Source organism: Adiantum capillus-veneris, chromosome 11, assembly GCF_014529385.1.
Source record: "Adiantum capillus-veneris isolate H3 chromosome 11, ASM1452938v2, whole genome shotgun sequence".
In the NCBI taxonomy this organism is placed as follows: Eukaryota; Viridiplantae; Streptophyta; class Polypodiopsida; order Polypodiales; family Pteridaceae; genus Adiantum; species Adiantum capillus-veneris.
Genome location: NC_140941.1, coordinates 50,082,113 through 50,154,201, shown reverse-complemented (window position 1 = coordinate 50,154,201; position 72,089 = coordinate 50,082,113). Strand labels below are relative to the sequence as shown.

The 72,089-nt window shown below is 40.2% G+C and overlaps 2 protein-coding genes and 1 pseudogene across 2 annotated transcripts; 2 read left to right on the top strand and 1 right to left on the bottom strand.

Annotated features, from left to right (window-relative positions):
* The first annotated feature begins 20,108 nt into the window (after positions 1-20,108).
* LOC147447220 (uncharacterized) lies at positions 20,109-20,744 on the top strand. The gene has a single exon (XM_086524279.1). It carries the CDS (start codon positions 20,182-20,184, stop codon positions 20,587-20,589), a length of 408 nt encoding a protein of 135 aa, XP_086380405.1. The 5' UTR covers positions 20,109-20,181; the 3' UTR covers positions 20,590-20,744.
* Positions 20,745-24,957: 4,213 nt separating this feature from the next.
* Positions 24,958-30,149, bottom strand: LOC147447219 (senescence-associated protein AAF, chloroplastic-like; annotated as a pseudogene).
* Positions 30,150-61,811: 31,662 nt separating this feature from the next.
* LOC147447218 (auxin response factor 10-like) lies at positions 61,812-62,578 on the top strand. The gene is made up of 2 exons (XM_086523590.1): positions 61,812-62,404; positions 62,494-62,578. The coding sequence occupies exons 1-2, from the start codon at positions 61,812-61,814 to the stop codon at positions 62,576-62,578; spliced, it is 678 nt and encodes a 225-aa protein (XP_086379716.1).
* Positions 62,579-72,089: the final 9,511 nt, after the last annotated feature.

The following is a 72,089-nucleotide window of genomic DNA, read 5'->3' as shown; positions in this document are numbered from 1 at the left end:
GACTCTAATATAAAAACTCAATCCAAAATGTTATCTTAAATCTAACCTAATTGAACATGTGGTGATTCGCTCCATTCAAGGGTAAAAGACATACCAATGGGGCTACTAGCTGTGTAGATGTGAATGGGCCTCACATATACAAATACTTCAATGCAAGAGTTTAATACTCTCACCTCTCCACCGCGTTGATCCATGACGCAGGTGATGGGACAAAATCCTCCTCGAAGCTGGCCCAGCCACCACTCCCCAGGTGATGGGATAATCCCGTCTTGATGCAAACTCTTGCTGCATCACTGCTGCCACTGCCTATCTGGATTGGTCATCCTCTCCTCCCTGATACCCCTCCACTCCTCTCCTCCTGTAGTCGCGCATGCGTCTCCTCATCCAAGCATCGTCTTTGGTATCAAGGAGAAGAGGACAACCAATCTAGACAGGTGGTGGTAGCAAAGTGACGCAGCAAGAGTTTGCATCAAGACGGGATTATCCCCGATGCAGCGTCGCAATAAGATAATCCTTAGAGGCTTTATCCTGATCCCTCCAAGAGACCATGACAGACTACAGTGTGTCAAAAAACTTGTTTACACAACAGTTGTATGCGGCCCATCACTTGCTTCCCCTCAGGGGTCATAATGGTCTCATCGGACATACGATTGATGAGGTAGGCATATCACTTTGGCATGTCCCTCCCGTGAACTATAGCAACCCTGTCTGATGAATGCTCATCATCTAGGCCTCTAGGTGACCCCGAGGCAGTGTTCGAGTCACTCCTAAGCATCTCCGACGCAGTGGCCGAGACATCGGCCACTCTCAAACTCGTAGGCAGTATAATCCTTTGGTGTACTTAGAATAAACCGAAATCTAATCTAATCTAACTTAAATAAACCTAAATCTAATCTAACGTAAATCTAAATCTAATCTTATCTTAAACGATAAAAAGAGGAAAATGGTAAAACCTTTCTATCACCCAAGTGTGGTAGATCGGTTATGCCATTTCCCTCTTCAATAACAAGTAAATAACGTAAATAAACATAAATCTGATCTAATATAACGTAAATCTAAATCTAATGTAAATAGACCTAAATAATCCTAAATCTAATCTAATATAACGTAAATCTAAATCTAACGTAAATAAACCTAAATCTAATCAAACATAAATCTAACTAAAAAGAAACTTAAGTCTAATCTAATTTAACTTAAATAAACCTAAATCTAATTTAATGTAAGTCTACGTCTAACCTAATCTTTAACGCCTTTTGGGATAGTTTCCTACAACATTAAAACTCTCTTCTTCTCATGTATGTGTGTGTGGGTGTATGTGTGCCAATAAAAAGAGAAAAATGGTATAACCTTTCTATCACCCAAGTGTGGTAGATTGGTTATGCCATTTCCCTCTTGAATAACAGGTTTGCGTTCAACTCCTCGTCGGCTAGATCTTTAGGTCTCTTGAATTAGTTTCCTACGACGTTAAATTAAACTCTCTTCTTCTCGGGTGTGTGTGTGTGCACGCCAATAAAAGGAGAAAGATGGTATAACTTTTCTATCACCCAAGTGTGAGATTGGTTATGCCATCTCCCTCATGAATAACAGGTCTTGAGTTCAACTCCTATCGACTAGATCTTTAAGGTCTCTTGGAATAGTTTCCTACGATGTTAAGACTATCTTCTTCTTCTTCTTCTCTCTCTCTCTCTCTCTCTCTCTCTCTCTCTCTCTCTCTGTGTGTGTGTGTGTGTGTGTGTGTGTGTTTTATATCTTTCTCTTTATCTCTCTCTCTTTTCCTCTCAGTGTGTGTGTGCATTCTTTGTTTATGCATGTGTGTGTGCGTTTTTGGTTTATGCATGCTCTCTCTCTCTCTTCCTCTCTCAATGTGTGTGTGCATTCTTTGTTTATGCATGTGTGTGTGCTCTCTCTCTCTCTCTCTCTCTCTCTCTCTCTCTCTCTCTCTCTCTCTCTCTCTCTCTCTCTCTCTCTCTCTCAAAAACACAATGTGTGTGTGTATGTGTGTGTGAGAGAGAGAGAGAGGGAGAGAGAAAGAGGGAGAGAGAAAGAGGGGAAGGGAACATGAGAGTGAGGAGAGGGAAGGAGCATACCTGGATCTCCTTCCTCTCATCGTGTGTGTGTGTGTGTGTGTGTGTGTGTGTGGAGAAGAAAGAGAGAGAGAGGGAGAGTGCGCATTACCTTGCTTGCTTGAGCACGCGCCGAAAACTCTGAGTTTTTGGGCGCTCTCGGTTATTTTTTTACCCCTAACAGCGTCGCTGTCAGCGTCGCTAAGTTACTTGTAACTTAGCGACGCTCATAGAGACGCGATGGTTTTTCACATTTTGAGCATCTCACTACGAGCGTCGCTAATGTTAAGTACCTCTTGTAGTAAGAAAATCTTATCTCTCAATCTGTGCTTACAGTGTCGGATCTCTCAAAGTCATTTGAGGTCCAATATGACGCTTGTGGTGATTGCCTTGGAGCTATTTTGCTCCAAGAAGGGCATGCCATAGCCTATGAAAGTTGAAGGCTCGACCCTAGTGAGCAAGCTCTAGGCATATATGAAAAGGAACTCCTTGCAGTTAGAGATGCCTTAGATTTGTGGAAGCACTATTTATTGGGGACTCCTTTCATTCTGCGGACAGATCACCAAAGCCTTAAGTACTTCATGACGCAGACCAAGCTCTCCAACAAACAAATGAGGTGGGAAAATTTCCTTTTGCAAATTCATTTTCATATTGCTCACATTGTTGGCAAGCATAATCAAGTAGAAGATGCACTCTCAAGATGGCCGAGAGTGAATGCGGTTTCCATAGCAACTCACAGTGATCTATCTTCTATGATAGATGAGTACGCTATTGATCCCGATTTTAGAGATGTTATTTTAGCCCTTGCACTAGGGAAGAAAGAGGAACCATTTTCTTACAAGATGGTTATCTTCTCTATGGCAATAGACTATGAGTTACTAACTCACTATGTGAGAAAATAATGTATGAATCTCATGCTCCTCCTTATGCGAGGCATAGAGGGATTCAGGCTACCCTAAAAGGGATAGAAATGTATTTCTATTGGCCTGCAATAAAACCAAACATACAAGAGTATGTTTCTAAATGTGTGGTATGCCAAAAGACGAAGTTTGATAGAGGGAAGAAACCTGGATTGTTTCAACCTTTGCCAATCCTTAATTCACCATGGGAGAGCATATCCATGGATTTTATCTTTGGATTGCCTAAGTCTATCCATGGAAATATGGGAATATGGATGATAGTAGACAAATTCAGTAAACAAGCTCTTTTTATACCTGTCATAAAGATCAAGCCCATCAAATGGCAACCCTCTTCATATCACAAATCTTCAAGTACCATGGCTTGCAAATGTCCATAGTGTCGGATAGAGATCCTAGAATGACTAGTAATTTCTGGAAGGGTCTCTTAGAGAATTTAGCGACAAGTCCAAATTTCTCTTTGGCCTATCACCCTCAAACGGATGGCCAAAGTGAAATAGCTAACCTAAAAATTCTTGATCTACGAAAAGCCTACGTAACTGAAGTAGATAAAGTAGATCAAAGGTCCCAATGGGAGAAGTACTTATCATTAGTGGAGAATGCCTACAATAACACTATATATACCTCCACCAAAAGAACCTTCTGAAGTAATTGAGGGAAGATCAAAAAGTTCCCTTCTACTTAAGGTACACGGGAAGATCTTTGCTGCAGATGAGTATAGCCGAGACCTACAAGAATCTTTCCAATTGATTAAGGATGCTATCTCTATCTCATAGAAAAGGAAAAAGGCTGTTGTTGATAAGCACAAAAGACCTCAAGCCTTTAAACAAAATGATCGGGTCTTACTTAAATTTTCCAAGGCTCGATTAAGGAATACAACGGGCAAGAATCCTACGGGACACCAAAAGTACTATGCTAAATTAGCAAAAAGGTACTATGGTCCCTTCTAGATTCTTAGACCAATCAATGAGATGGCCTATCAAATCAAGTAGCCCAGTCATTGGCTCATACATAATTCTTTCCGTGTGAGCCTAATAAAGCCTTACAAAGGAGAGCCACCTCAAGAACCAACTATTGAAGACCCACCGAAGATCCAGGACCAAGAAGAGGTGTTGTAGCCCGAGTCCATTCTCCGACATGAAGATAAGGTATTGAGAGGAGGTAAGATTGTCAGATGGTATCTTATTAAGTTTAAGAAATATCCTTTTGAAGATGCTAGATGGATGCAAGGCATACAATTCAAGGATAACCTTAACCTTGCCAATGCTTACAATGCTTCCCTAGAGTAAGCAATTGTAAAAAAGTTTAAATGAACAAATTTTTTTCCTTATAGGACTCTCTTTTTCTTTATTGTGCACAAATGTTAAGAAGTATGCATGCCTAGGATCAAGTTTGCAGAGACGATGTCTTCAAAAACCAAGTAGAGCTTGTCACTCTACTATGGAAAATTGATAGGACTAATGTGGCGACATGTCTGCAGAAACTTTGGTTCTCAAGCACCAAATAGATTAGTCATCCATTCTGGAACAATGTCGTAGGGTAAAATAGGGATCCTCTACCCTCTAGAAAAAGGACTAATGACTAGGCTTTATCTTCTCTACCTTATAGTCGACGAAGACTATGATTTCAAGAGAGAGTTAATGTCATAATACCTAGTATCTAATTCTCTTAAATAATTTTCTCATGTTAAACTAATCATTTAATATGGGGAAGTACCAAAGGAGAAAAAGCTAGAATATTGATTAGGATGGCAGACCGGTCACACAGTAGGGATCGAAAGGAGGGAAAATAGGGATCCAAAGGGGGGGCCATCTGCAAAAGCGAAATGTGCATCAATGAGCTTCAAAGACCCTAAGATTCATCCCATTAAGACTTCCAAAATACTAAGGTTCCAAAATTCAAAGGTAACGTCCAATGGTCAAGCCTTAGGGTAAATTGGATGCTTATGGGAAGACTCCAAAGTCTTCCCACATCCCTATCTAGGAGGGGGCGAGCCATATTAGTAGCGGATGAAGAGAAACACATATACACACTCTTCCAAGCTCCCTTTACACAAAGGGTATAGTGGACACATGTCAGCTCCCTAGCCCAGTTGCCCCCAAGATGCATTCAAATCCTATTGCATGGCAATAGAGGTGGACCAATGAGAATTAGGCTAGAGTAAAATAAGTTTAATTCATTTAAAAACACTTGATAAATGAACCATAGAAATTAATCTCTCTAGAATACTATTGGATAATCTCCCAAGGGATCCAATGAGCATTCAGTAGCCCAATGGCTTGTCTGATTCATATTGGCCAGAAGACTAAGAGGCCTAATGAGAGTTTAATTGTATTATTTAAATATCTAAAGTTCTCACAAAAGGGAAAAGGGGGACACAATGCTATCACTTATGCTTCTTAATTATCATTGGCTAAGCTTTGCGGGGGCCAATAGGATGCCAATATGAGAAATAGCAAGAGGGGTCGACCAAGAGAGAGAGGGGGGTAATTTTTGCAAGGCATTATCACACACACACTCACACAATCTCACGTGTGAAGTAAAGAAGACTATATCCTTCTCAAGATTTAATGGAAAGCTCATCATCTACTCCAAGCTTGTGAGAAGGGAGGCCTACACCAGCTACTCTTGGCTTTGTGATGCAAATCCAGCCAAGAGCCAAGCTTCAATGGATGCTCACCTCCTCTACCATGCTAATTTCTAAGCTATGCTAACCTATTTAGAGTGATTATGTGAGCAGACATACTTCTTTCTCGTAAGAATACTCCTTCTTCCTCTAGATCTACTCTCATACCCCGCTAACTCTCACCATCTTCGAAGGTGTGTGAGGTCTTGGGTCTGAGACCGTGAGGGAAATGATGTTGTGTTTTCAAGTGTAACCTTGGGGCTTAGCTTGAAGCTTCCATATTTATTGCACCAACAAGGTATTTAGGGAACACAAAGTATTGTATTGTAAAATGTCTTCCTTGATGGGGGAAACTTATAATACAAAGCCTTTTGGAGGGGGGACCGCCGGCTCCATGTACATCCGGTCCTCAATTGTTTTCAATAGCCTAATTTCTCTCTCTTTTTGAAGTATTTTTCATGCCTATCTAACTAGGTGTTATGCGTTTGTTGCTCTCTCTCCATCCAAGCACTCTTGCTATGCTCATTAGGAAATTCTTGTTAATGAAATGCTCATTATGTCTATGTTATTTTCTGCTATACACAAGTTACTAGATCTTTAAATGTTAGAATACATCAAGCATGCAGACAACCACTACAAAGAAAAAAATAGTTTCCAAAGGAGGAGATTATGCTACGATGAGAATTGAAAAGCATAGGCTTCAAAACTTTGATACTAATGCATTTGTTAAACTTGTTGAGGGTTGGAATTTATGGACCATTTCTCATCTCACATGGCACCAATAGTGTTTCATTTTGAATTGATTTTCCTTCTTATGAGCACATACACAACTCCTTTCACGTTAGTCTATTGAGACCATTTAACGACTCCCACCATCTCATCCACTTTTATATGATGAACCACCATTACTTATTTACCAAGAATAAGTACCTGGCAGTATGGTGGATCACGAAACTAACCCTAGTTGCATTGGCAAATTTTAAAACAGGTATCTCTTTACATTTAAATGTCTGCCTAAAGAGAAGATGCCTACTACATACAAGAGAAATTCTTTCAACATTTTCCTAGCCTTCTCTCCACCTTTCATAATTCACTAGCTAGTTGATTTGTCCTATGAGCAACTAAGGACAACTGTTATCGCTAGTGAAAGTAATGTTATGATTTTCTCTACCCTCTTAAGTGATTCACTTGGGACGGCTTTCAAAAAATCATGTTGGTGTGATTTAGCATCATCCTGTAAGTTTGTGGATAGTTGAAGTTGTTTATACTTGATTGTTATTCTTGTTGTTGGTCGTTTAGCTAACATGTGGATAATTTAATTCTAGATTGATATTAAAGAAGTCATCTTACATTTTTGCTAAAGTTGTCATTTTTGTCACCACCTAATAAATTTGTTTTACGTAGCCTAAGGCTAGGATAAGTTAGTCTAGAATAATGCTCATGGGAAGCAGCTCTGGTAAAAATGTGTCGAGAATGACATTCTTGTGAAGAGGGGCCTCAAATTGTCACAAGTACTTACTTCAATAAAATACTCTCAAATATACAATTTTGGTGCACTTTGGGGGCTAGAATTTAAGCCCTCTTGTGTAGATTCTCTCATCTCCTCTCTAGTCTATGTGTTCGTGCTATTGATCTTATCTACATCAATCTAATGTTCTTAATCTAATATGATATCATAGCTAGTTGATTGTGGGGGCATAAGTTTGTATCTAGAATCTCTACATTTGATTTGGAAAGCATAAAAGCATGCTTGATCGTGTGATCTAGGATAGTGGTTTATCTCCCCTCCAATATGACAACATCAAAAGCCCCATCTTAATGCCTTCTTTAAAAAGTGTCCCCTATAATTATTAGCATGTTGACTTCTTTCACTTTTTATTAAGGATTGGGGTAACTATCAATTTTGTTATGGTACCCTTATATTCACTATTATTAGCTAGTCCCCACCCTTTAGGATCTTATATACTCTTACCTTTCCATTATACATCCTCCATTAAGAAAAAAATCTCATGGAAGATGCTAAGTGTGTTATTAAAGTTAAAATCTTTTTGTTGTAAAATGGTTAGAAATCCTCCTCATGAGATAAGACTTCCCTTTTTAGATGGTGGAAATAGTATCCTTGTCAATCTCAAGAATGTATGTTCTAAGACTAAGGTCTATGAGCGTCCTCCCGGTCTCATGCCTCTTCATAGGCTTGTCATGCCAAGGGCACAATCCCCGGTGGTCAAGGACCAGGCCCAAGGGGCCGGCTGCTAGTGTAGATAGGGTATGAGGCCCCGGGGGCTACATGTAACATTTAATGGCCTAATAACTTATGTGTAGCGGAAATTAGCATTAACATAGTGGGCACTTCATTAGAATAGATTCCTAATGAGAATTACAAGAGTGCTTGGGTGGAGAGAGCAACAAAAAGCATAACACCTAGTTAGATAGCATCGACAATACTTTCAAAAGAGAGAGAAATTAAGCTATTGACAACAGTTGAGGACCGGATTTTCATGGAGCCGGTCCCCCCTCCAAAAAGCTTTGTATTATGGTTTCTCCCATCAAGAGAGACATTGTACAATACAATTCTTTGTGTTCCTTCAAGACTAGCTAGTGCAATGAAGATGGAAGCTTCATGCACTAAGCAAAACACTTAATCAAACACAACTTGAATTATCCCCGTTCTCACACCCAATACCTCACACACCTTCGAAGATGGTGAGAGCTAGCAGCGTATGAGAGTAGATTGAGAGGAAGAAGGAGTATCTTACGAGAAAGATGTACATCTCCTCACATAATCAGTCATATTATCATAGCTTAGCTTGGTAGAGAAGATGAGCATGCATGGAAGCTTGGCTCTTGGTTGGATTTGCATCCACATGCCAAGAGAGTGTTGATGTAGGCTTCTATCTCACAAGCTTGGAGTAGGTGATGAGCTCTCCATTAAAGCTTGGGAGGAGATAGAGTATTCTTTCCTCCCACATGGACAAGTGTGAGTGTGGGTGTGTCAATGCCAAGCAAAAATCAGCCCCCTCTCTCTCTTGGGCGAGCCCTTCCTGCTAAATTGGTCTGGTTTTTGCCTCATTGGACCTCCCCAAGTCAAGCCAATGGGTGTTAAGCAGCATAAGTGATAGCCTTCTGACATGTGTCCCCCTTTCCCCTTTGGTGAGAGCTTTAGGTAATTAAATAATTAAACTAAACTCTCATTGAACCCCTTTGCCCTCCTGGCCAATAGGAATCAGGCAAGCCATTGGGCTCCTGAATGCTCATTGGTCCCCTTGGGAGACTGCCCAATAGTCTTCTAGGAGACTTAATTCTCATTGGTTTCTTTTATTAAATGTTTTTAAATTAATTTAACTAGATTTACTCTAGCTTAATTCTCATTGGTCCACTTCAAGGGTCTTCCAATAGGAATTGGGCACACCTTGTGGGCATCTGGCCTAGGGAGCTGACATGTGTCCCTCATTCCCTTTGTGTAAAGGGAGCCTGTGTGTGTGTGTGTGTGTGTGTGGATTTCTCTTTCATCCCCTACCTTTAGGGCTCGCCCCCTCCCATGTAGGAATGTGCAAAGACTTTTAGGGCACACACAAAGCATCCAATTTTCCCTAGGGTTGACCTTTGGACACAACCTTTGAATTTTGGAACCTTAGCATTTTGGAAGTCTTAATGGGCTGAACCTTAGGGTCTTTTTAGCCCATTGTTGCACATGGCTCTTTTGCAGATGCCCCCCCCCACGCTTTGGATCCCTATTTTCCCTCCTTTCGATCCCTACTGTGGCCGGTCAGCTAGCTTAACCAATATTCTAGCTTTTTCTCCCCTAGCCTTCCCCACATTAAATGATCAGTTTAATATGAGAAAATCATTTAGGAGAATAAGATATTGATTGTTATGACATTACCTATCTCTTGAAATCATAGTCATCCTCGACTATGGTGTAGAGAAGATAAAGCATGTTCATGAGTCCTTTTCTTAGCGGGTAGAGGATCCCTATGTTACCCTACGACATCATTCCACAATGGATGACTAGTCCATTTGGCGTGTGAGAGCCTGAGGCTGCCGCAAGCATGTCTGCACATTAGTCCTATCAATCTTCCATAGTAGAGTGACAAGCTCTACTTGGTGTTTGGGAGACGTCGTCTCCGCAAACTTGATCTAAGCATGCATACTAGTTCATTTTTGTGCACAAATAAAGAAAAAGAGAGTCTTATAAGACAAAAATTTTGTTCATTTTTAACATTTTGTACATTTGCTTACTCTTGGGAAGCATTGTAAGCATTGACAAGGTTTAGGTTATCCTTTAATTGTATGCCTTGCATCCATCTAGCATCTTCAAAAGGATAATTCTTAAACTTAATAAGATATCGTCGGATAGTCTTACCGCCTCTTAGTACCTTGTCTTCATGTCGGAGAATGGACTCGGGCTGCAGCACCTCTTCTTGGTCCTCGATCTCCGGTGGGTCTTCAATAGTTGGTTCTTGAGGTGGCTCTCCTTTGTAAGGCTTTAATAGGCTCACATGAAAAGCATTGTGTATGAGCCAATGATTGGGAAACTTGAGTTGATAGGCCATCTCATTGATTGGCCTAAGAATCTGAAAGGGACCATAGTACCTTTTTGCTAGTTTAGCATAGTACTTTTCGTGACCCGTAGGATTCTTGCCCGTCGTGTGCCTCAATCGAGCCTTGGGAAACTTAAACAAGACCCAATCGTTTTCTTTAAAGGCTTGGGCTCTTCTGTGCTTGTCAGCAGCAGCCTTTTGCCTTTGTTGTGAGATAGAGATAGCATCCTTAATCTTTTGAAAAGATTCTTGTAGGTCTCGGCTATACTCATCTGCAGCGAAGATCTTCCCATGTACCTTAAGTAGCAAGGGACTTTTTGATCTTCCCTCAATTACCTCAAAAGGTGCTTTTCCCGTGGAAGTATGTACAGTGTTATTGTAAGCATACTCCACTAAGGGTAAGTACTTCTCCCATTGGGATCTTTGATCTACTTCCGTTACATAGGCTTTTAGTAGATCGAGAATGGTTAGGTTAGCTATTTCACTTTGGCCATCAGTTTGTGGATGATAGGCCGAAGAGAAGTTTAGCCTTGTTCCTAAATTCTCAAAGAGACCCTTCCAGAAATTACTGGTCATTCTAGGATCTCTATCCGACACTATGGACATTGGCAAGCCATGGTATTTGAAAATTTGTGAAATGAAGAGGGTTTCCATTTGATGGGCTTTGATAGTCTTTTTAACAGGTATAAAATGAGCTTGTTTACTGAACCTGTCTACTATCGTCCATATTCCCGTATTCCCATGGATAGACTTAGGCAATCCAAAGATAAAATCCATGGATATGCTCTCCCATGGTGAATTAGGGATTGGCAAGGGTTGAAGAAATCCAGGTTGCTTCCCTCTATCAAATTTTGTCTTTTGGCATACCACACATTTGGAAACATACTCTTGTATGTTCACTTTCATGGTAGGCCAATAGAAATATGTTTCAATTCCCTTTAAAGTAGACTGAATCCCTCTATGCCCCACATATGGGGGAGCATGAGATTCATACATTACTTTCTCACGCAGGGAGTTAGTAACGCATAGTCTATTGCCATAGAGAAGATAACCATCTTGTAAAGTAAATGGTTCTTCTTTCTTCCCTAATGCAAGGGCTGAAAGCACATCTATAAAATCAGGATCAATAGCATACTCATCTATCATTGAAGATAGATCATGGTGATTTGCTATGGAAACCGCATTCACTCTCGGCCGTCTTGAGAGTGCATCAGCTACTTGATTATGCTTGCCAGCAATGTGAGCAATATGAAAATGAAATTGCGAAAGGAAATTTGCCCACCTCATTTGTTTGTCAGAGAGCTTGGTCTGCATCATGAAGTACTTAAGACTTTGGTGATCCATTCGCAGAATGAAAGGAGTCCCCAATAAATAGTGCTTCCACGAGTCTAAGGCATGTAGAACTGCAAGGAGTTCCTTTTCGTATATGCCTAGAGCTTGCTCAACAGGGTCGAGCCTTCGACTCTCATAGCCTATGGCGTGCCCTTCTTGTAGAAAAATAGCTCCAAGGCAATCACCACAGGCATCACATTGGACCTCAAATGGTTTTGAGAGATCCGGTAGTGTAAGCACAGGTTGAGAGATAAGCTTTTCGAAAGCATTTTTCTCCTTAGCAGACCATGTATACCTAACGCTTTTCTTTGTTAGGTCATGTAATGGTCCCGCAATTTGTGAGAACTTTTCTATGAAGCGTCTATAGTATGCACACATACCTATGAAGCTTCTTAGTTCATGAAGATTCCTTGGTTTAGGCCATCCTTTTATTACCTCTAACTTGGATGGATCCATTTGGATGCCATCTTGAGAGATAATGTGACCTAAATACTGAATCTCTTGTAAGAAAAATTCACTTTTCTTTCGATTAACGTAAAGTTTATTCTCTCTTAAAACTTGAAATATTACCTGGAGGTGTTGCTTGTGTTCCTCCAATGAATTAGAGTAGATGATAATATCATCAAAGAACACTCCAGTGAAGGTTCGATGAGGCCTGAACAGCTTCTCCATCAAGCGGTTGAATGTGGCTGGTGCATTGGTCAAGCCAAAAGGCATGACAATGTATTTGTAAAGACCAAATGTAGTACGAAATGCAGTCTTTACAATGTCTTGATCAACTATCCTTATTTGATGATAGCCACTTTTTAGGTCAATCCTACTGAAGTAGGTCGATCCTTGTAGCGTATCAAATAGGTCTTCTACCCGTGGAACGGGAAACCTATTCTTGATAGTGATCCTATTTAGTGCTCTATAGTCGACACACATACGATATGTGCCATCTTTCTTTTGCACTAATAGCACAGGTGAGCAAAATGGAGATGAGCTTGGCCTAACCATACCCTTCTCAACTAACTCATGCACTTGCCGCATAATCTCCTCTTGTTGAGCTTGAGAAACTCTATAAGGAGGCTTATTAGGCGGTGAACTTCCTGGAAGAAGTTCAATTGCATGGTCATCATTAGCTCGTTTAGGAGGTAGCTCACAAGGGATGTAGTCAATAAAAACATCTTGAAACCCCTTGAGAAAATTGGATAACTCTAATTCCTTTTGGTTTCTTTTATTTTCTTTTGTTAAAGCATTAGGTTCATTTTGAGAATCTTTAACAAAATTCATGTACACAGAAATAGAGCTCTTTATTGACTTATTGAAAGCTGGTGTATGTACAATGGAGATGGTGTTACCCATTTCCTTAGCATCTATATACATGTCTTTTTCCCTGAACTTAAAGGAGATTCTCCTTTCAGGAAATTTAACATCGGCAGCTAGGCGGTCAAACCATGGTGCCCCTAGGATTACATCCTCATGCTTGAGAGGAGAGATAAAGAAGTCCTCTTTGTCCACATAGCCTTGGACATGAAGCCTCAATTTCCCAATTAAGGGAGTGACTGAAGCTTCTTGCCCCTTGAAGGCAGTGTCTGTGGGTAGGACATCTCCCATCTCGTAAGATTGTATTCTTAGCTTGGTGGCCAACTCTATAGATATAAAATTGTCAGTAGAACCAGGGTCAAAGAGAATAAAAGCATCATGTTCTCTTACCTTTCCCCAAGCATGGCATAGAGGAGATCCTTTGTGGTGAGTTTGGTGAGTCTCCTCCTCTTGGATTTCAACCAAGGAAGCTCTAGGAATATCTTGGCGGTTGTTCTTTTGGGGACAAGCACGGTACGCATGCCCTTGTTCGCCGCACTTGAAACACCGGTTATCCTTACAATAACGCTCAAGCTCTTCAGGAGAGAGTTTATTCTTACCTTTGTAAACTCCCTTCTCTTTAGCTTTGTTGGAGTTGCCCTTAGGAGACTTTTGGACATTGTCCTTCCCCTTAGGCTCATTGGAACCCTTGTTTTTCGGGGGCTTATTATTTCTTTTTGCCCCCATTTGGAAATTGATTTGAGAGGCGACCATAGTGTGGTGTACTACCGCCGATATGGTACGTGGTCTTTGGGAGTTGACATACTCCGCCATTTCTTCGGTTAAGCCCGCACAAAATTGTTGCTTTTGATCTCCAAAATCCAACCTTTTGAAGATAGTGGCTTTGAGTTGTAGGTCCCAAAACTTGTCTACATATTTGTGGATGGATTCATTGAGAGAGAGCTTTAAGCTTCGCCATTCGGTGAGTACTTTGTCTTTGGCATCGGTGGCCAAAAATTGCTTCATAATGGAAGCTCTTAAAGCCTTCCATGTTCGTGGAGCTTCACCATTGGCTCATAGGCTAGACCACCATTGTCTGGCGGACTTTTGAAAGTGCATAGCTACATGGCGTAGCTTAGAGGACTCCGTGAAGCCCTCATCTCCAAACGCCTCATCGAATTGCTGGATAAAGGCCAAGACTTTGTCCGTAGCACCAAAGGTACCATCATAGGTAAGGAAAGAGATGCTTTTACCTCCCTCTTTGAATTTCTTCGACTTGGACGACCTCTTCCATGCGGCATAGGATTTCCTATGGACTCTTCTTTTTGATGGTTTAAAGGTTGCACCATCACTTTCTTCAGTGGGTAAAGAATTTGAAGAAGGTGGAGAAGAGGGTGACCTCTTTCTCACCTTTTTCTTGTCTTGATCTTTGTCATCTTCACCATAGTTTTCATAAGAGGAAGAGGAAGAAGAAGATGGAGAAGAGGGTGTCCTCTTTCTCGCATTTTTCTTCTCTTTCTTTTTATCATCTCTCTTTGAATTATGGCGTGGAGAAGAGTGTGATGGTCTTCTCCGCTTTGGTGGTGATGGAGAGCGTTTAGCCCGCCGTCTTTGTGGAGCCATCTCCGCCGAGGTGGCGGGAGACTCGCTTCTTTCTCGTTCCTTCGGTGGAGGCTCTTGCGTTCTCCTTTCGAAAGGAGATGCATCATCAAGAAGTAAATTCTTGAGCCCTTCATATGGATTCTCTTCTTCTTCCCGAATCGGAGAGAGACCTCTTTTGGTAGTCTCACAAGGAGGCTTCCTAGGTGTTCTCTCGTCATGGTGATGAGCTTGGAGAATCCCGTGAGCACGAAGCTGCCGTTGCACTTCATTTTGGAGAGATGGATTGCCCATGGCTTGTTGAAGCCTAGAAACAAGATAGTTAACAAGCATTGAAGCATCATTAGTAGCTTCATCATGAGCAAAATCAAAGTTATCAACATTAATTTCACTATCTTTACTATTGTCATCCATTCTAACAACTTTTAGGTGTAAACTTTTTAGGTGTACTTTGGCACTTCAAGCCCTAGTTGCTACTCCTCTTTACCCCTTTAGAAAAAGCACTCAAGCTACTGTACCCGCGGCTCAAATACCATTAATTGCAAGGAATAGAAAAGAGGGTCTTTCGACACCAAAACAGCACCGGCTCCTATCAAGCTTCTAATAGCTCAATAGTGGTTAAGCCGTAGGCAAGCCCCGTAGGACTCCACTATTAAGACCATAGCTCTCGATGGTGATGCCCCATTAACTGCACGAAGGCAGGCACGCTGCAAGGCTGAAAAATCCATATTCTACTTACTCACAAGCAATTAATAATACCAACCATTTGTAGCTAGCTTGAGGACCTCCCTTCTTGAGCAAGAAAAGAGAAACCTTGAGCTCTGATACCAATGTAACATTTAATGGCCTAATAACTTATGTGTAGCGGAAATTAGTATGAACATAGTGGGCATTTCATTAGAATAGATTCCTAATGAGAATTACAAGAGTGCTTGGGTGGAGAGAGCAACAAAAAGCATAACACCTAGTTAGATAGCATCGACAATACTTTCAAAAGAGAGATAAATTAAGCTATTGACAACAGTTGAGGACCGGATTTTCATGGAGCCGGTCCCCCCTCCAAAAGGTTTTGTATTATGGTTTCTCCCATCAAGAGAGACATTGTACAATACAATTCTTTGTGTTCCTTCAAGACTAGCTAGTGCAATGAAGATGGAAGCTTCATGCACTAAGCAAAACACTTAATCAAACACAACTTGAATTATCCCCGTTCTCACACCCAAGACCTCACACACCTTCGAAGATGGTGAGAGCTAGCAGGGTATGAGAGTAGATTGAGAGGAAGAAGGAGTATCTTACGAGAAAGATGTACATCTCCTCACATAATCACTCATATTAGCATAGCTTAGCTTGGTAGAGAAGATGAGCATGCATGGAAGCTTGGCTCTTGGTTGGATTTGCATCCACATGTCAAGAGAGTGTTGATGTAGGCTTCTATCTCACAAGCTTGGAGTAGGTGATGAGCTCTCCATTAAAGCTTGGGAGGAGATAGAGTATTCTTTCTTCCCACATGGTCAAGTGTGAGTGTGGGTGTGTCAATGCCAAGCAAAAATCAGCCCCCTCTCTCTCTTGGGCGAGCCCTTCCTGCTAAATTGGTCTGGTTTTTGCCTCATTGGACCTCCCCAAGTCAAGCCAATGGGTGTTAAGCAGCATAAGTGATAGCCTTATGACATGTGCCCCCTTTCCCCTTTTGTGAGAGCTTTAGGTAATTAAATAATTAAACTAAACTCTCATTGGACCCGTTTGCCTCCTGGCCAATAGGAATCAGGCAAGCCATTGGGCTCCTGAATGCTCATTGGTCCCCTTGGGAGACTGCCCAATAGTCTTCTAGGAGACTTAATTCTCATTGGTTTCTTTTATTAAATGTTCTTAAATTAATTAAACTAGATTTACTCTAGCTTAATTCTCATTGGTCCACTTCAAGGGTCTTCCAATAGGAATTGGGCACACCTTGTGGGCATTTGGCCTAGGGAGCTGACATGTGTCCCTCATTCCCTTTGTGTAAATGGAGCCTGTGTGTGTGTGTGTGTGGCTTTCTCTCTCATCCCCTACCTTTAGGGCTCGCCCCCTCCCATGTAGGGATGTGCAAAGACTTTTAGGGCACACACAAAGCATCCAATTTTCCCTAGGGTTGACCTTTGGACACAACCTTTGAATTTTGGAACCTTAGCATTTTGGAAGTCTTAATGGGCTGAACCTTAGGGTATTTTTAGCCCATTGTTGCACATGGATCTTTTGCAGATGCCCCCCCCCCCCCCCCCTTTGGATCCCTATTTTCCCTCCTTTGGATCCCTACTGTGTCCGGTCTGCTAGCTTAACCAATATTCTAGCTTTTTCTCCCCTGGCCTTCCCCACATTAAATGATCAGTTTAATATGAGAAAACCATTTAGGAGAATTAGATATTGATTATTATGACATAAAGGGAGGCTGGGAAGTTCATTCCAAGGGAGTCCCACCAAGGGCTTCACACTTGTATGAAAGCAATATAGGATAAAATTCAAGGACTTATACTTGACTGGTGAGTTACGTCAGCAAGTTACTTTCATGAAAAGTGAAATAGGTACTCTTTTGGGTACATCTTAGTTGTGATAACTCATTTAGCATACTCAAGTGAGTTCTAAATGGAGTTTATACGCTATTCTATATATGAGATAGTTATACCAAGATTGTTGCAAAGGGACAACAATGTGGAAAATCAAAATGTTATTCATGATTTCATTGAACCTCCCGTAGAACCATGTTCTAGTCAAATGCATAGCTGGATCCATGAAGGATGTCATTGTGGAACACATATGTGTATCATCACTCTTGTTTTCGAGGAGGAAAACGCGTCTCCAAGAGGGGATTAATGACATGCCAAAGGCATAAACCCCACTGCTCAAGGAGGTTGGGAGGTCCATTCCAAGGAGTCCCACCAGGGTCTTCAGAAGGCCACCCTCGAGCTTGGTTTCATACTAATTAACTTTTGGCCTTACATTACTCTCCCCTTGGAGAAGTGTTTCGTCCTCAAAAACAAAAGTGGGAATTTATTCCCAAGGGCACTAATATTTTCCCAAGTGGTACCTTCTTCACGTCGGTCTTTTCACTTGAGTGATGCTTTGACAATGCACATAATGATCAGTACATAAATCATGATAGTCTAAAATGCACCCAATTTCATGCAATTGGGTTGGAGGTTCAATGAAATCAACCAAACTCTCTTGTTCCATGACATTTTCATCCATATGTAAGCGTTTTACATGAACGACATACATGTAAAATGGGATGAATACAAGAGTGTGTAGTTAAAGAGAGTTTGTAAGCCATATCTCCAACTTGCTTGAGTACCTTAAACAACCCACAATATATCATAGATAATTTAGGTGTTGGCCTAATTTTCAATAAAAATTTGAATTCTCTAACACATGTAGAAATACCTCTTCCCCTTTCCTAAAGGCTACTTGTTGACGTTTCTCATCAGCGTGTTTTTTTATCTATCATGTCTTTGTCGAACATTTTGTCAAGCAAGTTTTAGTATATCCATATGACCTTGGAGAAAATCCTTGACCTGATAAAGTCTCTCAGTTGCCAACCCCACCATCATTGGTGATCTAAGTTGAAAACCATACATAAGCATGAAAGGACTAAATTCAGTCATCACATGCTTTGCACTATCAGAAGAAAAATCTAAAATAGGGAGATAATTTTTCCAATAAAATAGCTTTTTGCTAATGTATTCACTTAGAATATCCTCTAGCACTAGATTAACAATTGCAAGTTGCCCATCCATCTCGAGATGATGATTGGTACTATGGAGTTGTGTTTCCAAACCATTTAGAGACAATCTTCAAACCATTTACAAAAATTGTTCTTGATATGACATGCTTGAAGTTGTCTAATAAACAAATTCGACCAGTACATAGGGTAGCTATCTTGATACACAATTGTAGAAACAGGCACCAATGTTAGTCCTAGAGACCATATTCTCTCATGGGGTCACTTAATAATTAGGTGACTATCATGTGAGTTCAGCATAAGGAGTTATTATTTTAATTTTTTTCTCACAATTGCACATACAAAAGGGTGCCATAAAATAGAAGTGATTTTTTTTTAACAAATTGAATAGAAAAAAATGCATTTTTTTTGTACAAATTTCACAGATAAGGAGTTTTATAAATAATCCTTGAACGCACGTGATATACTTAATTTTTACTGTGACACCCCCCCCCCCCCGCCCCGAGCATATTCTCCACATGTGGAATATGTCTCATATAGTGAATGTAGGTATGAAACCTCAATAAAAAGAATTCAAAACCGTGCACTTTATAGAGAAGGACTCGGCGTGAAATCTAAGGTTTTCAGGTTTGCCTTGTGCTGTTCTTTGTGCCATTTCTTCATGGATTTGAGATGCCTCTCTCTAAGAATCCTTTGATGCAATTTAGAGGGCCGAGAGTTATTGTATCTGGTAGTTGGATTTGGGATTGAATGGGAAAAACAAACCCATCCTATAGATTATAGTAAATGCTATATGGGAAGAATTCTTGCTTTCAACTCACTCAAGAAACTTTTCAAATGCATATTTGAGGGAGATCAAACCTCCTACATGCTCTCATGGGACAACTTGCGTATGCATATCGTGCGGCAAGTGTAAACCATTCTCAATGAAAATTGTGGACAAGGATGTGATATTGACAATGAGCTATCAGTGACTGAGTTTTCGGCATTTTAAAAGATAGTGAGTCAAATATTTTCATGCTCTAATGTATCTCCTATTGTGGAAATGTCGATGGTCTTTGATGTAATTGATACATGTTGTGTTGATCCAGATGCCATGCATTTTGCAAATGCCATGGATGATGCATTGACTATGCAAATTATTTCTTTACATGAGGATACACATGAAGGAGATCCATGCTTGTTCAAAGATGGTTCAATTGCTAGTATGCCTATTATTGGATGTAGTGGTGCACCTTCTACGATGGGTAAGAGAGGTCCCCCTCCAAAGCGTATCATTGTGGGTCGAGGCCATCCAAAGGCTGATTTAGTTACCGATAGAAATGCTGGCCAAGAGACATGTAGCAATTTCCATATTATTGATGCCGTACATGAGAGCAAGCATGCTCCAAATAAGGGATACAAGCTTGTGAGAAGCAAGTTGTTAAGAAAGGTAGACCTTTAGATATGCGAGAGTTAGATGAATCTGGAGAGGAGAATGCCTCTATGGGAGAGGAAGATGAGTGTGAAGATGAACTTCTAGAAGCATTCTGGTCAAATTGCAAGGGGTGCTAAAACAAATTGCAGATGAATAGCATGTTGGATTGTATGGATAACCCTCTGTTTAAGTGCAACCACATGGACACTTGGTCAAAAGACTTCGACAATTATGTATATATTTTGAAACTCTTCTGCATCCCCTGCAATAAGAGATCGAATCTACATTGTTTTCTCCTTCTAATATAAATTCCCCCATTTTGTTGGTAAAGAAACAAACAGTAACATATAGTGAAGCGCCTCTATAAAAAAGGGGTGGTGATAAAAAAAGGGGTGGTGTGCAGGTGGTAGTACATCAGCTTTATTTGAATTTATCATGCAGGAGATGTAATGTCGGCTAATGAAGGCGGATGCATGATGGGGGGAGAGAACTGTGTGAGCACTAAAGGTGAGGAATGGCAGGCTCACATGGATTGAATGCAAGCGACAATGAGAGGGGGACTGGAGCGCCATTATAAACGAGGGGTAGTGGCGTTGTAGCAGCAGACAAAGAAGAGAGAGAGAGAGAGAGAGAGAGAGCCAATTGCTAATGCTGTAGAATATCGATCAGAGAAGAGGAGAGGATATGGAGGGGGCAAGATCAATGAAGGGGGGAATGTGGGTAATGCTGGCCATGATGGCGATAAGCGTGCTGATAGTGGGAGCGAGGGCGGGGAACGTGGTGATAAATGAGTCGGAGGCGCCCATCTCAATACAGCAGGCGAGTGTGAATGCGGTGAACAACAACGAGAGCACTGTGGTGGTGGCGCAGAATACGACGATGGAGCTGCCGGAGGGCTTTGCGGACGCCAGCGTGATGGTGCGCAATGAGGCCACGGGAGGCGTCTTCGGGCCCATCAGCCTTAGCCAGGACGATGCCATGCTGGTGCAGTCCAGCTCGTCAGGCTCGGTAACCAATGTGGTGTCCGTCCTGCTGGGCACCGTCGTGGAGGGCACCCTCACTGCCCTCCGCAAGCTCGTTGACGACCTCTAATCTCTCCCCCCCCCCTCCCCCTCTCCCTCTCCCTCTCCCTCTCCCAATGTCCTCCCCGCCGCTGATAAAGACTCTGTTGCCTTCTATGCTCTCCCTCGCCTGGAAGCCGTTTGTACCTTGTTGATCCGACATAGTGCATTTTCCCTCGAGTCAAATCTTACTCTTTTCTTCTTTGCTATGACAAATTTTCAGCGCACACGGTGAAGGCTTTTTGACATTTTAAAACAAAATGTTGAAAAGTGAGTCTCGGTGGCTTTTTAAATGAAGGACCCGAATAGGCCTATGTCCCCACGATTCATTTTAAATCCCAATCTGTGAGATATATCCTCCTCGAAAACTTAGTGGTTATTCACACAAAAGCTAGTTGTTTGTGGGTGTGTGCGCGCGCACCCACGTGTATAAATCGTGACGACAAGCAACTCTCTCTCGCAACTTGCTCCATCGAATCTAGGAAAGAAGCAAATTATAAGACCTTTCCTTATGCGAAGGTAAGGCCTTTCGCTATATATGTGCTTCTCTGATCCATGCTACAACCAGAGTGCCCTCCTCCTCCTCCCTTGGGACTAAGTGACACCCATATTAAATGCGGGGTGGAGTAATGGGATCGATGGTCGGGGCTGCGGGGCGGAATCTTGAGGCGTACAAAACCTGGCCAGCGGGAAAAACGAGGCGCACCGTCAAAAAGGCGAGGTGCATTAAACATGGCCAACGAGAAAAACAAGGTGCGGCAGAGCGATTTGAACCCAAGTCCTGGCCGTCTTAGTTTAGGGTCACATAGGCTAACCACCTCACCCGCGCATGCATTGTGTACTAACAACCCTTTTTACAACATTATATTATAAAATAAAATGCATTTCCCAGGCTATCCAGGTTTAGAGGTGCCCAGGTTTAGTTTTTGATTTGATTTTTGGGGCTGCGATCTTCTCGGCCTTCGCACGTGAGCTTCTTCGCCTTTGATCCCATTGTCTCCCCCTCTTAAATATGGGTGTTACTTAGTCCTGAGGCTCCTCCTCCTCGCCAACTGCTCGACTTAGATACCAGCTAGACATATTACCACATGCACAAATTTCCACGGGGTCCCCTACCTCATTTGCATGCACAATGCTCATCCATATTCTCGAATGTGTCTCTCTTTTTTTTTCATGTGCTCTCTCTCTCTCTGGCGTGCTCGTGTGCCTAGGAGTGTTGTATCTGATTGTCTCTGTCTCGCTGAAGCGCTTGACAGATAATTATGGGAGGAGCGCTTTGCTCACCTACGAAGGGAATTTAGCTACTTGAGGCAAGAGTGATAGTGGAAGGTGAGATTGCTACTCAAGGGCTGTTGTTGGTGATAGAATAATCGAGACTCAAAGGCTAAAGTAGAGAGGGAGGGAAGACATCCTGGGCAGGGGAGGGGGGACTACAAGGGAGGAAGCGCGCAGGGGGGGAGGAGGGTTAGGCAGGTATTTTTAACTAATTCATTTTGTTTAAAAGGGAGCCATTATGTCTCCCCAATCTCCAAAAAATAACAAGTGAAAGGGTCAAGGTGGCTTTCTAGAAAACAATAGGAAAGTGATAATCATTAGGTTGAGTTCAACTCCTAGTAAAGGAAAGAAAAACTGATGAAATATGTGCGATAAAAAATCGTGCAAATTTTAAGTTTCTCCTGGAATTTCCGGTTTGCTTCTTTGTGAGAAAAAAACTCGGCCAACCACAGCTTAATAAAAGAGACTTTCCCAAATGTTGACTAGAATTAGTTTATAGAATGCAAAAAAAATCAAGCCATGTTATGCAGTGAAATGAAAAGTAAAATATAAAAACTCATCAAATATATATATATATATATATGTATGTATGTGTGTGTACCTATAAAATTTATTAGAATTATGCAAGGTGAAGCTTCACTTTAAAATTCTAAAAGAATAGAATGCAAGAAAAGACATCTCAAGATGTGAAATGAAAGGTAAAATAAAAAGATGTATTTATTATTTTTAAACTAAAATAACATTTAAAGTAAGTCTTCATCATCACTCATGAAAACATTGAAAGTATGCTTAATTATGCTTAATCCAACTCTCCTTACTCTAAGGCTTCTTTTAGAAATCCCATAGTTCTTTCAAAACATCTCAAGTATGCTAACCCAACTCTCCTCTAAGGCTTCTTTTAGAAAGCCTTTCAAAACATCTAAAGTGAGTAAGCATATCTCAAGTATGCCTAACCCAACTCTCCTCTAAGGCTTCTTTTAGAAAGCCAAAAAGCCTTCCAAGACATCTAAAGTGAGGAAGCAGATCTCAAGTATGCCTAACCCAACTCTCCTCTAAGGCTTCTTTTAGAAAGCCAAAAAGCCTTCCAAGACATCTCCAGTGAGTAAGCTAAGGGTAAGTTTATAAAAAAAAAATATTGGCAAAGGTGGAAAGTCAAAAGACATTATGGATAAAGTAAGTTAAGGATAAGTTTCTATGGTAGAAAGTCAAAAGACATTTTGTATTCATATTTCACATTGATAGATTTGTGTTTCTCAACTTTCTTTTAGAATTTTCTTCTCTTTAAAGTTATGTACTTAGTGAAATTTTTTTATTGAAGCCACTAAGAATATCTTAGGCTACTTAGGAAAACATATTATAAAAATTATTAACTTACGTTAAGAAAAACTAAGAAAAACTTTTTATAATAAAAAAGTCATGATGTCTTTTTCTTTTTCCTGCCTTACTCACAATTGTGAGTGGAGAAATTTTATATGAACTTGAAAGGAATACGATCACCCTCAAGCATTGTATGTGCCTTGAGCCTTGTCAACAATTCTATACAAGCCACAAACCCAACCAAAATTGTTATAAGAATAAGGGTGTCGTAATCAGAATAAGGGTCTCGTGAGAGGTATATGCAACTCAATGCATGGTGTCACTCTTTATCTCTGCCTAAAGTCCCTCTCTTAGCGCTTGCTACATGGATGAGCTTGGTGCTAAGGCACACCGCATCATCTTTATGATAAAGAATTCACGAGGCCTTAACTAAGGGGACCATTTACATACTAATAAAAGGCTTTCAAAAACTTTGTATGCCTTTTTTTTTCCTCCCATGGAACATGTTTTAAGATGCCAAAAATGAGAAGTAAGTGCCTCCAAGTTCATTTAGATGAGACAACACCCTATAAAATTGAACTTGGAAGTGTTTATTGTATCTTTTAAGTTGAATACATAATGTCTTTCGGAGGGAGCTGATAGATGAACCTCGTATAGTAAAACATAATCTTCGTGTCGAGTTCTAATGTATTTTTCAAAAAAATAATTTTTAAAGCAAGGATTCTATATGAAAAGTTACAAATAAAATAAGGAGTAAATATTTCATTCAAAACACATGATTTTAAGCTTACATCCTAATAAAATTATATAGTCAAATACCTGTATAGCAAGCATTGAACAATACATGCAAAATGCGGCTCCTCCTCTACACTATGTGTGGCTCGTATGGTTGGCTTCCACTTCACAAAAGCCTTGCCAAAGTGCTTTTGTCAAAAAGTCTAATTCGTTTGAGTGATAATCTAACCAACACACACTCACTTGTGTGCATGATATTGTTTCTCTGTCATCCACCCTAGCTAGCACGATCTCATCATTTGAGGTGTGTTGAAGACTCTATTCAAAGTATTCATTTCTCTTTTAGACCTTCCCTAGACAACAAAATTTCGACCTTCTAAGGTGCATACTCCTAAAGTTTTTGTAACACACTCTTTCATATTTAATAAATACTTCTAAATTCAGCACATGGCTGCTTGTAAAAGTTAGTGATTCTTTTCTCCTCTTCTCTAGAGAGTACTTATCCTTGCAAAAGATTGTTATATCATAAACGTAAGGAACTTGTCTTGCGCATGGTGAAATATGACCCTTTCCAAACAAATGATGAAACCACGAGGCCTTCCTATGAATGGCCACATGCAAATAATTTATTGGATCCTCTAAGAGAGCTCATTAGTTTCAACAATAGATTCTTTTCAATTGCTTTGGAGTTACTGTCAAAGCTTAATTGGGGGGGGGGGGGGGGGGGGGGGGGGGGGGTGTGTGAAGCACTCGTGAATCTTGAAGAGGATGATGCCAATGAATGATCATTTTGAAGGTCGAGATTGCCACCATCTCTCTCCCAAAAGAGTCCCAACCAGCCCCAACCCCACAGTGGGTAGTTCACGAGACTCAACGTACAACAAGAGGCGAGAAATTGGAGGCAAGAAGTAAATACAAACTGGGTTGGCAAACACGTCAGAGATGCAAGCATATCATTTGGTTGAGATGCATTTTCATTGACACGGACTCTTCATCTTGGTTTGCAATGGCAACAAGAGTTGATTACTCTACATTTGTAGTGGCGGACCAAAGTTTATTTCTACTTTATCAATCAATTCTCATCTTCATCATCCTCAGTTGAGCATAAGATTTCAAGAAAGGTTCCATCTGCTCTTAAAGTAAAACTAATATATGAATCCATTTGCCATTGATTTCTAAATTTATATAAAGCCTTCAATGCAACTGTGGCCACGGACGAATTGGCAGGATTGACATCTTCTGCAAGCCTCTGCAAAGCACCCATTCCAAAATTTCCTAATTCCCAAAGAGATGGAGCATTTCCAAGCGCATTTGCCAAAGCTTGCCTGGTAGCCACATAGATAGTGATTTTGCACATTTAGCAAGCATAGCTACACTAATTGCACCATCGACAACATCCATGTCCAAAACTGTTGCAATTATCAACTTAAGCTCTTTTAGGTCATTCCATCTGCTTGTGACAATGCCAATGCCATAGTCTTTTCATATGTCAATCACACGTTGGACGCACACAGGTACAAAAGTACGGATCAGACTACCTGAAATTCCACCCGTCAATCTTCAGATAGCCTACTACATAGGATGCTACATACTACACCACCATGTTTAAACCTTTATACACAAAGACAAAACCATAGAAACTTTAGAAATTAGAATTTAGAGATTGGCTTGTTTCTCAATATGCACACGTGACACGAGCGATGGTATAGTCACTAGTGGATACACCAAATTCCAATCAAGCTTCAATCAATGACCATGTGTCAATCAGGCCTGTAGAAAGAGAATAAAAAGTGGTGAGATGGTCCCTCTAAGTAATAAAGTAACCTACAAAAAAAAGGAGTGACAACTGTAGAAGCAGGCCAAAAGATTTTAGGAGTGTAGTATCTTGAAGACTGAATCCAAAACATAAGTAGAGACTAGATGCTAGAATCTAAATTGTAGAGTCAACACTGAACACCATACGACATAAGTAAATGTCCAAAACCATGGTCCATAAATAGGTGGCTAGGTGCAGTGAGCTCTAACTCTCACCATAGCTCACATCCTCATCGTCATAAGCATCATCATCCTCGTCCTCATCCTCATCTTCATCGTCATCCTCATCACCACCAAATGAGCATGATGATCCAATATGAATGGTACCAACAATGGGAATAGGCTCTATTGTGTCTGTAGTACTCACTGCAATGGCTTCCTTAATCTCTTTCAAGGCAAACAAGCGGTCCTCATCTTTTTTCTTACTAAGCATTTCCAATGTGACCTAAATTCTTGCATAGCCGCGCTCTTTGATTTTGGATATGAGCCTCAAGTTCGTGTGTATGTACACAAGATTCTTTGTATGAGATGGGAGTAGCCTATTTATTCTCTTGGTATCAATGAGAGAGAAGGTGCTCCAATTTCTCTTACATGGAAAGACACATGTCCCTTGAGAAAGCACCCTCAAAGCAAGAGCTTGCAAAGCGGGTGTGCAAGCCCCAAAAGTTTCCCACCATTTCACTCCATCTTGCATCCTGTTTGAATCTTTTGCAACTGGATGAGAAAATGACTTGCTTTCCGCTTTATAAATGTCAAACTCATCAATTAGGGTGCCTTGCAAGGTCAAATCACCCTTGGTGTACTTGTCCAAGAATGTCATCCATCCTTCATGCACCTCGCCATCACTTTCTTGCCCTTTTCCTCTTCGATCGCCATATAAGATGCAACATGTATCCAACATCATGTAGTGATGTGTGCAACATATTCCATCTTTCAATGCATACATCCCTAATCTCTCTCATCCTTGCAATATCAATGCCTTGCATGTTTTCAATTTACTCTACCATGCAATTCGTAAGCTCGTACATAAGCCCCATGGTGAATCCTCCCCTGTCAGCCAAACGGAGAATTTAAGGACAAATTTTCAAAATCAGCCTGGTGTCTTACGAAAAGGATGCATTGAACACAATGTTAGAGACCTCGGTGGCCTTTTTAGTCTTGGATCTCTTCATCTTCACAAATTCTTTCATCAATCATAAGCTTGCACATACCTTGCATGAATCTCTTATCCACAAGATTGGCTAACATAATAAATTAATATGCAGATCGAGTGGTTGACAGCTTCACCACGTTCTTCTTGCTAGGTTACCGAAACAATACCAAAACAGTAGACTTTCTTGTCACAAAATGTGACAATCTTTGTTGCATCCTCAAGCACTTTTGAAACCTAACCAATCTGTCCAATGTCCTCAAACAAAAGGTCCGAGCAATAGCAAGCACATTTGGTAAAAAATTGTGTTTGCACTCCCTTTCAATCATCTCCCTAGCACCAACACAATTGGTTGCATTGTCCATGCATACTTGTAAAACATTTGTTGGGATAACCTGTTTGAAATGCTTAGCAATGAATTCCAATGTCTTTGTTTCCCCAGATGTGTCTATACCTTTCAAAAACAATGACCCATTTATAGAGCATGCAATAAAATTAATGATAGACCTTTGCATAGTGTCCGACCATCCATCACACACAATAGGGCATCCATATCTTTTCATTTCTCGCATACACCCATGATCTCACTCTTTATGCATTTGACCTATTCATTCAATTTTGTGGTGCGCAAAGCATGATAAGATGGGGGGATATACGAAGGACCTGCTTATCCAATAGCTTTCACCATTTGCAAAACATAAGGCTCCTTACTTTTCATCTAGGAATATCTTCAACATAAAAAAACCTCCGCATGGCTTGGTATGCTTGCTTCTGTGTTTGCAAGCCAAATGCATTTGTCAAACCCCCTTGAGCAGCCTTCCTCTTCTTGCTGGAGGATCCCACATCGGACTTGGAAGAGCCACTTATGTTAGTCATTCCCTTAGCATGTGTACTCATTGAAGCACCTCCTTGAGCTTGAGAGGCGTCTTCTTCCAAGTCATTGACCAATGCATCCAGAAAAGCATCTCTGTCTTCTCCCTCTGACCTTGCATCTGCATGCAATCTTCTAACAATCTCTACAACATCGGCTAGGGCCTCGTCACATGGGCCTCCCACACTATGGCCAACAATGACCAAAATATGTGCACGGATACACAAAGGACCACCATCCCATGAATGCCACATAATGAACATTTTGCTTTTGGGAGGCACTTTACTTGCTGCACATATTGCCACTCGAGACGCTTTGTTCGGCCCATTTGGATTCTGAACAGTGTCTTTGCTCTTGAGAAAACATCACACCACGTGATGGTTTAGGCTTCGTGGACGCGGGAGAAGATGAAGGACCATGGTGAGCAAGAGATGGCGAGACTCGAGAGGATGGGCTTGCCATTAAATCTCACCGTCCCTTAGTCTCTGCAGTGCCTGCATATAGTATACAGAGAGCTGCAGACATAATACAAAGAAGCAGAACTGTTCGCGCGGCCAAATAAGTGAATCGGCAAAATTTTGGGGCCTTTTTTTCTTGCATTGCTTGGCCGTACATAATGTCTTTCCGTACTTGATCCGTACTCGTACTCGTACGAGAGTACAGCTGGTCAACTGGACGCGTCCGAAAAAAACTATGGCCAACAATATATCCTAATATGCATCTTGAAGAGCCGTTAATCGGTCAAGAATGGGGTTACCACCAGGATGAACTCGAATGGGGGATGTATCTCTGCTCCCCAGTGAAGATTCTTGAGAAAGACCGTGAATATTATTGAGCTCATTGTGCCTCGTATAAGCCCGCTTTGCCATTCCATTGTGGATGCTCTTCACAAGCTGCAAAACAATCTAAGCATCGTCCATGGCACGCCTTTTATCCCTGAGATCTGCTAGTCTTAAATCAACGTCTAAAGCCCCATCACTCCAGTGCTTTTAAGCAACTGTCTTCAATTGTTCTGATGCTTCATCCCTAAGATTCGTGGCCATGGAGTGTAGTTGAGCAACATTGTTGGAGGTGTCTATTTCAAGATTCAATGTATCCTCTCTGACACGGACATCAAGCTTTAGGAAGCCTGAACCTAAAAGAGCGACACCTTGTCCTGTCCTTCAATCCAGCCTCTCAAACCTTCGGGCAATAAGAAGGGAGCCTTCCCTAGCATCATTACAAGCACGACGAGCTGCCACCTCTAGCCCCATGCAATACTGAGAAGAAGATTTTTCCAGTGTCCGCTCTTGACAAGTTATATTTGGGCTACGACAAGGTGCATCTCTTCAGATTACATAATCCTCATCACTAGTCCAACAAGCACAAATTAGGCTATCTCTAAATATTGGACTTTCAAGGATGTGGCACCCTTGAGAGTCGTCCAAGTGGCGATTGTTTGACCTGCTGGGCCGGTGCAGCCGGTCGCATTTTGACCCTTAGCTTTTTCGCAAGCCTCCTGGTTTGCACAAACAGTGACATGCTCAATCAAAAAAAGTGATTAAACAAAACGGACCATTCACCCACAAGGTTTGAACACCGGCGCCCGCTAAGAGAGGCCATTGCACAACCACTAGCATAACTCCGCTGCTCAATCCCCAGCCCATGTTCAAACGGATATAATGTTTAAAAGGGGGGGGGGGGGGGGTGTGGTTGTTTAAACCCTTCGTAAAAATAACTGGTTGTCGGTGGAAGGGACTCCTTGCGACGTCGGCAGAGAGTCCAACATCTAGGACGAGCCCACAAAAACTTATTTTAATATGAGAATTCCTACATCACATGTATGTCTCATGCCGGGCAGAATCCCCCACCATAACCCCTGACCACTATAACGACCACTAGAGATTAAACCTCAAAAAAAGGAATGGCTTGTCAATACACTGGCAGGATCTTGGATACGGTATGGCTCTGTTGTAAGGATCTTTGTCCACATAAGTTCTCCTACAAAGAAGTTCTACTTGGTGAGTAAGGATCTTGACATCCCCATATGGAATGAGTGGAGGTTTATATATTATCCGAAGAAGATCTCCCAGAGAGCTCTACTGCAAATGAAGGAAGTCAAGGAGGAACCTTTGTAAACATGTTATTCAAAAGTCCCAGAGATGGCAATCATGGAAGTTAACAGTGTTAAAATACTACTCAAGAGAGAGACTAATGATGATCATGATTTGTCTCAGTTTGTAATTCTTTTCTTTTTATATGTGGGTGCCTCTCCTTAATCCTGATAGGCATTGTAATTCTTCCTTTTTCGTAATCTAAATTCTAGTTTTGTCAAAAAAAAAGAAAAGGAATGACCTTCTTTTGAGAGACCAATGAAGGCCTAGAACTGATGGGGTTGCTGAGCCAACATATTGGTAGAACGTGCTAGGGCTTGAGACAACTCCATCATGCAGAATTGACACGGGAAGCAATCCCCACCCCAAGAATCTCCTGCAGACAAAGTCGCAGAAAGGTATCTTTCTATCCCTGCTCTGGTCCATCTCTCTCCTTCCGCTCCTTTCGTTTCCTCCCTAGTCGAGTGAGCCCACACACTCGCCTAGCTGAATCCCCCCACCCTCGTACACCTCTACCACATCCCCAAACAAAGATTTCTTCACTCTTGCCTGCTTCCACACTTTTGAATCCTTCTACCCCGCCTCCTATTGCGATCATAGCCAATCACCCCAATTGCCCGTTGAATGTCGCCGCCAAAGGCTTGTCCACCAGTTGCACTAGTACGGTTGATCGCCTTCGGTGGCCTCTCTCTCCCTCTTTATCGCATGCACAGGGGTTTCTCTCAGTTTTGGAGTTTAGCCTTAATGTCATAGATTTTGACACGTGTAAAGGGATCTCTCTTATGCCATATTATGCTAGTTTAGATTTTTGTTTGCCTTGCAATAGCTTCTTGGAGACCCCTTATTTTCTTGGCCCTTAATGAAGGCCCAATACCCCCCACTTCCAATCTTAAAGGATTACATTCAATGTACATCGACTCAAGAGAAAAAGCGGACTTTGTTATTTTTTATAGTTTGTGAGATAATGAATTCGAAGCTATCATTTCCATACGCACTGACCTCACACTCTCATAAATGATTGACTTACTAGCCAATTGCAACATTTCTTTAGTTTATAAAATATCAAAAATTACTTCTTCTTCTCAGCCAGAAAACTAAAACACAACTCTAAAGCCTTTGCCCTTTGGGCAGGCCAAAAGAGCCAGAAAACTAAAACACAACTCTAAAGCCTTTGCCCTTTGGGCGGGCCAAAAGAGCCAGAAAACTAAAACACAACTCTAAAGCCTTTGCCCTTTGGGCAGGCCAAAAGAGGCACTGCATGATGCTCTTGCATTCCTTATCCAGTTACTTACCCAATGAAATAGCAAATGCAATGCTTGCAACCTATATTTTACTAATTTTATGCATGATGCCCTTGCATTCCTTGTCCAATTACTTACCCAGGAAATAGCAAATGCAATGCTTGCAACCTATATTTTACTAATTTTATGTATGATGCCCTTGCATTCCTTGTCCAATTGCTTAATCAAGGAAATAGTAAATGCAATGCTTGCAACTTATATTTTATTAATTTTATGCATACATTTTTGCCTTTGTATAGAGCGCCAGGCTCTTGAGCTTTTATTTACACATATCATCCCCCCCTCCCCCCCTCTCTCTATATGTTAGAATCACTCTCTTATACACATCATACCATGAGCTTCTCTCAAACTCCCTCACTCAACTCAACTGTGTAGTTCTTTCCCTTCGGATTTATACCTTTCATGCAGATGCTTGGCATTTCCATTAGTCTTATGTGGACCTTCATCCTCGATACTGTCAAAAATGCTTCCCACCTAGGTATGAGCTATTATAAAAACACACAAACACACACACATTCACAAGAAAACCTACACGTACTTAGTCTTAGATATGCACATGTAGATCTACAAACATATACTTACACAATGAGTGAAAACTGGAACTCGGATACATGTACTTATTGAACTATATTGTTAACACATACGCCTTCTCACGTGTGCACTTAGTTATGTATACACACATACACATCTACATAGTTACACATACATGAGATTTAGATATGCCATATATAGATACACATATATCAAGATTCTCAATAGGTGTCGTCAAGGAGCACGTGGTGATTTCAAGCTCATTCACAAAGGTGATTCTGCATAGACATTAGTTCTTGGGTGGATACACATACATCAAGATTCTGAATATGTGTTTTTAAGGAGCACGTGGTGATTTCAAGCTCAATCGTGAAGGTTATTCATAGACATTAGTTCTTGGGATGGTATACACTTATAGGTGTGAGCACTTTTGGTCACATGAGTTGGTTGCTCCTTCAAAAGAATTGTCAAAAGGAATAAGGTAGGCTCTTTTGAATTGTAGTATGATTTGCCATGACCATGTATGCCATAAATACAATAATGGACAGGTATTTGGATGAAATAACACTTATTTGGAACTTTTTTCTTATAAGATTCTCAAGTGAGATCTCACATGTTCTTATGGCTTATTTTGAAAAATTTCTCATTGTATAAAGGAGACTCTGTCCAATTTTCCTTAAGGTAGACAAAAATACATGCTTCAAAACTATTTTGTACTGATGAAAATAGTAGCGTCCGCACCCTCACCTTTTTTGCTAAAACGGTGTATTTGCGATGAATAAAATCTACTAATGTGACACTTAAAACGTATTCATTGTGTGCATTATATTAAAGCTTTTTTCTACAAGTTGCTAGGATGGTAGTATTTCTGCACACCGATAACAAGGGGAAGGGGTCGTCGACACCTATCTTTCCAATAAAATATTAACAAGATTATTGGCGGTGTTCTTGTTTTTGTTTCTTGGATGGCGGTAACAAGTTCCTTTCTTGGAATGCGATCTAGACTGCAATTGTAAACATGGATCAAGAAATAATAGGCAGTGTAATTTACATAACCAAGAATTATGTATATGTGACATAGTGTTATAGAGATCATGTAATAAGGTAACATCTTATTTTACAACTCGTTTTCAATTTTAAATCTCTCAACGAGTAAATAATGTGGCTATTGTAAAGACATATTTCTTTTGGTTACTATGCACACAATGTCTGGTCTCTAATCCCATTGTATGGCTTAATAGTTTGCGAAATCAAACTATTTTTAGATAATCAATCTTAAACACACTCTCTGCAAATTCAAGCTACCAATGAGGCATACAATACACAGGTTAGTCAAATCCTACATTCAAAAGTTGATTGGAATGGCCCAAAAGATAAGCGTAATCATCTATACACACATGCATGTATACTTGTTGAATTTGCAAATGCGAAGTTGAAAGAAAAGTCCCCACATTTTTGGGCAGGAATCGACATTTTTGCAATAAGTTTGGATTCTTGAACACATGCATGTGAGATTACAGTCATGTATTTTGGCACTTTTATTTTGACCTTGACGTATTAGCCTTGTACAAAGGAAAATTTGCATTGCATAAATAGACATTTTGTAGATTCATGGTTTTTAAACAAACTTGACTTTATGATGTCGTGCAGCTCCGCTTTCAGGATAGGAAAAAGACCAAAGAAATGCAAGCTAAGCTTCTCTGAAGCCTACACAATTAGTGAGCAGTGATCAGGGCTTGTTAACAGGCCAAGTTTAATGATTAGTGTATGTCAAATGTGGCTTAAAAGGGCCAATATTTATGCCTTAATGATGCCAAAAATGAGTATGCTTGAAGTGAGCACAGATGGGAGATTATAATCTAGAACTTTGGTGCTTGAAGTGCTCTACCAGCTTGTCTTTACGGCTCGTCGCTTGGAGCTACGGTGAAGTAGTTATGGCAGTTTGAAGTTTAAGTTGATTACAGATCCGTACCGAATTGGGCAACTGCAATTGAGGTGACAGAATTGAAATCAATGCATGGGCTTAAAGTTATCACTTTATGGAGTGCGTCGGTCTTTTCAGATCTGTGATCGGAGTTATGGTTACCGACGTATCACCAGATTAAAATTCACCGGGGGCCGATTCCGTACCAATCTGGTCTGCTCGATCGGTGTGCCATTGAGGCGGTCTGGGGCGGGCAACAAGAGAGGCGACCTCTAAACGCCTCTCAAGGCTCCCGTGCTGCTCAATTGGGGCTAGGGCAACCACAAGCAAGAAACAACAACAAAAAACCCACAGCCAAACAAATGAAGGGGCACCACCTACTTATGGTATGCGAACTAGGACGCAAGAGAGATTTTGACACAACCAAGAGGATGCGCCACAAAACACACACAAGAAACCTCACACCAAGACTCACATAAAATGGGCCAGAGAGAGCTAGAGCAAAGGGAAGAGAGAGAGGAATGGATCTTACGTAATACCTTATTTGTGACTTGCAAATGGAGATGGTTCCTTATGTTCCAATCGTAGAGCTTGTACAAAACTCACTCAATGCTTAGTGAATGCTAAACATTGCCAACACACACACACTGTCTTAGGGTGTGGGAGACCTCTCACCACATACCCTCTTATAATGGACACAAAATTGGCAATGAAAACACACTAAAACACTTTCTAAAACAAGATAAACAATAAAACTTAAAGTACACAAGTCACCTTGAATTCACTAAACCATATTGCACAAGTGGAAGGACGAAGATTTCAACGTCGAATCATGCCTTTGATGCACCAAAACTCAATTTATTGATGATGGAGGAACATATACAATAGTGGTTTTGAGATATTGAACTCACGCTCTCTCACTTGCAATGTGTAGCTTGAAAGCTTCTCTCACACCAAGAGTGAAGCTCACAATGTGCTTGCTACACCTAAGTCTCTCCTCACGCATACAGTGTTGGGGTGCTATGTGAGATATTGGATGTTGTTTTACAAGAAGGAGAGGGGCCTATTTATAGGTTGGAGACCCCTCATTAAGATTATTGGAAATCCTAATTTGCAAGCCAACAAATCAAGATTATGATTTTTTCTAAATATCAAAATATTGCGGGCTCTCTTTGTCTGCTTGAGTCATGGATGTGGGCTCAAAAGAGAGCATTATTGATGGTAGATAAGGTGAAAGTAGAGTTTGAAGAAAGGGGGGAGAGAGAGAGAGAGAGAGAGAGAGAGAGAGAGAGACTATGCACATGTCTTGAGGTGAGGTGTCTTTTATGGTTAGGTCAATGGCTATTTTGTGTTAGTATGTTAGTGGTTAGTGTTAGTAATCACTAGAAAGTTAATGATATATTTACAATGGGTAGAATGGGATGGATGGTTCAATGAAGTGAGGAAATCCTTGTGATGGTGAAGCTTGAAGAAGTTTTTGACTTACTTGTATAGGTTCTCAAAATGACTATCGATCTTCTTCTTTGTCTTCTCTTCTTTACGCCACAGCCGCCAAGGTTGATTATCGCGATGCAATTGGTAATTTGGTTGATGAGATCTCTTGATTTGCAGAGGTTAAGCATGGTTTACACGCGAAATTTTATGTATATAGAGAAGGGGTAAGATGGAATTATACTTTGGAAGTAATAGAGAGAGGCATAGAGATGGTGTATGTACATGGAGAGCTCATATGAGAGCTATGGGAGTAAGAGGGGAGGTTAATGGTGAAAAAGGTGAGAGAAACCATTGAAGGTGCAGGTTTGAGTGAAGGATTGAGAGGAATGAGTGTGAGTGTGTGTAGAACTGTGGAAAGAGGTGAGAGAAGACTAAGGGCTACTTGTGGGCAGACTGGGGTCCACTCAAAAAATCCTAGCTCACCGGTGGTTACTCGAAAAATCACCAAAATGTTTGAGGTGATTATTCAGCTCTTGTTCCACATTTTCTCTTTTGACCACCGCTTCAAATTCGGAGTGGAGATGGGTGCCAAAAATCTCACCAAAAAGCGTGTTTTTTATTCTTGCAAAAGTCTTTTAGTGGCCCCCTCCTTGTTGAATTTGTACAATGCATCCAAGAGTGATCCCCTCCCTTGTCATATCATAATACAAAGCATCCAAGTTGACCTTTACACATGCATGGAGGAGGATTATTGGTGAATAAAGCAATATATACATGGTGGGACTAGTATATGGACTATTGATGGATTTTAGCTCAACGAGCACATGGTGTTAGAATAATGAGTAAAAATAATAATAAAAATATGAAGGAATTTTGGATATGGAAAGATATTGGAATCATATGATATGGTCTCTCTTTGTATTATTTTGGGTGAAAGAGGAAAAGGTATGCAAGTAAATAATATAATAAACGTGACTAAGGGAGTAGAGATCAATTTTTTGTTTTCAGGAGGGTGAGGGTGAAAATGTGGGGGTGATTTGGATATGGGAAAAATATGAGGTTAGAGTATGTATACATTGGAAAATATATACTTATGGTGTAAGAGGATGAAAGAAGGCATACTCAGGTTTAATAAAACACACACCTAAGTATAAATATTTAAATAAAATATTAAAATAATTATAAAAATCCCTATATTTAGGCCATATATACAATGCAATATTTACACACAAATAGGCCATAATATATTTTATTTTATTTATTTTTTTGGCTCAACTAGCCCAGTGACTAGCTAGCTGAGGGTTTTAAGAAGATATGGGAGAAGCCACAGTGTTTAGGTGATTTTGGTAGGGTGGGATAACTCACTATGACAATTACGGAGAGCCGAAAAATGGCTATCATTAGCCCTCCCCCAAGATGATGGTATATTCATGTACCATCATAGAGCATCTTTTTCAAAGAGAGTGCTTCAGAGTCCTTGACGAGATCTTCATTGTTTGGCCGCTTAGCATTTTGGCTAGAGTTACACTTATGCTTTATGGAACAATACTTACATGATATAGCTGCCTTTTGACAGATCTTTGGTAGATCCTTTGGTAGAAGGCGACTTAAATAAGGCTTCAAGGGATACCCGTTTACCTTCGTGGAGTGCTCTTTACTATTCCAATCCATAAGCTGATAGTAACTTGAATTGAAATCCTTATTGACTATGTATGGCCCTTGCCATCTAGTTTCAAACTTGGCATCAAAACGATTGTCAAGTCGATTGTCATACCTTAGCACAAGCTCTCCTTCCTTGATGCCTTTGTGCTTCAGTTTCTTGTCGAGCTTTTCTTTCGCTTGTGTGGCTTTCCTCTTGTAGCACTCATAAGATGCTTCCCTTTTCCACTCAAGTTCCACTAACGTAAGAAGTCGATCCATCCATACCTCTTGATCATCTTGTGCATCTTTGCCATGAAGCCGCATTGTTGGAATGTTGAGCTCGATAGGCTGCAAAGCCTCTTGACCATAGACCAAGTGAAATGGTGTCAACTCCGTGGCTTCCCTATATGTGGTTCGATATGCCCACAAGGCACCATCCAAGAAGTCATCCCATAATTTTGTCTCTCCACCAAACCATTTGATTGTGGGTAGTATGGTGTGCTATGACGATGTAGATTGTGAAGTTCTTCACAGACTTCTGTGAGTAAACCCTTCTTGAACCCCGGACCATTATCCGAAACAATTTCTAGAGGTGTGCCAAATCTACAACAAATATTAGTGTAGACAAACCTGCTCACTGTTTTCCCATTTACCCTTGCCACACTTTGAGCCTCTACCCACCTAGTCATGTAGTCCACAGCCACTAGAATGTAGAGTACCATTATTTGTTCTAAGCAGAGGACCCATAGCATCAATGCCCCATTTTTCAAAGGGTCCATTTGCAAGCACTATTTGCCTCGGGCCATGCACCAACCTTCTATTTCCATTTATCTGACAATTGTGACAGCTTTTACACCAATGTTGAACATCCACATGCAAACTTGGCCAAACATACCCCGCAAGAAAAATCTTCTTCACAGTTAATTCTTGGGCAAAATGACCACCACATGCCTCTTCATGCAAACCTTTTAGAATGGCTGGAATTTCCTCGATAGTTGGTACTGTTCTACACACTTGATCCTTTTCTCTTTGATAGAGGGAGCCTTCTAGGAAGAGATAGAAACTTGCCTTCTTCATGAGTCTCCTTTTATGAGCTTTAGTGAAGCCTTGTGGAAACTCTCCCTCCAAAATGTATCCAATAATGGGAGCCAATGACTCCAACCCTTGGTATCTTGGTTACTTGACAACTGCTGCCACCATGATGACATGCACTTCTTTCTCAACACATGTAACTGCTTGTTGTGCAAGTAAATTGGCATCTTCATTTTGTTTCCTAGGAATATAATATAGTTTCACTTCTTCAAACTGATTAAACAACCTACGAATGGCATGAACCTTTGTCCTTAAGCTTTCATTCTTGCATGCCCAAATGCCTAAAATCTGTTTAACAATGAGAAGTGCATCTCCCTTTACCATGAGACTTTGTATCCCTTGGCCAACGCACATCTTCAAACCATGAAGTAGTGTGTCGTATTCTGCTTCATTGTTGCTAGTTGAACCTGGTAGATTGACCTTCTCTTTCATGACCACCTCTCCACTTGGGTTGAGCAATACTAGCCCTCCCCCTGCTTTTTTTGTGACTCGTCGAAAAGCTCCATCAAAGAACAAGGTAAAAGCATTAGGAATACTTTTAGGTGGTGGCAATGGTAGGGTCTTTACTTTAGGCACCTTAATCTCCTTCTCATGCACCCTATAAGTAAGGATCCCTGCCAATTGTGCACGCACACTATCTTCTACCTTGAAAGAGTATTGGAATTCTTGTAATTCCATAATCCACTTTGAGATCCTAGTGCTAAGATTCATTTGAGATGACACCCAACGAAACAAATTTTCTGCAGCAGTGAGGATTACAAAAGGTTTTGGTAGCAAGTAGGATCTAAAATTTCTCACCGCAAACATGAGAGAAAGAATCATGAGTTCTGCCTCTGTGCATGACCCTACTAGCAAAGTAGATGGGTCGCATTCTGGTACTGTAGGGATCTTGTTGTAGCAAAACAGCACCAACTGTTTCTCTCCCAACACTAGAACTAACAAAGAATGTGTACTCCCAACAAGGAGGCATGAGTATTGGTAGATCTGACAGAATGAGTTTGATATTACAAAAATATTCTTCAAGCTCATCAGACCAAACAAATTCTACTTGTTGTGTCAACGTTTGCAAAGGATGAAGCAACTCCGAAGCTAAGTGAATAAAGCGTGACATATAGTTTACCTTTTGAATGAATGAGATGACCTCTTTGAGATTCTTGGGTGATGGGAGCTTAATAAGAGCCTTTGCCTTTGAAGAATCCACCTCAATGCCTTTATAGGAAACCTTGTGACCAAGCAAGATCATTTCATCCTCACCTATGTGACACTTGTCGGGGTTGAGTTGACGTCCCATGTCGTAGAGCTTCTTTAAAACTTCTTCTACCCTTTGTAGATGCAATGATTTTGAGCTATAAATGCAAAAATCATCAATAAAAACCCTAATGGACTTTCCAAAGAATGCTTAAAACACCATATTCATGAAGCGTTGGAAAGTTGCAGGAGCATTTGTCAGGCCAAATGGGATGACTCTAAAAGCATAACAACCCCAAGGAGTGATGAAGGTTGTTTCCAATTGGTCCTCCAATGCAATCCCTATTTGAAAGTAACCTGAGTAGCCATCACACACAGTGTACTTCTCATGACGAGTTACCTCATTCAGTATCTCATTCTGAATTGGGAGGGGAAAGTGATCTCTTTCTGTTGCCTCATTGAGCGAACGGTAATCCACACACACCCTCCACTTGCTATTTTTCTTAAGAGTGACAACAACGGGAGAGACCCACTTTGAATTCTCCACTGGATAAATGAAACTTGCTACTAGAAGCTTTCTTACCTCCTTGAGTAAAGCTTGCTCCTTGATGACTCCTAGCCTTCGTAGCTTTTGAGCTTTAGGTTTGGCCTCTGGCTTTAGCTCAATCTTGTGTTGAACATTATCTACTCCACGCACGTCGGTGTAGTCTTTAGAAAAAAGCTTAGGAAATTTCCTTAACACACCTTTGAACTCCTCTCTTTCATCCTTTGTAAGTGTTGTAGACAACATACCTTCTAACATTCCTTCATCTTCCACATTTTGGTTCTCTTGGGAACCTACCTCCTCCAAACCTTGACAAGAGGTCTCTTGGTTGGTTGGCTTAAAACTTACCCCCATGACTTCAATGGAAGACTCCTCTTCAGTAATGTTGCCGCTACTTTCTTCTTCTGAAGTGTTATCGGTCCAATCTTCTTCTGTCTCACTTTGAGATGATTCTTCATGGAGCTCCTCTTGGTGTTGCTCCTTCATGTCAAAGACAACCTTCTTATGATTGTCATTCCTGCAAATTGATTTTCCACTCTCCCAATCCTGCAAAGCTCGCATTTTCATTAGCCATGCTCTTCCTAGGATAAATGAATAACCACTTCGCTTGGTCGACATAACATAAAAATCCACCGCCTTCTTAATGCCAAAGGCCTCTACAAAGACATTTTTACAAATGCTACACACCTAGCCTTGCTATTGTTTTCCATCTTGACTTTGATTTCGGGTGTCTCATGGATGTGCATGCCTAGTCTTTGCATGAGTCCCTCTGTCATGATGCAAATTTGTGCACCCCCATCCACTAGACCTTTCCTAACCAATCTTCCTTTGATGTAACAATCTAGCACAGGTGTAATATCTCATTCATTTCAGCATGTGCAATTTTTACAACAAGAACACTCTCTTTTATCTTTCTCCTAGTGCTAACTAGCCTTTGTTGAATTCCTCCTAGCTTGTTGGGCATAATGCAAGAAACTAAGGCCATGAGATATCAGTACCCTTACCTCATGTCTTCCAATAGGTTGTATGGAGCCATACCATGTCCAAGAGGGATGTCTTGGAGATTGATACGACGTCGAGTCCTCTTAGCTTCCTTGGTCTCCTTTGCCTTCTTGCCTCATCCATGGTCACTCTGTGATGTCACACCTTCTTTCTCTTTACCTTTTTCTCCGCCACGCTTAATGCCATTTTCTTCAATGTCACCCTCTTTGGATTGTGTGACTTCTACAACATTGACATTTGGGTCAGGCAAAGGTGAAACTCCTTCCACCCCTTGTGGAGGTGGTATTGGTCCATTTGGCCTCTGTAGAAGCCTCGGTTGTTGACTAGCTCTTTCACCTGCATTCATCACTGGGTAAGTCAAGTTAGGTCTCCCTGGCTCCCCACGGGGCCAAGGACAATTATACATCCCATGTCGAGACTCTCCGCATTTCCAACATTGCAAGACTCTCCTAGGTCGTGGATCTCGCTCTTCAGACTTATAAAGTGACGCACGTTTTTGTTTTCTCAATAATATTTTCTAAATTGCAATCTATTCTACAACAAAATAAAAATATTCACATCAAATGACCTATGATAATCAATAAGAGGTAGGATGACAGGGTTTGGTAACGTGATAATTTCTCCTACTCTTTGGGCACCAAACATGAATACCATACGTTGTTGAAAATGGATTTTTCTACTAATTGCAATGTTTACTCTAATGTGTGGAGTGAAATGGAAGGGGAAAACCTCTATTCCTGGGCAATTATCCATGGTCTATGCATGACCTAATTCTTAAAACAAAACAAAAATATAGACATCCAAACTAAGGTTGTACCTAATAAGAGGCAAAATAAAAGGATTTACTCAAGCGTTTATGTCGGCCAACCTACGAGGGCCCAAAATTCTACGAATTACTCGTTGAAATTGTAACTTAGTACTAACAATTATGTGCACCTTTTGCCTTGCAATCGGAATAAAAGGATCATACACATTCTCGTGATTCATGCAAGCTACTTGATTATGCTAAAGGTTGAGCCTACACAAAACATACACAAGCCATCCTCAGTGGGGGCACCAATTTGAGGCGGTCTGGGGCGGGCAACAAGAGAGGCGACCTCTAAACACCTCTCAAGGCTCCCGTGCTGCTCAATTGGGACTGGGACCACCACAAGCAATAAACAACAACAACAAATCCACAACCAAACAAATGAAGGGGCACCACCTAGTTATGGTATGCAAACTAGAATGATTTTGGCATAACCAAGAGGATGCGCCACAAAACACACACAAGCAACATAACAACTAGACTCACATAAAATGGGCCAGAGAGAGCTAGAGCAAAGGGAAGAGAGAAAGGAATGGATCTTACTTAATACCTTATTTGTGACTTGCAAATGGAGATGGTTCCTTATGTTCCTATCGTAGAGCTTGTACAAAACTCACTCAATGCTTAGTGAATGCTAAACATTGCCAACAAACACACACTGTCTTAGGGTGTGGGAGACCTCTCACCACAATACCCTCTTACAATGGACACAAAATTGGCACTGAAAACATACTAAAACACTTTCTAAAACAAGATAAACGATAAAACTCAAAGTACACAAGTCACCTTGAATTCACCAAACCATATCGCACAAGTGGAAGGACGAAGATTTGAACGTCAAATCACGCCTTTGATACACCAAATCTCAATTTATTGATGATGGAGGAACATATACAATAGTGGTTTTGAGATGTTGAACTCACGCTCTCTCACTTGCAATGTGTAGCTTGAAAGCTTCTCTCACACCAACAATGAAGCTCACAAAGTGGTTACGACACCTAAGTCTCTCCTCACGCATAGAGTGTTGGGGTGCTATGTGAGATATTGGAGGTTGTTTGACAAGAAGGAGAGGGGCCTATTTATAGGTTGGAGACCCCTCATTAAGATTATTGGAAATCCTAATTTACAAGCTAACAAATCAAGATTATAATTTTTTTTGAATATCAAAACATTGCGGGCCTTCTTTGTCTGCTTGAGTCATGGATATGGGCTGAAAAGAGAGCATTATTGATGGTAGATAAGGTGAAAGTAGAGTTTTAAGAAAGGAGAGAGAGAGAGACAGAGAGAGAGAGAGAGAGAGATAGAGAGAGAGAGAGAGAGAGAGAGAGAGACAGAGAGAGAGAGAGAGACGGACTATGCACATGTCTTAAGGTGAGGTGTCTTTTATGGTTAGGTCAATGGCTATTTTGTGTTAGGTATGTTAGTGGTTGGTGTTAGTAATCACTAGAAAGTTAATGATATATTTACAATGGGTAGAATGGGATGGATGGTTCAATGAAGTGAGGAAATCCTTGTGATGGTGAAGCTTAAAGAAGTTTTTGACCTACTTGTGTAGGTTCTCAAAATGACTATCGATCTTCTTCTTTGTCTTGTCTTCTTTACGCCACTGCCGCCAAGGTTGACTATCGCGATGAAAATGGTAATTTGGTTGATGACATCTCTTGATTTGCAGAGGTTAAGCATGGTTTACATGCTGAATTTTGTATATAGAGAAGGGCTAAGATGGAATTGTACTTTGGAAGTAGTAGAGAGAGGCATAGAGATGGTGTATGTACATGGAGAGCTCATATGAGAGCTATGGGAGTAAGAGGGGAGGTTAATGGTGAAGAAGGTGAGAGAAACCATTGAAGGTGCAGGTTTGAGTGAGGGATTGAGAGGAATGAGTGTGAGTGTGTGTAGAAGTGTGGAAAGAGGTGAGAGAAGATTAAGGTCTACTTGTGAGAAAAGTGGGCAGACTGGGGTCCACTCAAAAAATCCTATCTCACTGGTGGTTGCTCCAAAAATCACCAAAATGTTTGAGGTGATTATTCAGCTCTTGTTCCACATTTTATCTTTTGAACACCGCTCAAAATTCGGAGTGGAAATGGGTGCCAAAAATCTTACCAAAAAGCCTGTTGTTTATGCCTGCAAAAGTCTTTTAGTGGCCCCCTCCTTGTTGAATTTGTACAATGCATCCAAGAGTGATCCCCTCCCTTGTCATATCATAATACAAAGCATCCAAGTTGCCCTTTACACATGCATGGAGGAGGATTATTGGTGAATAAAGCAATATATACATGGTGGGAATAGTGTATGGACTATTCATGGATTTTAGCTCAATGAGCACATGGTGATAGAATAATGAGTAAAAATAATAAAAAAATATGGAGGAATTATGGATATGGAAAGATATTAGAATCATATGATATGGTCCCTCTTTGTATTATTTTGGGTGAAAGAGGAAAAGGTATGCAAGTAAATAATATAATAAACGTGACTAAGGGAGTAGAAATCAATTTTTTGTTTTCACGAGGGTGAGGGTGAAAATGTGGGGGTGATTTGTATAAAAGAAAAATATGAGGTTAGAGTATGTACACATTGGCAAATATATACGTATGGTGTAAGAGGATGAAAGAAGGCATACACAGGTTTAATAAAACACACACCTAAGTATAAATATTTAAATAAAATATCAAAATAATTATAAAAATCCTTATATTTAGACCATATATACAATGCAATATTTACACACAAATAGGCCATAATATATTTTTATTTTTTTATTTTTTTGGCTCAACTAGCCCAGTGACTAGTTAGCTGAGGGTTTTAAGAAGATATAGGAAAAGCCTCCTAACTCACACACGCCTATGTACAATGAAAAGGTAAGAATAGCCACAGTGTTTAGGTGATTTTGGTAGGGTGGGGTAACTTAGTATGACAATTACGAAGAGCTGAAAAATGGCTATCACCATCTGGGAATTTTTTACTTCGACCAAGTTTCGGGACGTCACGCATTAATTCTTTGATTGCTATGTTGTGCCTGACAGAAATCTCATTTACTGAAGATTGTTGATAGCAGGAGATGCCCAATTGAAGCATGAAAACTGAGGCATTCAACAAAATTGAAGCTTGCAAAATCTAAGGGAACTTGAAGCAGATATAGCGACAGGAGATAATTATCATCAGCGTCATCGCCTAGAGATTGATTAAACATGTTGTTAAGCCCCGGTGTTGTTAACGACTCGGTTAGTCACGGGAGCTTAAACTCCTAGTTATCAGATGATTCGAATGACGGTGCTGCTAACAACCCGCCTTGGCTAAGGATTAAGTTGTACTCAAAAGTATTAGTCATTTAATTGATGATTGTGGTGATTGCGGGAGCTGTCAATGTGTCTTATTCTCTCTCTTTCACACCTCTCACATACAGAGGCCCGACGCTTGCCTGGCTCTTGTTTCGAACACATATCCCCTAACATCATTGGTGAACCCGATGCGAAACTAGCCGGGGTGGAAGGTAAAGATGGAGAATTTAGAGCAAATGATGAAGATGATTGCAGAGCTAAGTGCAAACGGTTTTGAAGATAAGGCAACAGTTTCAAATTTTTCAAAGATGCTTCAATTGGTTCAAAGATCTCTGCTTGAAATGGAGACCGTACAGAAAAAAATTCAAATGGATGAAGATTTGGATGCAGCTTTAGATGCGGTATATGACGAGAGATGAGTCTTTGATGGATACAATCCAGAGGGCTACCTAGAGTGCTATGAGCTAGAAACCAAGTTAGGAGGCATACCTGAAGAGTTAATTATGAGATTTTTTTAGGAGTTAGTGAGTTCAGATTTGAAAGAGCAGATTCAAGAGGTTACCAAAGTCTGCACAACGACAACTACGAATACTTCAAAGAAGCTATTGCACGAGTAAGTTATGAGCATTATGAAAGCTATCAAGGACATAATCCAAGTCTACCAATATACGCAGATATTCAAGGACAAGTACGATCAAAGTTAGAAGCTGTGATTGATAAGTATATTGTGCAAGATGCTACCTTATTCTAGGCTGATGATGAGAACATAGTTAAAGTTGTGTATGAAAAGTTGGGTTTTGTAGATGTTGTGCATGAAGTAGAATCTTTGAGGGTTAGGCTTTACAGCTTAAGGATACACATGGTGATTTCTGCAAAGAACCTATACATGCAGTAAGGAGGAAAAGAGATCAAGGAATTATCAAAACAATGAAGTGGCTAAAGCTCAGGAAGAAATTGTGTAGGTGAATGAGTACATCCATATTCAAGTAGACATGCAAGAAGATTCGATTACAAATAATATGTTTGCTGCTGACTTAGAGTTAGAGCAAAATTTTTCTGGTACAGGTTCTACCATAGAGTTGAATGATGATACAAATGTTATAGGATGTTGCTATTGAGAGCAGCATGATCATGGATTTGAGTATACCATATTTATAGAATTTGGATGTACAAGATTTTAAGGACTTGGTTAAGCTAGAGTATGTGCTTGAAGATCTACAAAATGTTGATTCAAATGGGGTGCAGACTCCTTCATTGACAAGTTGTTGTGACGCACAACTACCAAAGTGAAAAACTGATCTTGAATGTGATAATGATGATTCAGAGGGGGTACCGACTCCTTCTTTGACAAATCCTAGAGCTACCGATCTGGCAAATTGATCCTGAATTTGTTTGTGATATAGAGGGTGAGAAAACTTCTTCTCTATCAAGAATAATTTGTGACACAGGTCTCACACTATGGCAGAATGTTGATCATGAACTTGATGATGCTGATTTAGAGGGGGTGCATAGTGAAGTGAAATTCTCTTGATGTTAAATATGATTGGTTTCATTGTGCCAATGATACAGACAGGCCAGTAGATGAAATCTTCAATGTGCATGCTAAACTTTGTGCTACACAAGTGCAAAGATATATGGATGAGGTGAAAGACTTGAAGAGAAGTTTATAGCAGATTCATTTAGTATGTATGTCATATGTGGAAATCTTAGTTTACAGCAGCCTAAGATGCACAAGATGGAGGAAACTTCTAAAGCCATGGACCTAGACCTTATGTGCTTATTGGACGAAGCTTTGGAATGGTTCTCAAATACATATGCTAAGCATACCAATCAATCCTGATTCATGCATGAGCAGGATTGTTTAGATGTAGCAGATGATGAACTTATACAGTTGTTGGATGATGCTTTACTTGATTTTGAGCCTCTACAAGATAGAGAATTGTTTTCTGATGCACCTTGCCAGCCTAATGAAGAGAGTTTTGATAGAGACTTGATGTATTTAGATATGCATGATTGGGATTCCAATACTAGTAAGAGTGAAGGTGAACTACCAGTGATTTTACCTATGATTGATGATCAAAAACTAGATGAGCCAGTTGCATAGGGGATATGGCAGTATCTAGTGCTACCTAATGCTATATGGGATCTGATGTTACCCTATGATGTAGGGGATTTTGAGTTAGCTTTTGACCCAACAGGTAAGATAAATATGCATGGTCTGAGGCAATTGCCTTATATGCCATATGATCTAGGTGGTGTTCATGAAGATGTGCGGGTTCATTTATGTTTATGCTATACTGGTTGGAAATTTTGTATTTTCCTTATGATCCTAGAGGATAATGCAATTTTGTTAAAGGAATGCTCACAGTGGGGAAAATGATTGGGTTCTCGTTTGATCCTGGGGGCTACTAAAGTGAAAAGTTGCATATTTGAAGAGTACCAGTTATCTGTTGTAGCAGGTTTCATGGTACAAGGTTTCGTTTCCTAGATCTATGCTAAGTTAGAAGAGTTCTAGGTTATGCGTTGAATAATCTTACATGAACGGCTTCGAGTTGACTTCTTTGGACAATTGATGAAGTATCTTCACATCTTTTGAGTTGGTTCTACTACCAGAACTTAAAGTAAAAGACTTGACGGCCATTCCGTGTGCAGAAAGAGTAAGGCATACTGGAGCTTGATAGGGTTCCCTAAAGCGAGATTAATGGTCAAACAATATGCATCATTAACTAGAGCACTTGAGTCTCACGGGGTTCACTAAACAGGTTTTCCATAATTGCATGCCTTTGAGATATGGCAGATATGGGTCAAAGATTTCTGATGGGATAGCTACCTAACACCATATTATTGAATTTGGGAATTTCTGAATTCCCACTTTGAAACAAGCTTAAGATTTGCCCACATGGCCAAATCTTAGCTAAGTATTACCTTGTGGAAGGCCTTGGCCTTAAAAAACAATTTGAGATTTGTCCATATGGCCAAATATTCAAGAAATTGATGATTCCCTAATTGTCTCTAAAGTCTCAAACTCTCTAATATGGTCTTACCTAAAGATTAAGCTAAAACATTGATGATAGTCTATAAGCCTTATATTCTTTTTCATAAGTTATGTGAGTCTGATGATGGCAAAGAACTTAAGGTACCTATAGCAGATGCAGATTGAAGTGCAGTTGGCACAGACCGGAGGCTATGCAAGTTCAGAGGGGGTGGATGTCGTCCAGCTCCACTCCCAGGATGGGAAAAAGATCAAAGAAATGCAAGCTAAGCTTCTTTGAAGCCTACACATTTAGTGAGCAGTGATCAGGGCTTGTTAACAGGCCAAGTTTAATGAGTGATGTATGCCAGATGTGGCTTAAAAGGGCCAACAAATGCAGATTGAAGTGCAGTTGGCACAGACCGGAGGCTATGCAAGTTCAGAGGGGGTGGATGTCGTCCAGCTCCACTCCCAGGATGGGAAAAAGATCAAAGAAATGCAAGCTAAGCTTCTTTGAAGCCTACACATTTAGTGAGCAGTGATCAGGGCTTGTTAACAGGCCAAGTTTAATGAGTGATGTATGCCAGATGTGGCTTAAAAGGGCCAACAAATGCCTTAATGATGCCAAAACTGAGTATTCTTGAAGTGAGCATAGATGGAAGAGTATAACCTAGAATTGCAGTGCTTGTAGTGCTCTACCGGCTTGTTTTTACGGCTCGTCGATTGGAGCTACGGTGAAGAAGTTATGGCAGTTTGAAATTTAAGTTGATTGCAGATCCGTACCAGATTGGGCAACTGCAGCTGAGGTGACAGAATTGAAATGAATGCATGGGCTTGAAGTGATCACTTTGTGGAGTGCGTCGGTCTTTTCAGATCAGTGATCGAAGTTACGGTTACCAATATATCGCCATATTAAAACTCATCGGGGCGCCTGGTTTCGTACCAGTCTGATCCGCTCGCTCGGTGTGCCATCTGGGAATGTTTTACTTCAACCATGTTTCGGAACTTCATGTAGTAATGCTTTGGTTGATATGTTGCACCTGACAAAAATTCATTTACTGAAGATTGTTCATAGCAGGAAATGCCCAACTGAAGCATGAAAATTCATGCATTGAACAGAATTAAAGCTTGCAGAATCTAAGGGAACTTGAAGCAGATATAGCGACAAGATATAATTGCCATCATCGTCATCGGCTAGAGAATGATTAACATTTTGTTAAGTCTCGGTGTAGTTAATGACCGGTTAGTCACGGGAGCTTAAATTCAGTTATCAAATGATCCGAGTGACGGTGTTGCTAACAACCCGCCTTGGCTAAGGATTAAGTTGTACTCAAAGTATTATTCAATTAATTGATGATCGTGGTGATTGCCAGAGCTGTGAGTGTCTCTTATTCTCTCTCTTTCACACCTCTCACAGCCAGAGGCGCGGCGCCTGCTTGCCTGGCTCACGTTTCAAACACATATCCCCCCACAACGAGTTTGAGACATATGAGCTAATAATGTGGTACCTACATATCTATAGAAAAGCAATGATAGGAGTGTGCTGGATTCATTTCCAACATACGAACAACTGTCCCACTATCACCAACAATCCCACCAAGCTAGGAGAGAATAGAGCTAGATTCTAGGAAAAAACACGAACTAGAGTCCAAAAAATTGACATAATGGCCAAAGATAGTGATGAATACCACATATCAATCTTTTGATGAATTCCACCCAAGCATATCAGAGGAGTGTAGAGAAATATATGCTTGATGAACTGTGGAAAGAGGTTAGAGAGGCCAACAAAACGAGTGAGCTAAGCAAACATGTAAATTGGATCATTGATGGGAGAGGAGTGTTGCTTCCTTCGATAAAGGAATTTAAAGCAGAATCTCAAACAAATCTAGAAACGCAATTGAGGAGACGAAGGATATGCAGTATCTATAGACAGTCAATCCCATTCGCTAATAACGCTACCGTCGTATATGGGAGATCACGAGACCAAACCACCCATCACACAGTCCCTCTTCCAAGAAGGTCACTAACTCTAAGGGTCCAATATAAAGACTCCATATCTTGCATAGTATCCACAAACAAACACTCATCAAACACACCTGCAATGCATTCATCATCTTCTAGCAAACCATTCATCTTCAAACCTCTTTGTACAGTATTTACATGTTGTCGTTCACCCCGCTTTAAGTCCTCACGCTTGTAGAAGCAATAGATCCATAGTCTGTTAATCCTACAAAACCTGTAGAAAATGTTTTCTTTGCATATACATCATGCGAGAACTGTTTTCTTCTTGTACCACTGCAATCAAGCTCTACAATGGTACATGGCCAAAACCCCTCATATCCCTGTACTCCTTGAATTCTTTGTTTGTCTTTGGAAAGGGTTGCTCTCTAAGACCTTCAAGATTCCTTTCATGGTCCACACAAACAGTAAGGAACTGTACTGCACGCTTCCAATCCCTACTCCTTATCCTTGCATAAGCTAACCCATCGTCCATTACCTTGGTTTCCATGCAAGTAACAGTGATGTATGGCTGCCCAAGGATAAGAGGGTATGTAGATATCTCTTGTACAGAGAAATTTTGGTCATCTTTCACATTCCCTATAGTCACCTTTACATTTGGACAAGCTCCGTACAGCTCCCTCGATGAGTTGTTTGCAGCACAATCATCCATCCATGATTTATATCGATTGGCCATTTTTCTTTTTGATCAAGACTCTTTAACGTGAGGTTAATTTCCAACCCATGCTCTATCAACACAATGTATGGCTCTTCTAAGTCTCCCACTTTTACCAGGGTCTTAGTAGTTGCTCTTGCCCAGCGACTCTTCAAGTAGTATCTCTTGTGAGTGGTCTCCACTTCATCTTCATCATCCAAGAAGCGAACATGTTTTACTCCTCTCCTAGATTTGTGGCATACAATAATAGTTTCTTCACCTTGCTCCCCATAGACCTGTACACCCGGTGCATTTAAAGTCTCTTCTTCACCCTGTACATGGATATATTCAATAAGAGACTGCTGCTTCCTCTTTATGATATCAATTATTTCTTTGTGGAATTCCCGCTTTGCTATACCAGGGTGAAAGCATGTTAACGTGTCATGCTTTTTCATGTCCCGGACAATGCTAACTAGCACAATTTTGACATATGCTAACTAGTGCAATAACATGAGATACATCTCCAAGATCTATGACGTATGATATATCAGTAGAAAGCTCTTGAAACAAGGAATCCAAATGTACAACTTCCGACAAATTTTGATATTATTTGTAAAAATTTTACCGGTCGCCCAACTTTTCTAAGATGTGCTAACTTGAAAATGCTAACTAGCACAAAAAGCGCAACAGGTTAACATGCTTTCACCCACTAGGGACCCGAACCAAGGTAAATTCCACCTTCCTCTTCTTCAACTTTTACTAATCCTTTTTTCTTAATAAGATCCACCTTCAACCCATAGGTAGCTGTCTCAACCATCGAGATGGCATGGCTAGTAGCCATGCCCTAAACTAGTTTCTTCATCTCGCCTTTGCCAAATTTGTTCTCAAGAGCTTGCCTGTTTCACTTAAGTGAATTTTTCCATCTTTAAAGAAAACAAGATTATTTTTCAAAGCGTCTTTAAAACTTTCACAATCCCTCCTTCCATGGTCAGTACTATCGCACCATATGCATCTATTTACAAATCCTTCTCTGTTTTGAGGTCTTTGCCATGTAGATTGTTCTGATGGTTGCCCCTTTTCTTGTAGCCTTGTAAGCTTTAACTTGAGCTCTTCCATTCCCTTGACAATATCATCTAGAATGGACTTGTCACTCTTTGGAACCATAATAACAGGATTTATAGGACTCTCAAGAACACTTGAGACTTGAGTAGGGTTGACTATCATCTTGTCTCTTCGTCGCTGTCGCTTAGTTAGGAGAAAAATGGCATCTTCAACTTTACTCCAATTAGTCTTTAAGCCTTGTTTCGCATCCTTATCCTCAAGTAGTAGCTCTAACTTCTCTTGAATCTCTTTATGTGTGGCTTGCAAAAAGATCTCACTTCTCTGAGTTTAAGGTATCCTTCTCAGTCCTTGAAAGTTGATCATAGCGGTGTTCAAATTCCCTTAGCAGTTCGCTAGGAGAAAGTCCCTCTTTTGGAACTACCCACTCTAAAAAAGTCCTCTTTGTTACGTTTTCATCCTCCATGAAATACTCTTCTTTTAAGGCTAATTTGAATTCTTTCCAAGTTGCCCCATGCTCATTTCTAATTCCTCTTACATGCTCTCTGATCTCGAGAACCACAGCTAGTTCAAAACTTGCACCATCTCTGCTTCGGGCTCTCGGTGAAGCTCCATCTCCTTTACATATCCACAAAGATACTTTGTTACAACTTTACCTTTGAATTGGTTCATTTTATTCACCATAGATTGAAGCGCTTTGGTTGAGGAAAGCTTCCTCCTTTCCGCAGCTTGCTGCTCCTGCATAAACACTTCAAAGGCTTGAAACATTTTCATTGTGACTGGATCAAACAGAACCCCCTATTTCTCTTGTTGCTCCATAGATTTAAAAATTTGTTTTGAGACCTTAAATGAATCTTTTGAACCCTCATCCTAGCCTACTTCGCATTGGGTTCACCACAATGTGTCAAGAAGTGCGCAGTGCAACTAGGAAAGTGTCGGGCCTCTGAGGATTTGTAGCAAATTCAAGCAAGGCGTAGATGATTTGAAGCCAAAAACACACTAAAAAGGAACAAAACTCCAGCCATGAAAGATCCACTTTGAAAATGAACCAAGATCAACTCAAAACTCTTGTGTGTGAAGATTAGGTGTAGCCTCGCTCCCAATTGTAGAGATGTAGTGCTCATTCGACCTGTTAGAAACCCTAAAATTATCCTTCGATTGTTCATCTTGACCATTTCATGGAAGCTTCAGTAATTCATTGGAGAATCCCAAGTAATTATTTGATGAGAGGAAACCCTAATTGGAGGCCTCACAACCTCAACCATGTAATGAAAGCAGTACAGGACTACACTAGCACCATGTAAAGGAATGGCTGTATCTCCTTGTTCATATGCCCAAATGAGCTCATTATTGGCTCTGAAATTGCTCACACAACTTAAGAAATTATGGCCCCATCGTTGATGTGGCATTTTGAGCTATTTTGAGCTAGTTTTAGGCTATTTTTGACCATTTTTAACCCAAAAATGTCCCTTTTTGTTCGTAAAAAGCCCAAATGAGCTCGAAAAAGTCCCTAAATTTGTGGAAAAATCCCATTGGTCTCAAATTTCATGTTGAAACTTAATTTTCCACTTGGTAAGCACTTTGGACACGTCTTTTACGCTCGTGCACGAAACCTGCTATTTTTGGTCGAGATTGTCCGCATTGAACTTTCTAGGCAAAACAAGTGTGCCACTTCGAAACACTTGACATTTGTACATTCCTAAAGAAAATTAGGCATGTTTTAACGTGTTAAAACATGCAATGGTGCCACATCCCGGGCCTCGCCTGCCTGACAAAGTATGTATACGCCTACAACTATGGCAACCGTTTTCCCAAATATCACATTATGTACATCATAGCATTTGGTCCCACATGAAAAAAGCATTGAGAGTGAGGTAGATATTTTGATTTCACATTGTGGACTTGCGATGGCACGACAACGTGATGCTCTTAATTCGAAGAAAGTAGAACTATTTGTGCAAGATGCAGACCCAAAATTGTAAAAGAGCTTACTGGATCTCCTCAAGGATCTCCGAGGTGAGTTAGGGCTGAAATCAGATTGGAAAGAAGTGATTGAAGCAGTCAATGTGGTAGTGAAATGACAAAAAAGACTAGATAAGTTGGTTGGGATGAATGAAGATGCGAAAAAAAAGAAAGAAGAGGTTTTTATGCCAATAAAGTATAAGATTCCAAAGCTAGAGGAGGCGTTCATGGATGAGCTTGTAAAGGGAATCCAAGAAGTAAACATCAATCTAAAAGCTATGAAGCTTAAAGACAAAGGTTCAATCTCTCGATCAAGACAAGGCGGTTCAAAGAGAGGAAGTGGGAATCAAAGTTGTATGTGGTGTGATAGTCTTGATCATGTTGGAAATGAGTGCCAGGAGTTTGCCGAAGCCAAGCATAAAGATGTGGTTTTTGGGAAATATGGTCTCAAACAAGGTTGTCTCTAAAGAACAAATATGGAAGAGGTGGTATGAAGAAAAGCATGAAAGAGATGTTGCAGGAACACCATGCGAGTGTAGTTGAAGCACTAACTTATGGTGTGCACATTAAGAACAAAATGCAAGAAAAACCAAATGAAGGTTCTAGCAGGAATGGGACCTTCTGGCCGTATGCTATGACAACAATTTTTTTGTGAAAATTTTCCTATCAGCAATTGTGTCAAGTTGGAAATTGTATTACAAAGACTACTGGGTGGGAAGACCCTGTAATTCCCTCTCAATATATGCATACATAGCTAAATCTCAAAATAATGAGGCTTTTGTAGAAGAAAAGTGGAAGAGGGAAGAGGATCTTGCAGGAACTTCAAAGAGGACAAGTAGGTCTGAGATACCAAAGGAAAAAAAACTAGTTAAGGACTGCTTCCTACTACGCCTAGCGTCTCAATGGATGAGGCCAAGAAGGAGAAAAACGCGGGAAAAGCACGAGGTCCTTCATAAGCTAAGATCGGATATTGAATAGGGTACCGATGTGAAGAAGTTACTTGAGGAGTGCATTCTGTATAATAGGGTGGAGTTCACCCTAGGTGAGATCCTAGGTATTGAAAAACGGGAATTTCATGACAATATCATTGATCTCGTGAAGAGAAAGTGCCAAATATTTTACGGGCTTGAAAACGACCCAATCAAAACATAGGGGGTGCAGAGAATTTATGAACAAATTGAAGCTATTTTGAGCACTGTTAATGAAGAAGAACTAGGTGAAGATGAATGGGGAAGCATAGTGGACAATGATGAGCTTCCAAGACGGGTAAAGCATGTACGATTTCATGAGGATGAGTATACGGATGATATACCTCGTAGTCATTTCACTAGGAATCATTGGGCAAGAGCCCGGGGCTTTCACCATGGAAAACTTACCTCACCACGCAAGTGCAGGGTAGGGGGTTTTTTACAAGTTACATAAGCGTATAAGTTAGGGGCAAGCCCCCAATAATTTATCCCCCAAGCTTAAACATAAGGGAGGGGGTATCATATTTATGGGGTGGGGGGGAAGGGGAGAAGTGACAAAAGGGAAAAATGAGAGGAAGTTTTTGCTTTTCAAAATCATGGCTTCCCAAAAGAGTCTGCCCTCAAACTTGTGAGTCAATAACTACAAAGATACATGCAGGAACTAACATTGCTTTGTATCAATTGCTTGTTTTGTGATTATAGCTTATTTGTTGAGGGATGAAAGCTATAAAGAATTTGTATAGATGCAAATTTACACAAAGAACCTAGCACAAATCTATAACCATGTTTTTTGAGTAATCTAGATGGGTCAGATTTGGATCAACAGAAGTGGTTTCTTAGTACGTTGCCAGCCACTCTGCTATACGCTCTTTGAATAGTTTTACTCAGTTAGATCATGTGAAACCTAAAGTTTATATGTAAGATAGGGGTATGATAGTTTTTTGCATTGATTTTTGTATAAGCGTAGAAAGGGGGGTCATATTTCCTAATATGATTCATATATAGGGGTTTTATTAAAGTCGTGCACTCGCAGGTGTCATCCCATTTTGTATATAGAGTGAATACCATGGGGGCAAGAGCTACCACTGAATTTTGGTGAAGGTAGGTGATTCAGAGGAGCCGGTTATCACATTTGTAGATCATGGATTAGTAGTAAATCATAGCTCAAAGAGCTTATGTTTGAAAGGGAAGTGGCATGTTGATGTGGAGCATGGGTGGTGTATCTGAGCCTCCATTGCACAATTAGGGGACATATGGTGCATGTCCTAATGTTAAAATAACCATAGGGGATGTAAGTGATGAACATTTGTTTTTTGTACAGATCACTCTACCTATCCAGTCATATTAGGATAGCCTTACATTACTATGCTGCGGATGGAAACCAAGGTTTTTGATGATAGATCTACGTATGCTAGGATCAAAATTTGTGATGGTTAGAAAGAAGTTCAATTTCTAACTTTTTATATTGACAATGCGAGGATAGGGATACCTTATTGACAGTGGATGTTTATAGAGAGACTTTTTCTTCAGGATTCATGAGATTGTCTTTAGAGGGTTCGGTATCTTACAGAAAATTCAATGATTTGCACAAATGGGAGAGGCAACACGTTTTCAATGTCCAAGGTAAAGCATTAAATAACAAGAACAAAAAACTTTCTTGAAAGCTTCCCATTTAGTTTTCAATGGTGCATCATAATCAAAGCTTTTTCATCCATAAGTTTTGCTCAGCCATTTCAATGTACATTGGTGCCTGTTTGAAAGCCATACATAGTGATAACTTCTCTTCCCTTTGGCTGAGATTATTATGCTTAAATGCTTCTCCACATGCAAGGTCAATACATAAGGTCCGATGGTCTGATTTTGGGGTCCATTGGCCAAACATAAAACTCTTGATGTGATACATGATATCTTTGGATATCAGCATATAGTCAATTACACTATACCCATTATGTTTTCTACATGTAAATCCATTGGTTCCACTCCACAAAAAAACACCACTAGCAATGAGCATACCCGTGCTATTACACATGTGTAAAAGTAACTTTCCATAATGATCCGGCTCTTCCTCATCCATTGAAGTATGATCATACAAGTGAACTTCCTCCAACTCCCTTAAAATGTATGGCATATCAAATTGTTGAGTATCATGCTACAATGTTTTTGTGCGAGCATTCATAACCCCAAATACAATAACATCACCTTCTACATTGAAATAAGCAATGTCGTCTTCTAAATCAAAGAATGGATGATCTCTATCCATGGAAGCCTAAAGGGGGAAATCATGATGAGTAATGTAGCAACCAACTACAAAAATTTGCTCTTTTTGGTGACATAATTTTCAGCCATACATAACGTTTGTACTTGTCATCTTTCACAATTGATACACAATCTTCCAATCCTTTCTTAACCATACTTGCTACTCCTCCTTTCCCTGTTGCTTGAGATTCTTTGACCACATCAATGAATGTACATTGTAATCCTCCAAGCCATTAATCCTTTGTGTATCATGCTTCCAAGTTTCAACAAGAAGTACAACATTGTCTTTGCTTGTTAGTTCGCCAATGCCAACCCCCGCATTCTATGGGTATCCATTGCAATTCCAAAAGCATATTTTGAAATTGTAACGTAGCCTCATAGATCGTGCATCCCTATTTGCTTGACGGACTTGCCTCCTCCTTGGGCACATTTTCTTCATGAGATATCTCCTTGTATTTCTTATTCTTTTCCTCATATGCCTTGTGATGCATATTTTGTTTTTTAATAGTGCGATCTTCACATACAAAACATTTTTTATCCCTCAAATAGATGCTAGTATTATCAAGGATAATCTTTGTTTGGTCTAATCTAGCATGATACATTCAATTGGTTGTTCTCCTGAGTGGGAAGCTCCTAGTTTACGCACTCTACGTGCTCCATAGACCATAACTCCGAACATGACAAAGTGGGTTTTGAAAAAAACTTTGATAACAATGGCAAGACAAAGAGGCATATTTTACTTCTCATTGGAAATTCAACGAATAGCAATGTTCTTGGAACATCGCTCCCGTTCCTTCAACTTCTCTACATTCACATTCTCAACATTCTTTTTCTGAGTCATAGCTTGCATGAGGGAGGAATAAAGGACCCACATTGCTACCCACATACATCAGCCCAAGACTTGTTTATACATACATTTTTCATGTCGCATATATCCCGGTGAGGCGGTCCACGGCCCGGGGGATTCACTATTAGTAATGGGGGGATGTCACCTGCGTGCATCAAAAGTAGAAAAACCCCCCTACGTACGGTATCTTACATGCTAACCTACCCCCCTACATATGTACAAGATACGGACGTTCTCGCAATGAGCCATCCCCCCTTATACGGATTTGGTACGGAATGTAATGACCCGCTATTTTGTGTATGCTAGTAACATAACAATTTTAGAAGCACAGGATTTTGCAAAAATACATGTTGAAGTGCAAATGAACAGAAGTATAGATCGTTGTGTTTTGTGATTTGCAATAGATGTTAACACTAGGTTGGTAACCTAACAGGACATAAAAGTGTCCTTTCGGGGTTTTGAAAAAAATCACCAAAACCATAGTAGATCCACTCATTTTGTAAAATCCTTTCATGAGGTTATAGTTCAAGGCCTACTATACATGGAAAAAATAAGAAACTTGTAAAATTTCTCATCTTTTGGTCACACCAAGCCTCCAAAGTTGATGGACTTGTACATTTTCATCAAAACAGTCATTTCTTACGTTTTGTTGCATAAAAATAAGATTAGGGATTTTTGTAGGACTTGAGATAAATTCTCTAGTTAACTTCAATGGGTTGGTGATCAGAACATATGATTGCATCTCACTCACTATTTTTTGTTTTTCCAAAATAAATAGGTACAAAAAAGTTGAAGTTTTACTATTCTGCAAACCTATCATCAAAGTTTCTATAGCCACGCTCAATACAAATAATATATGCATGTTTTCTTAGTTCCCTATTGTCCAACATTATGAGTTGTAGAATCCCATAGAAACTATTCAATATCTAGCCAAATTTGATCCTTGTGACTAGATATGGTTACTACCTACAAAATGCATGTAGTCGTCACAAGAAACTAACAATATTGAAAAAGCTATACATGATATACTAGAATGTTTCGTTTTCTTCTATAATTGAAAAAATCAACCATCGTTGTCTACTATGAAAAATAGGGTACTAGGTGCCCTAAAACTCAAGGAATATTAGCTTTATGTTACAATATGCGACATAGAAAATCAAAACTGCATTTGGATATCATGAAAGCCACCAAAAAAATCATAGAAGAGCTAAAATTGGCTAAAAAACAGGATTTTACAATTTTTGTAATTTGGTCATAACTTACAACTTTAACATTTATTTCTCCCTAGAAGCATCAGGACATGTTGAGGACTACTAAAGATAGTTCTCTAGCATTATAGACCTCACAAACATAAATTCTAGAGTGGTATAGTTGCAAAAAGTTGAAAAAAACCAAAAACAGGACCCGTTTTTTCACACAGTTTAGGTTGTGAAATGTTGTGCAAGGACAAGGTTAAAGATGGAATTGATATTCCAAAAAAATGTCGAGTTTTTTTTAGCTCATGAGACAACTTTTTAGACAGATAGCACCTCAAAATCCATTTTGAAACTCTTGACATAATTCAAGGAAAATGGTCACTTAACAGGACATAAAAGTGTTAAGAGAACAAACCATGAAAAGCAAAAAATATAATGAATACTAAACCAATGGATTTTCAGTGTAATTTGTCAAAAGACGAACATCATTTCCCTTGTAAACTGATACAAATCTTAGTCTCAAAACAAATGATACTAGCCACCTACTCAGTATGCTTCCCACATGGGATTTAAGGCACACATATGAAATGGATTGTTCACTAAATAACAAATAATGGTATGCTCATAATAAAAAACCATGGATCAGTCTATGCATGTTTCTCTCGACGGTTGTAGCAAATGTTCTCTATCTAGATAACATTGCAATAGTTTTTTAAATATCATCATTACAATCAAAATCCACGCTAGCAAGCAACATTTTTTATAGAAGAGGTTCCAAAGGAACCTCAATAATCTTCATTCCCAACTTACTCTAGAATAGTGCAACAAGCAATGGCAACTTTAGCATTCTCTGATTTTTGGCTAGGCTAGGAAGCAAGGAAGATGTATCTTGATGTTATACTGAATAGCCCGTGAAAACACCACCACAGGCTTGATATTCAACATATCAATCTCTCATTATTGTTGGTATCATCATGAGAAAATATTGAGTCTAAGAAAGTAAGCAACTGCAACTTGCAACTACAGTACACTTCCTAGCTAGTCAAAGATGAAATCGATGTACCCAAAAAGATTGTATTGTTTCTACTAGTATAAACAAAAATGATAGTATCACATTAAATATAGAATACATACCATTGCCTCTCCCTTAGTGGGTAGTGTAGTCATATCCACATGTGTAATTTGTTGCTTCTGAGCTTCAATCAAGGCGTGATCTGTCTTAGACTGCAATGTGCATAGATTCACATTATGAGTCTCTAGAGAAATGTTGTAACTCGTGACTTGTAAACGATAGCCAAAACATGACGATTGAATAAAGAGACTGAGAGTCTAAGAGTCCGAGAGAGGTAGTGGATGGCTACTTCACTACAAGAAAGGATCCTTATTTGTCGTTGTGCATGTACTAGTACTCTAGTGCCCACAATCTCTCTCTCTCTCTCTCTCTCTCTCTCTCTCTCTCTCTCTCTCTCTCTCTCTCTCTCTCTCTTTGCACAACCCACACATCCACTCTGCTACAAGCTCCAGTTGTTCCTCCTAGTCTCATAAAACCCTCCCCCCTCATCCATGATCCACCTTTCCCTACCAACTTTTAGGAGATTTTCATTGAGCGTATAAGGCTCCCTTATAATAGTCAATAAACATTTATTCATTTAAATAGACTTAGACATATCAGAACATGATAAAGAGTATTGACCCTTGTCATATTTACAATATCTTTGCTAAGACTCTGCTTTCTTCCTTCTTTTAATCTTTTGGTGTGCCTTAAAAACTACAAGTGATGACAAGCTCATGCTTCTTGCTTCCAATTGTTATTATTTGACAAGAGAGATAAAGAAAGTCACTGGGGATGCAAAACACACACAGGTGTGTGTGTGTGTGTGTGTGTGTGTGTGTGTGTGTGTGTGTGTGTGAGAGAGAGAGAGAGAGAGAGAGAGAGAGAGAGAGAGAGAGAGAGAGAGAGACTCTTTGTGCGTGTGAGGGGAGAGATGGGCATTAACGATCGATGATGAAGACCCATTCCCCTCCCTCTTTTGGAGTTTCCAACATGGCTCGCATTAGAGCCAAGTTATGAGACTCAGACAAATTAAAAGACATTAACAATTAGTAAAAATTAAAATTTTAAAAAAATAAAGGCAATTTTTTCATGTCCATGATGATGAGGGGAATGCCCATTGTTCAGTGCCAGGTTTGAAGCTTCGTTTTGTTTGGGTCCTTGTCTATTGGTACGCTTATATTTTCAAAAGCAAACTACCCTTAATTTCACTATAGCTAGTATGTGCTAATGATTCTAAGACAATTTTTTGAATTTGAATCTCACGGGATACTCCTCTTTGTGATGAAATGGAAAAGGCAAAGAAGGGGCTAGTGTCATGCAATGTAGGGCAAGCAGGTAGGTGGAGGGGATGGATGGCGAGTGCAAGACAAGTGCCAAGGCTGATGTTGCGCCGAGGCAAGGGATGAGAAAATGGTATTTTTTTAATGTAATTAATCACAACAGCAGCGAACTACATCCGTGCAAGCGGCTCAGGGCGAAGATTTTTCTCACATACAAAAGGCCATGAGCTCAATCGATGTGCCTTTGTATGTCTATTTTAATCCTAAAGCACAAGAGTAATGACAACTACAAATGGAATCCGTGGAAGATTCTAGCTAATAGTAATGGAAACGAGCCAATATATATAAGCGCTATCATGCAAGAGCAAATAAACCTTATACTTTGTGTAGTCATGAGTCTTACTTTTCTCTTCCTCCAACTCCTCTAGAAATCAAAGAGTTTTGAGCAGTTTCTCTTTAAAGATTTTAATAACATCTAAGTTTCAAATTAATGCAATGATTTTTAGTTTCAATCGATGGCTTTTTTAACATGTCCAAGCTTCTTCCTAAACCAGCTAGGTCGGAGGGTCATCTTGGAGGATTTTGGTGTAAAAACTAGTAAAATTATGACAAAGTGGTACAATGCGTGTAAAGCTTAGAATGTAGAATCAATGGTCAAGGAGGGAAAGGAGCCTACCTCAATGGGAAAGACTACAAGATCCCCTTGCTCAGCGCACTCAGTTGCAGCTCTATATTGTTGAGGAAGAAGGCCATGGCCCCTTTTGTAAGGCTACATCATCTCTTTTGCAGTACGTCTCCTGCAGCATCATTTCTTTGCTAGAGGGCACAAGAGAAAAGAATAAAACCAAACCCCCCACACACGTTTCTACCATTAACCTTCATTGCAATCACACAAGGCGGTGACACTTCCAAAAAAATACTTACCAAAAACCTGCTTGCCTAGACGATTTTTTGTGAACACCTAGAGGTTGCCAAACAAAGTAAGTGCTCAAAATTATTTCCAACATGGTGGTGTTTATGTGCAAAGTAGTCCACAACTCTCACAGCCAGCTCTCATCAAGTATTGCTAGTTGTAATGAAGCTGGAGCTTCAGGCAGGAATAAAGCAACATTCCTGCTTTTTGGGAAAACCATTGATGCGTCTCCATCATTCAGCCTTCAGCAGCCGCAAGTCTCATCAGATAGCTCGAGGAACAAGGCATTCTCTGATGGGTTCAAGTCGGAAGTCTGTGATGATGTGCATAGGTTTTTTGTTGAGCAGGGAACTCTCTCTCATCCTTTCAAGGTGACATCATCACTACTCGACCATCAATATTTAAATGTTACTGGAACCATTGAGGCTGGGAACTTGAAATGGCCCAGAAAACAAGCAAGCTATCTAGACAGAAGCGCTCTAGATAATGGCTCTTACCATTGCAAAGTGTTCAGTGAGAGTGATGATGTTGGCAGGACTGTAGACCTTTCAAGCTTTCTTTCGTATGAACAACTCTACGAAGCTCTAGAGAACATGTTTGGTGCTCAGAAGTCACATTTCCTGAATCGTGTCATATGTGTAGATTTCGTGGGTTTTTCCAGACCTATTGGCGATGAGCCTTACCGGTGAGTGAGTTTACTACCTTCTTCGGGCATTTTCAGACCTTTCAAATCAGAAGGAAAAATTTGGTTTAACCTTTCAATGATTTTTGCAGGGATTTTATGCAGAGGGCAAAAAGATTGAAAATCCTCACAGAATCTAGCAGTGAGACCTCTACACAAGATTTCATGAACACCTAGAGGTTTCCACTAACCCTGCCTGAACTGCCACCTCAACTAGAATCACCTCAAGATGGGAAAACCAAAACATTACATTGGCTGATAAGGGAGCCGCTCTCAATTACTAGATTAGGAGACATAACAACAACACATAACCGGGCATAAAGGGACCCTTACCCTATGTAGCACCAATGTAGAAAGATGATGAACCCACTGGAAGAGAAGTAATAAGGCAGTATATTGGGGGAGCCTTGAGCTGCATCACCAATCAAGGCTCCTTTCAACACATCCACCTTGGGCGGAGCCAAGCTCGAGCTGGAGAAGTAACACCATAGACTATTATAGGTGACCCTAGTGCCATCTTCAAGAACCAAGATAAAATCCGTAAGGCTGCCACGAAATGGAGAACCAATGCCACCAGATCTCCACTCCTCCTTGTGCATCCGCACCCAACCGCTTCTAGACTTCACCGCAAACCAGAGCCTCCATTTTCCCCCAAAAGGGAAGAGGAGGACGACTACCCTTTGTTCCAAAAAAAAAGGGAAAGGCATGGACAAAGCTAAACCCCCCATGGCCGAACAGCAAGGGCCTTTCCCCCAAAGACCCACCCAACCCGCTTGGGACAAGTCACCACAAGGGGCAACCCTACCAGCAGCTACAAAGTGTGCAGTCACCCTATCGTAGGGCAAACCCGGGCCTCCCTACCCCATTGCACCTCGCAGACTGCACTCTCTCTCTCTCTCTCTCTCTCTCTCTCTCTCTCTCTATATATATATATATATATATATAGATATATATATATATATAGATTCGCCCAAGGAATGGGCATTCAAAAATTTACTCTTGAGTCCTCGCTCTAGCTCTAGCCTCTCAGGCTCCAACTCGGTCTTTCTCTTTCCTTTACTTGGAAATTGCAAATGAGCAGCACCCCATCCATTCACTCTTTAATGAATTGGAAAGTTCGTGCTTTTGGAAATTGGAATTCTGGTGCCTAGGGAACAAGTGACAAAGTCACGAGACCTGCCAAGTTTAAGGTAAACACCAAATGAGCTTGAGGAGATTTTAGAAAATTAGGTTTTTTCTTGGATTTTTACACTATTTTTCTCTATTTTAAGGCGGAATTTCTCCTTTTCCCCTTGCCCTTAACCGGCATTTTTGAAATTAAAAACGACATGATATTAAGCTGAGACACATTTCCTGAACATTGAATAGAAGAGCAAGTATATTAGCCAAGTACAACATCCATAACTGATCTCTATTAGTATGGGTATTCAAGTATGTCGTATATGTGGTCAATTTTGGAAGTGGTTTAATAATGGGTATCTAAGTAGATGCCACCAAATGGAAAAGGGGAAGGCTTGATAGCGGGGATCCAGTCAGGTGGATGAAGGGAGAAGAAGACACGTGGGCATGAGCCAGGTAGTATGGAGCAGGTGTCTTGAATGCAGATAGGAGTCTCAAACGATTCTGTCTCTCTCTCCTTCCTTTCGGAGCACGCAGGGAATGTCTCTCTCTCTCTCTCTCTCTCTCTCTCTCTCTCTCTCTCTCTCTCTCTCTCTCTCTCTCTCTCTCTCTTCTCTCTCTCTCTCTCTCTCTCTCTCTCTCTCTCTCTCCTTCATATTGTGGGTGCAGGAGAAGCTCTCGATCATGCCATTGATGTTTCTATTGAGTTTGCATACAAAGAGGAAGAAGAGAAGAGTGACTTGGATGATGTGCAAGAAGACAAAAATAAATAAAATGAGGGTACACATGTGGAGACAAAGGCTATGCAGATGGTGGTATTGATGATGATGATGTTGAAGAGGCTAAGGAGGGTCAGAATGTCCAAGATATTGATGTCTAGTGGCTACATAGAAGAAGATTAGTCAAGTTTATGGTAGCATTGACCCCAACAAATCTAGAAGCTTGTTGAACAAGTCTTAAAGATGTTAGCTAAGGGAGAGGACAGGGAGGTACCATATTTTCTCATTGGTATAGCTATGTTAGTTTTCTAGTGGAGTAAATTAACTCTTTGAAATACCAAGAACAACACCCTCATGTGAAAGATTCTTTAATTGGATTGTTAGGGCATGTGTCTTATGGCATAAGTACTTAATATCCCTCCCCCCCCCCCCCCCCGCGGGGTAGGTCCCCCCCTCCCTTATGCATACGGTACAAGCATGAAATAATGGGGGGATACCCCTATTGTATATGCTTATGTATGACCTCTAAAAACCCCCCTCTGGTACACTCACGTGATACCATACAGAAATCCATAGTGAATCCCCCGGGATCCAAGGCTCGCAACAAGAGAGGCAACCTCTAAACACCCCTCAAGGCTCCCGTGCTGCTTAATTGCAACTGGGGCAGCCACAAACACAAACACAACAAGAAACTCATAACCAAACCCAAACAAGATAGGGGAACAACTAGTTATGGTATGCAAACTAGGACGCAAGAGAGATTTTGTCACAACCAAGAAGATGCGCCACAAAACACACACAAGCAACCTCACTCCAAGACACACACAAAATGGAACAGAGAGAGCTAGAGCAAAGGGAAGAGAGAGAGGAATGGATCTTGCATAATACCTTATTTGTGACTTGAAAATGGAGATGGTTCGTTATGATTCTATCGTAGAGCTAGCTTGTACCAAACTCACTCAATGCTTAGTGAATGCTAAACATTGCCAACACACACACACTGTCTTAGGGTGTGGGAGACCTCTCACCACAATACCCTCTTACAATGGACACAAAATTGGCAATGAAAACACACTAAAACACTTTCTAAAGCAAGATCAAATGATACAAACCCAAAATACACAAGTCACCTTGAATTCAACAAACTGTATGGCATAAATGAAAGGACGAAGATTTGAACATCGAATCACGCCTTTGATGCACCAAACCTCAATTTATTGATGATGGAGGAACATATACAATAGTCGTTTTGAGATTTTGAACTCACACTCTCTCACTTGCAATGTATAGCTTGCAAGTGTGAAGCTCACAAAGTGGTTGCTACACCTACGTCTCTCCTCACGCATAGAGTGTTGGGGTGCTATGTGAGATATTGGGGGTTGTTTTACAAGAAGGAGAGGGGCCTATTTATAGGTTGGAGACCCCTCATTAAGATTATTGGAAATACTAATTTACAAGCTAACAAATCAGGATTATGATTTTTTCTGAATTTCAAAAAATTGCGGGCCTTCTTTGTCTGCTTGAGTCATGGATGTGGGCTCAAAAGAGAGCATTATTGATGGTAGATAAGGTGAAAGTAGAGTTTTCAGGAAGGAGAGAGAGAGAGAGAGAGAGAGAGAGAGAGAGAGAGAGAGAGAGAGAGAGAGAGAGAGAGTTACTATGCACATGTGTTAAGGTGAGGTGTCTTTTATGGTTAGGTCAATGGCTATTTTGTGTTAGTATGTTAGTGGTTAGTGTTAGTAATCACTAGAAAGTTAATGATATATATACAATGGGTAGAATGAGGTGGATGGTTGAAGTAAGATGGTTGAATGAAGTGAGAAAATCCTTGTGATGGTGAAGCTTGAAGGAGTACTTACTTGTGTGGGTTCCCAAAATGACTATCGATCATCTTCTTCTTCTTCTCTTCTTTATGACACCACCGTCAAGATTGATTACCACGAAGAAAATGGTAATTGTGGGTTGATGAGATTTCTCAATTTGCAGAGGTTAAGCATGGTTTACATGCTGAATTTTATGTATATAGAGAAGAGGTAAGATGGGATTGTACTTTGGAAGTGATAGAGAGAGGCATAGAGATGGTGTATGTACATGTAGAGCTCGTATGAGAGCTATGGAAGTAAGAGGGGAGGTTAATGGTGAAGAAGGTGAGAGAAACCATAGAAGGTGCAGGTTTGAGTGAGATATTGATAGGAATGAGTGTGTGTGTGTGTGTGACAGTGTGGAAAGAGGTGAGAGAAGACTATGGGATACTTGTGAGAAAAGTGGACAGACTGGGGTCCACTCAAAAAATCCTAGGTCACCGGTGGTTGCTCCAAAAGTCACCAAAATGTTTGAGGTGATTATTCAGTTTTTGGTACACATTTTCTATAGATGACGCCTCTGACCAAAATTTATCAAATGGGTACTTCCTGGTTCCTTTTGATTTGTAGATTCACTTTATTCTATGCACCATCTTGGTGAGTTGAGTCTTGGTCTCTTTACCTAATTTTTCCCTATTACGATAGGCATTTGGGTTGGATATGGTATTCTTGGGTTTTTTGAACAACTTCAACTCCTCCATGCATATTCCTTGGGTCTTTCCTGAGCTTTCTATGGAGAAATTCGTATCCTTGGGCTTAAGATTTAGTCGATTCTGACTTGTCTGGTGAAAAACGTACAAGAAACACACATTTTTCCTTATCTTGTATTTTGGGCATCTTTTTGCCTGACTTTTTGTTACACTAGGTGCTACTAATGGTGTTGAAGCTTTTGGTTTCAAAATTATTGACTTTGCACTGTTCTTTGTCAATTTACGACCTCTTTATGTGTCTTTAGATTGATTTGACTAAAGTTTGTTCATGTGTGAGGATCTATTGGTCAATCAATTTGGTTTGCACATGTGGACCTGTCGTGACTAGAAAAACTTGCTAGGAGCTTTTTCTACCAATTTGGGTGGGGTGGTAGTAGTTGACACCTAGACCTATTCCTAATGAAATTTTTATAGTTGGCTTTTGCATGGCTTAGTGGTTGTTTTGGAGTCATGCACCTGTTATTTGGACCTGTAGGCAGATAATGAACCTCACTTTTGTTGTCTTTTACATTTTCAGATGTTTGGAAGGGATTGGGTGGTCCATTTTGGATGGGGTGGGATCCCTAGAGTCCTCTTGTTGAGATGTACCTGTGGGTTTCATTTGTGCTTGATCTGGGACTAGGTGACAACAACCGCGAAAGCTGACACCCGACAATTTTGCTTGATTGGGTGATCCCTACTCGATTATGGAAATTTTGATACTATGCATGTATACTTTTATGGCCCCATTCGGTACTAGTAACCATGTATTTAGCTGTGATGTCCAGACCCCGATCTCTCCATGTGGTGGGTGTGTTAGTGTTTTGTATACATAGACATGCTCTAGATAGATGGGTGTGTTAGTGTTTTGCATACACAGACATGCTCTAGATAGAGCTAGAGACTCACCTCTAGCTCCACTTTCCATGGATATTGTTGTGTTGTTCGTATGGAAGCTCAAAAATTGGCTCCCTCAAAGGTCTCATCTCTCTCCCTCAAGGCTCTACTAGGCAAATGAGCTAAAGTTTTCCCCTATGTTAGTATATGTGCCTAGTGTTCTCAGACCCAACTTTGTCTTTTGGGCCTGTCGCCCTTCTTGAATACCTTATACTTCTGTTGGATCTTCAATTTTCGTGTTTTGCCTTTGTATGCCATAGATGCAACAGATTTACCTCTCAGGTCATCGTCGCATTTATGTCAAAAATTGACAACTTTTTCTGGGAGTTCTTCTTGGTATGGCATTCTGTCATTCAATTTAAGATTTTCCATTGCTTCTTTAGATTTTTTCCTTAGATATTTAGAAACAAAACTCCAAAAAGGTACTTAAAAAATTGCAGCAATTATAGAATTTAGAAAAATAAAGCAAAAAACTATCCAAAATTTCCCCAAAAAGGAGCTAAATTATTCTTGATCATGAAAATAAGCTTTTCGATATATATAATATTTAGGCCATTATTGGTCTATTTTTTGGGCGTTTTCTAGATTTTTTGACCATATATCTAGAGACAAAATATGAAACATAAATATAGGTAACATATACAAGAGTGAGGGGTTACTTTTAGCCTTATCATGACTTGATCCCCCTTTAAGTTCTTTCGGGCATTACTTAGCATTTTTTTGAAAAAAGTCAAATTGTAGTAAAATGCAACAAAGTCTAAACCATTCTTGAACAGTGCCCAATAATAGGTATATATCTTCTTAGAATGTCTCCCCCCTCCTGGTCTGATTCCTCTTGGAAGAAATGGAAATTACGGTTTGAAGGTGGGTGGGGTAATATGTCGTGGTTCATATAGCTTTAGTTGTAGGAGTGCAACACAATCTTTCATAGGCATAATTGGAAAAAAATCAACTTGGACCTCTGTATGGGTACTCTACTTTGGCCTTCATTCTTGTTGTATCTGCAATGCTTTGGCTATCTTATGGTGTTGATGTTTGTCTGTTGACTTGACCATTGGGGTCCATATCCAAGGATGATTTCTTTGTGCCTGATATAACTCTTTAGATACCCAGATTTGCTTTGTTGTCTCTATTGAGTGTGGAGTTGCTGAATGTTTCTTTTTATAGTAATTTGGTGCCTTAGGGAGTTTGGGAGTCATTCATTTGGGAATCCAAATAAACTCCGCATTGTTTTTTCTTGAACTATCTTCTTTGGTGCCCATACCTTTGTGATAGAGTCCTAGTTGGTCATATGGGTGTTTGATATGGTTTGGTGGGTTTGTTGTGGTTCTTCCACATCTATTACATCTTTCTTGACCCATACCTGCTTTGTGTTTTGTTGGTCCTTGGGTAGCCAGCATTGCTTCTTGTTGTGTTGTTGTCTCCTTTGTTCCAGTGTCATTCTTGATGCGGGCAATGTTTTTCCTACCTATTTTTAAAGTGTTGGTTGCTATGGCGATCTTTTTGGGATCCACTGCATGTTGTCCATATACAAGGGTTTTATTCCCTTATTAGTAGTCTTTTCCTTTGCTAGCGCAATTTTGGTTTTTTAGTCAATAGAACCATCTCACTGTTGCTTTTGTGTTGAGTTCTTACTAGATTGGTCCTCCAATCTATCTAAACATTTCACTTCTTTCGCCATGGATATCCCAACACTAATGGTTGTTGGTTCTGATGATCATTGACCACATAAAAAATATGTGGGTAGACATATTGACTGATTTGAACAAGTAAGGTAACCAACCCTAGTGCTTTAATCTAGTGGTCAGTACAGCTCTGTACTACTTGGTTTTTGGTTGAAGCGTTTTTGCTTGGCCAAGCTGCTTATATAATATAAGGGAAATGGAATTTCCTTGGGCTTCTGTATCAAGTAGAGCAGTGGTTTGTACTTGGTTGTTGCCTATTTTGACCTTAATCACTAGATCCACTCTATCTTCTTCAAACTCATTCATGGAAATAGCGTTGATCCGTAATAATGGTCTCCTATGTTGTTGTTGATGTCGTGGAAGCCTTCATTTAGCCATGCACTTTTTATCCTCTGCAGGTGCTTCTTCGATAATCCACTCCTTTTCTTTAGTTTGTTGTTTCTACTTATGAATCTGCTGTAGCATATCCTGAGATCCTTGTATGACCATGAAAAAACATCTCTATATTCCTTAAGGATTTTGATGAGCATTTATTTTTCCTTTGTGCTCAAATTTTTTGCTATGTAGACTGGTCTCACATCTTCTCCAGGTTTGCTAGGTCTATTCTTTTGCCATTTTTAGGGCCATCATATGATTCATTTCCTTTTTTCTCCCTTATTGGCTGTCTCAGCACTATTTTTTCATCTTGGATGGTTAATTTTTTATAGTGTGAAGGGACACTCATGTTTTTGTTTCATGTGCTCTCTTCCTCTTCACTTCCTATCTCTGTAGTCTATACTTCACTCAATGTTCTCTTGGGTTCCTAGTATTTCTTCTGACACTACACTCCGGTGCATTTTGGTTATTCAAATTCATCCCACTTTGGTTCTTGTGGTTTCTTATGTTTGGTTTCTTTTTCCATATTTTGAGATTGTTTCCTCAAGCTCCTAACACTTTCTTTTATTTTTCGTGTCCTGAGTTTTTGTCTCATCCTGAGATGTTGTTCTTTACACAATCTTCAACCCTTACAAGAATTGAGAACTGTGTTTTGTCTTTCACCCTTGGCATTGATTTCTCTAACCATGTTGAAGGTTCTCTTCTTCGTATAGAATTGTTTCCATGTAGCTTTTTGATTTGAAAAGCCATAAAACCTGACATCCACTATGGTTTCTTCTTGGTCACTAAGGTTATCAAATCACTCATTGTCTGCATCATTGTTAAATTCCAAGTGCTATGGAGAGTCATAAAACAACTCTTCTTCCTTTTTTTCATTGTGCTTTATTGTTTTGGCTTGATTTGGTGCTTGACACTCATCTCATGATCCTTTTATTGTAGTGACCATGTTATATGGTATCACATCATAGCCATCATTGTCACAAAACGTTTTCCTCAATCACACACACATCTAAGGTTTTCAGAATATGTTCCCATTATAAAGGTTCCACTGGCTCTTCGGGAAAAGTTTCTGGGATATAGTCTTTATCTTCTAAATCCCTTTCTACGATACATTCCTCTCATTTCAAGCTACCACAACCTGAAGCTTCACACATCCATAGCTGTTTGGATTGCCCTAGCCATGTTGGAAGTTCAGATCCGGCTAATGTAGGCTAGGCACCTCTTCAACAAGAGTTCATGTCACATCCTTATAACTATGGTCTTTTAAATCTATCATGGTTGTGGTCTCCACATTTCTTGGGTAAATATGGTCATACCTCCAATCCTAGACCATTTTTAAATGTCAGATGAATGGTCTCCCAAGTATGACGTTATAGTTGTTCTTCTTGCCAACGTTAACAATAGCACTGCTCATATTCAATTCTGCAAGAGGTGACAAGTATTTTTTCTAGAAGTCCTAGGGGAAGAATTTCCATGGTGGTGACTCCTTTGAAATTCCATAGGAAGAGTCTTGTTTCCATATTCTCCTTCACGGCATTCCTATACTTTGATTAATGGTACTGGCCTGGTGTTTAGATGAGGATTTTCAAGTTCTTGGATTCCCTCTAATTCGTGATGAAGGGTTCTTCACACAAAACTTTTCTAGATAGCCTCCTACCATTGTCCACATGTTCGGTTGTATTCTAAATATCCCAGCTAACGTTATTGTACATGTCATTAATGTCAAAAAGTGGATTGGAATTTGCGTATGGGAAGTGAGGTTGTGAAAGTATGCCCAATAGAAATGTACAAGGTCATTGAGGATTTCAAAAATGCTCAAGGTGTTGATGTACGAGTGGGGACTAAGTATAAGTCCGTGGCAAAGAAAGTGAAATCAGTAGCCATATCTCTACCAAAAGATTGCACAAGTAAGATGGAACAAGTTGCTTTGCAACCTAGCCTTCGTGACCCAAGCAAGATTGGTCATAAGTTCACACAGGATTCTTTGAAGGAGTTAAAGGTTGGTTGCAAGGACAGTTTGACAAAAGCTAAAAAGATATGCTTTGAAGACATGCTTGCCAAACACGGAAAAGCTTTTGCATTTGAGCCTTATGAAATAGGGTGTGTTGATCCATCCATTGTTGCTCCTATGGTGATCTTCACTATCCCTCATGTACCTTGGAACTTGAGGCCTATTCATGTTCCAAAGTCTCAATTGCCAAAACTCATTGAGTTGCTTAATGAAAAGATTAAGATGGGTATCTTGGAGCCTTCTTGTGCTCCATATTCAAAACAGGTGGTTTACAGTTTCGAAGAAAAAGGGTTCTTTACGCTTTCAGGATATGCAACCTGTAAATAAGGTG

Coding starts and splice junctions, on each gene's coding strand:
- LOC147447218 (XM_086523590.1), top strand. CDS start 61,812: ATGGTGGTGTTTATGTGCAAAGTAGTCCACAACTCTCACAGCCAGCTC. Junction 62,405..62,493: donor ATTGGCGATGAGCCTTACCG/GTGAGTGAGTTT, acceptor TGATTTTTGCAG/GGATTTTATGCAGAGGGCAA.
- LOC147447220 (XM_086524279.1), top strand. CDS start 20,182: ATGGAGGGGGCAAGATCAATGAAGGGGGGAATGTGGGTAATGCTGGCC.